The 71,684-nt window shown below is 46.8% G+C and overlaps 2 protein-coding genes and 1 long non-coding RNA gene across 3 annotated transcripts; all 3 read right to left on the bottom strand.

The window, feature by feature from the left end:
- Window positions 1-16,209: 16,209 nt before the first annotated feature.
- LOC147245623 (uncharacterized) lies at window positions 16,210-18,567 on the bottom strand. The gene is made up of 4 exons (XR_015110220.1): window positions 18,502-18,567; window positions 17,587-17,655; window positions 17,031-17,100; window positions 16,210-16,272 (listed from the first exon to the last, which is right to left on the bottom strand). It is a non-coding gene; the product is annotated as an uncharacterized LOC147245623 (long non-coding RNA).
- Window positions 18,568-19,629: 1,062 nt separating this feature from the next.
- On the bottom strand, window positions 19,630-41,532 carry LOC147245622 (sodium- and chloride-dependent GABA transporter 3-like). Its single transcript, XM_086186156.1, has 15 exons — window positions 41,070-41,532; window positions 38,776-39,763; window positions 36,859-36,993; window positions 31,152-31,289; window positions 29,580-29,685; window positions 29,067-29,199; window positions 28,315-28,449; window positions 27,155-27,258; window positions 25,643-25,767; window positions 25,442-25,554; window positions 25,010-25,147; window positions 24,201-24,303; window positions 20,792-20,892; window positions 20,119-20,289; window positions 19,630-19,994 (listed from the first exon to the last, which is right to left on the bottom strand). Exons 2-15 carry the CDS (start codon window positions 38,903-38,905, stop codon window positions 19,878-19,880), a joined length of 1,749 nt encoding a protein of 582 aa, XP_086042282.1. The 5' UTR covers window positions 38,906-39,763; window positions 41,070-41,532; the 3' UTR covers window positions 19,630-19,877.
- A 4,188-nt stretch (window positions 41,533-45,720) lies between these two features.
- LOC147245621 (sodium- and chloride-dependent GABA transporter 3-like) lies at window positions 45,721-69,841 on the bottom strand. Its single transcript, XM_086186067.1, has 14 exons — window positions 69,683-69,841; window positions 64,972-65,106; window positions 64,024-64,161; window positions 63,217-63,322; window positions 62,704-62,836; window positions 62,327-62,461; window positions 61,819-61,922; window positions 60,892-61,016; window positions 60,691-60,803; window positions 50,466-50,603; window positions 50,151-50,253; window positions 46,761-46,861; window positions 46,044-46,214; window positions 45,721-45,952 (listed from the first exon to the last, which is right to left on the bottom strand). Exons 1-14 carry the CDS (start codon window positions 69,810-69,812, stop codon window positions 45,887-45,889), a joined length of 1,698 nt encoding a protein of 565 aa, XP_086042193.1. The 5' UTR covers window positions 69,813-69,841; the 3' UTR covers window positions 45,721-45,886.
- Window positions 69,842-71,684: the final 1,843 nt, after the last annotated feature.

Genomic DNA, 71,684 nt, shown 5'->3' with positions numbered 1-71,684 from the left:
GGACCGGTTTCCGGTTGTTTGTTCTGGGCTGTGGTCCAGTTGTTTGTTCTGGGACGTGGTCCAGTTGTGTGTTCTGGGCTGTGGTCCAGTTGTGTGGTTTGGACTGTGGTACAGGAGCTTTCACAACTTTAAAATTGGGTCAGATCAAAGTGAAAATTCCAGAACAAGGGGGGCAGGAGTGGAAGGACAAGAGAGAAGCACCTGCAGAGGGGAGGAAGCAACGACTGCACACACAAGGAGGAGCTCAAGCAGGTCCCATCCTACAGGTATCTGGATAACCCGGATAACCTCTTCAGCTGGAGTGATCATGTAGATTTTGTATGCCCCCCATGAAAGCAAATGCTGTATTTTTTACGCAGAGGGCGTTTGTTGTTTGCCAGAACATCATTTTTTATTCTATCTGGCAGTGATGAAGAGCATCATCGGATATTGGATGAAGGTGTGGTTCGGCAAACTCTCCACACGGTCCAAATCTTAGCAGTTGTAGTGCCTGGTAAGGACTGCTATGAAGGTGATAGGGAGGACCGAAAAACTCTCCCTTCAGTCCATCTATGAGCTGTCCATACTCAGTCAGGCACGGAGGGTCCTGTCAGACCCGTCCCACATCCTTCAGAGTATGAGCTCTTGCCTTCTCTCAGAAGGTAGAGAATACCAAAATGCAAATTGAACCACTTTAAATATGTCATGACCCAACTTGGACACAAGACGCAGGCGCAGGGTTCAGGTGTTTCAATGAAAGCTTTATTGAAGGTTTCCAGGTGACTCCAAATTCAAGGAACAGAATAAAGGCTATGAACCTGTCTTATAGGATCACCTATCAGGATAACCTTCCCATAAAACCAAAAGCCTGACAACCCAGAGTTCAGACCAGGAAGCAGAGCTGCCGTCTTACACGCTTCTCTGCGCGTCCACTAGGGGGCAGTTACCCACCCACACCCCAATAGAGACTGTGTCTGTCCCCCGACCACGTCAGTTTACTCACTCCAGTTCTACTGTAGAGGAGTCAATCAGAAAAACCTGATCAAAGTTAACACAACCACTAAATTAACTCAAAAGAATATCAAAATTAGATGTGGACTTTTAAATATCAGATCTCTGACGCCAAAAACTGAATTGGTTAATGAATTGATATCTGACAGTTGTGTTGACCTGCTGAGTCTCACTGAAGCCTGGCTGGTGAGGATGAGGATGCTCGTCTGAATGAATCCACTCCTCCAGTCACATTAACACTCACATTCCTCCAGGCTCTGACCCAGGAGGTGGAGTTGCTGCCATTGTTGACACCAGTTTAGTAATAAATCCCAAACCCAAAACAAGTTTCCATTTATCTGAAAGCCTGATTCTCAGTTTGTCTCCTCCAGCCTGGAAACTCTCCAGCCTCTCTGACTGATTATTGAGGACCGTCCTCCTGGTCCTGATTCTGGATTCTGATCTGAATTCTCAGAGTTCATATCAGTTTAGTTCTAAATCAGATCAAGTCATGATTGGAGGTGACCTCAATATTCATGTGGATGTTGATAACAGCAGTCTGGTGCTGCATTTCTCTCTCTTCTAGACTCAACTGGTGTCCATCAGTCTGTCCATGAACCCCCTCACTGTCACAACCACACCTCCACCTCCTCCTAACATGTGGAACTGAAGCTGAACATCTGGTTGTGTTTCCACAGAACGCTTTTATCAGACCACCAATCAATCACATTTGGATTTGTACTAATCAACTACACTCCACTCAGGAAAACAGTGGTTTCCAGATGTTTGTCTGATCAGGCTGTAACTAGATTTAAGGAAGCGATTCCAGTGGCGCTTAATTCAGTGTCATGTCCCACTGTAACAGAGGAAAATGTTGTTCACCTTAGTCCCTCCCAAACTGATAATTTTATCAATAGAGCAACAGACCTTAGGATCAACTTTGGACTCATTTGCCCCACTAAAAACTAAATCTATAAATCCAAGGAAACAAGCACCTTGGTACAATTCAGAAACCAGACAGCTTCAACAAAAAACCCAGAAGATAGAGAGAAGATGGCGCTGCTCCAAACTGGAGGAGTCTCACATAATCTGGCAAGACAGCCTTAAAAGTTATAAGAAAGCCCTTCGTATAGCGAGAGCAGCAGACTACTCAGCACTAATAGAGGAACACAAGAACAACCCAGGTTCCTCTTCAGACCTGTAGCCAGACTGACAGAGAGCCACAGCTCTACTGAACCAAGTAGTCCTGTTTCCCTGGGCAGCAAAGAGTTCATGGACTTCTTTAATGACAAAATTGTCCTGATTAGAGAGAAAATTCACCTCCTCCTGCCATCAGCTGACAACATGGCCCCTAGAACCCAGAACCTTAGAGGCAGCTGGAGGACCAGACACACACTTTGACAGTTTTTCTCCCATCTGCCCTCATGAGCTCAGTTCAATAATGTCCTTCTCTAAACCTCCACCTGTCTCCTAGACCCCATCCCAACTAAGCTACCGTAAATTCTGGACTATAAGCCGCGACTTTTTTTGACGCTTCATGCCCCGCGGCTTATACTCCAGTGCGTCTTATACGAGGATTTTACCTTCACCCTGGGGTGTGGCGGGCAGCGGCAGCGGGCAGTAATTCCCTATTGTTCCCGATGGCAGCTCCAAGTACCGTACTTAGGGAAATTCCTGGCCAAATGTTATGGTAATTTCTCTAAGTACTGTACTTGGAGCGTCCAGTCATTTGTACTCACCCTCAAGATGGAGAGCAGAAGAAGGAATGCTTATGATGCAGCTTTCAAGTTAAAGGCAATCAATCTTGCGGTTAAAGATGGAAATAGAGCTGCAGCACGCAAGTTTGGCATAAACGAATCGATGGTGAGACGCTGGAGGCGGCAACATGACGAACTGACCCAATGCAAAAAGACGACAAAAGCTTTCAGGGGTCATAATAGCAGATGGCCCGAACTTGAAAACGCTCTGGAAGACTGGGTCAACACGCAGAGAACGGGTGGCCGAGGTGTTTCCACCGTGCACCGCGGCTTATTTACCGGTGCGGCTTATACGTGTACAAAGTTGATTTTTTTTCCCTAAAATAAGCATCTGCGGCTTATATAACGGTGCGCTCTATCGTCCGGAATTTACGGTACTTAAAGATTCTCTCCCCTCGTTAGCCCCTCCTCTTAGATTTGATCAATGTGGCGCTGTTATCTGGTTATGTCCCACAGTCCTTTAAAGTGGCAGTAATTAGACCCCTTTTCAAAAACGCAACCCTGGATCCAGAAGTTTTGGCCAACTACAGACCAACATCAAATCTTCCTTTTCTCTCCAAAATTCTGGAGAAAGCGGTTGCCAAACAGCTCTGTGACGTCTCCATAGCAACAGCCTATTAGAGGACTTCCAGTCAGGGTTCAGGATTCATTATAGCACAGAAACAGAACTAGTCAGAGTGACCAATGACCTCCTACTGGTACCAGATGAGGGACTGGTCTCTGTGCTGGTCTTATTAGATCTTAGTGCAGCCCATTGACCACCATATCCTTCTACAGAGACTGGAACCTGTCACTGGTATTAAAGGAACCACACTAAACTGGTTCAGGTCATATTTACTAGGTCATCTCAGTTGGTACTAGTTAATGATGGTTCCTCTGAGACCACTACAGTCAGTTCTGGTGTTCCACAAGGGTCTGTGCTTGGACCAGTCCTCTTCACCCTGTACCCGCTTCCTCCAGGTCACATGATCAGGAAACACTCCATTAATGTTCACTGCTATGCTGACGACACACAGCTGTACTTACTGTACTTATCCATGCATCCACATGAAATAAATCAGCTGACTAAACTGGACGCCTGTCTAAAGGAGATAAAAACTTGGATCACCCTTAATTTCCTTTTATTAAACTCCAATAAAACTGAATTCATTGTCCTGGGCCCAAAACATCTTAGAGACACCCTGTCTAATGAGATGGGTACCCTGGAAGGTATTACCTTGGCCCCCCAGCACCACCGTAAGGAACCTAGGAGTTCTCTTTGATCAGGATTTGTCCTTTCATGCCCACATTAAGCAAATTTCTAGGACTGCTTTCTTTCATTTACATAACATCGCTAAGATCAGACACATCCTGTCTCAAAAGGATGCAGAAAAACTAGTCCATGCCTTTGTCACTTCCAGGCTGGATTACTGCACTACAGACTCTCCAGCTGGTCCAGAACGCTGCTGCCCATGTGTTGACTAGAACTGGTAGCAGAGACCAGGTCTCTCCTGGACTGCTTCTCTGCATGGCTCCCTATCAAATTCAGAATAGAATTCAAATTCTCCTTCTAACATACAAAGTCCTCAACAGTCAGGCTCCTTCATCCCTGACAGAGCTCCTAGTCCCCTATGATCCAGCTAGAACCCTTCGCTCCCAGGATGCGGGGTTACTGCTGGTTCCTAGAGTTCTAACAGTAGAATGGGAGCCAGAGCCTTCAGCTATCAGGCTCCCCTCCTGTGGAACCGTCTCCCAGTTTCAGTCCAGGACCCAGACCCCCTCTCTCGGTTTAAGAGCAGACTTAAGACCTCCTTGTTGATCAGGCTTATAGTCAGGACAGCTTAGGCTGGCCCTTAGATCTGCTGCTACAGGCTCAGACTGCTGGGATCTCCCATGATGCACTGGGCTTCTCTCTCCTCCTCCTGTCCTCATACGTGTTACTAACTCCTCTTCTTCTCCCCTCATCCCAGATCCTGGTGCTGCTGGAGGAGGCTCCAGACCTGAAGAGGCTCCAGCTGCCACCTGTAGCTCCACCTGCGCACGTCCCTGTCTGTCCATCAGTCTCTCCTCCTTTCTCTCCCTCTTTATCTCTGTCCCTCTCTGTCCTTCTGTCTCTCTGTCTTCCTCCATTCTCTGTCTTTGTCTCTGTCCTGCTCTCCTGCTCTCTCTCCGTCCCCACTGATCCTGGATCTGCTCCACCTTCCTGCCTGGTAAAGGAAGGTTCTGGTGGCTGCTGTTGCAGGATGTGCTTGCTGATGGAGAATTGTTGGGTGGAGGTCCATTGAATGAGTGAGGTGCTGGACCTGCTCTACTTGGAAAGAGTCAGGAGAAAACCTTTTTTGGGATTTGGTGCCGTCTAAATAAAACTTACTTGACTTGTATGTTGCCTACATGTATGTCTTTTGCTGTCATGCGTATTCATTGTCTCTAAGGGCAGCCCTCATGCACTGTGCACTTTGGAACCATGACAAATCTCCCCTCAGGGACATTAAAAGTGTATTCTATTCCATTTTATACTGAGTAGGTGCATCATGCACAATAGATGGCCCCCTGCTGTCTGTTCTAGATTCTCTCAGGTCACCTAGGGCGTGTTTCCACCGGCCCACTTTGGCTCAGGCCGGGTGGGGCCGGGTCAGTTTGGCCATGCTCCACTGGCCCCAACACAATACTAGCCGTTACCGTTTTGGTCCCTGCTCTGCTGGGGTTCCAAGCGAGGTGAGACTAACCTGTGACGTAAACGCATAGCGGGGCACTGATTGCTTAACTTACCTGTTTACGTTATCTTCTTCGTATCATTTTGGCCTCGGTGGAATCCTGGTCATGGCTTGGTAAAGTCTATTCAAGCAAAAACCACTGAAAAATAGGCATCACGCTGCCTCCATGTCCTCCATTACTGTTGCTGCGTTGCACACAACTTATGCTGGGTAACTCTTGGCTGGTGAGTCCAGCCATGCTGACGTGGTACCCAGTGCTAGACCCGTACCGAGCAGAACCAACCCTACCCTACCTTAGCTGAAGTCAGCCCTGAGAAGAGGATGTAAGTCCTGACTGACCCGCCCACTTCACTTGTTTACCATCCGGAGGGGAATTTTTTTCCAACCAGATAGCCAGAATTCTGTCTAATGGGCTGGTGCTTGATAGCCCCAAGGGATTCCAGGCCTCCTTCCAGCATCTTGATGAAAGAGGGGAGAAAGTTACGCTCCAAGTTTGGACAAAGAAAATGTGTGTGTGGGGGGGATGAATATTCTAAAGTACTTCATCCAGTAATCTGTTTCTGCTACCTCTGCTTGCTAAACTGGGAGCTGAGCTCTGCTGCTTCCTGTTCTGTCCTGTTACATTCGATGATGATGATGATGATGATGATGTTGTCCTTCACCAACAGACTCTAGACAAAGAGGTATACACTGAAACAATAGATTGTCTTCAGGCCTACACGCACATCCAAAGCCTGAAAGACCAGGGATTGACCCTCTCCCCCAGTTGCCCGCAGATGCGAAACCTGGTAGCCAACAAAGCCCAACCTGTTTCAAGAAGAATAAGGATAACCAGGACCTCGCTTCTTCAAAGCCGACTCCTAATTCCCCACTGTGACCTGGAATTAGATGCCTTACCTGAGACGAGCAATCTCGCCAAGAGGACACGGTAGCTGCTGATAGCCGTTAACCAACGCCACCTTGCTGCACAGAGGACACCGAGGATGGATCGACCTCATCACTTCACCTGCACAAGAGTAAGAGGCTTGAAGCTCTGGGCAGATTTTAGTAATTAGAGTGTTTTGAAGTGTTTGATTTGTCGTTATATGGACCGACACATCAGCTGCTGCTGTTAACAATATTGTTACAATATTGGTTGTGTTGTGTCACCATACTTGAGGAACCTGGGATTTGATTGGCCTGCAGCAGTGTTGCTCTGCACTTGTGGTCGAGAGCTGTGCTAGTTAAAGGTCCAGACTCACGCTGCTCATCAGCTGAGCTGAGCGACTTCTGTGGAACACAGAAAGACAGCGCTCCTCCACCACGATGAGCAGAGAATTGCTGCTAAACACCTCTACCTCTTCCCTTCCACGAACACACACACAGGCAGACATCTGAGCACCAGAGAGTCTGAACCTCCCACTCAGCTGATCTGATTTGTTAGTCACGTGTTAGTGGCGCGCCGCCATTCCACTCAGCACTGACTATAATGAGTCACACATAGGTTTATTAATTTTAAAAATAAATAATAATCATCTTTGTTAAAAAATGATAGTCAATAAAAAATGCTCTGCACAGCACAACAGTAATGATGAAGATGATGATGATGATGATGATGATGGTGATGATGATGATGATGATGATGATGGTGGTGGTGGTGATGATGATGATGATGGTGATGGTGATGATGATGGTGGTGAGGATGGTGATGATGATGATGATGGTGATGATGATGATGATGATGATGATGGTGATGATGATGATGATGATGGTGGTGGTGGTGGTGAGGATGGTGATGATGATGATGATGATGGTGGTGGTGATGGTGATGATGATGATGATGATGGTGATGGTGATGATGATGAAGGTGATGATGATGATGATGGTGATGGTGATGATGATGGTGGTGGTGATGATGGTAGTGATGATGATGAAGGTGATGATGATGGTGGTGATGGTGATGATGATGGTGATAATAATGATGATGATGATGATGATGGTGGTGGTGATGGTGATGATGATGACGATGATGATGATGGTGATGATGGTGATGGTGATGAGGATGAAGGTGATGGTGATGATGGTGATGATGGTGATGGTGATGATGATGGTGATGATGGTGATGATGATGGTGATGGTGATGATGATGGTGATGATGGTGATGATGATGATGATGTTGGTGATGATGATGATGATGGGAGGAAGACCACCCCTCCCAAGAGCACCGGTCAGGCCCCCAGGCCCGCATTGGTGCAGTTAGCAAAAGAGGCAGCAATGGATCCACTCCCTGACCCAGCAGCCCCCCCATCCCACCATGGGTGCAGGATGTGTGTTGCGCGTGGGAATGTAGATGTGATGATGTGTGTATTTAGAAAGCGGTTTTCTAGTTTTTTTTGTGAGTGTCAGAGTGACTGGTGCGTGTTCGCTATTGGCAATAGGTGAATCTTGGAGTCAAAGACATCCTTCACAATTGAGTAACTAATTAAAAAGTGGTCTAAGCGGGAGTAGGAGTGGTGCACTGGCGAGTAGTAGGTGTATTCCTTAAGCGTGAGGTGGCGTGAGCGCCAAGCATCGCAAAGACTGAAGTCACTCATTTACTGCTTAATTATATCGGATGATTGGCAATTGCGTTGACGAGCTGCTCTACTGATTCTGTCCACTTGAGGGTTGAATACCAGGTTGAAGTCCCCCCCTACTATGAGTGCTGTGTCTGAGTGGGCTGAGGAAGAAGGAGGGGTCATCAACATCTGGACCATATATACTGGCCATGCATACCTCTGTGTTGTGTGTGGATATGTTGACTATTACAAACCTACCTTCTGGGTCTACGATGGTGTTCTTCCAATTGAACCTGTTTTTGTGAATCAGAATGGCTATGCCTCTTTGTTTGGTGTTATAATTTGCTGTGTATGTGTGCGGGAACTGTGGGCTGTTTGAGGTGGATGGCATTCCTGTAATAGGACAATGTCTGCTTGTAAATTTTGTAGGTATGTTAAGATTTTTGGCCGTTTTTCACGTGAGCCAATTCCACGTACATTCCAAGTGACAAACCGTAGTTTGTTCAGATCTAAACTAATCTACTGAGTGTAAGTTGTAATAAGTAGGTGAGTGAGCAAGTGAAAGTGTACCTGTGTCTTTGTGCGCATGTGTGTGTGTGGTGGCGCCAAAGAGGATGAGAGTGCATGTGTGTGGCAAATGTAACAATATTATATACCTGCACTACAAACCATAAAAACATCACATTTAAAAATAACATGTAACACAAAACAATGACAGGAAAGACAAAGGGGTGACATAAATACACAATCTGGTGAGTTCCGGGTGGAGAGAGGAGACGCGCTTCAGTAGAGCCAAGGGGTGATCTCCGGATCACGGAACAGCTGGCGGTTAAGATAGAGTTTGTCCACTGCGATGACAGAGCGGGATCCACCGTCGATGAACCTCTTCCTGACAGGGAACAGGCGTTTGCGGCGCTCCAGCATCTCCTCAGGGAATTGATCGTTCACGCTGAAGTCCGTTCCTCTCAGCTCCCTGCCCCGGCTCTTCACCAGCTCCTTCTGCTTGAAGTGTTCAAACTTCGCAACGATGGGTCGGGGCCGCCGGTTCTCTGGCCTCTTCCCTCCAAGGTGATGCACCCGGTGGAAGGTGATGTTCTTCACGGTCTCCATCGGAAGTTTCAGTTGTTTGTGGAGGAACTCTTTGATGGACAGATCGGGGTCTTCCTCCGTCTTCTCAGGTATGCCAGAGAACACCAGGTTGTCCCGCATGCTCCAAGCTTGGATGTTGAGGAAACCCTGTTTCATCCGTTTGTTCTCCGCAGTAATCTCCGTCGCCCCCTCGGTGAGTGTTTTGATGGAGGCTTTAAGGGCTTGATTTTCAGCGGCCAGTGAAGCCACCTGTTGCTGACTAAATTCCAGCGACTCACGGAGAGCCTGGAACTCTCTGTGGAGGATTTCCACTAGAGGGAGTCTTGCGTCGAAACTTGTTAGTTTCTTGTCTATTGATTCCAGGATGTCCCGAAGTCCTTATCAGGCGTTGAGGGTGCGCTGGATGGTCGGCTTCTTTTCGGAAGTGGGGTCGCCGATCTTCCCCATGATGAGTCGGTGGTAGCACTCGTTGACATATTCCTGCAAACTTTCCACAGTTTCTTCTTCCAGATTTATTGATGAGGCCTGCTGGTGGAGTTAAAAATCTCTTACCGTAGTCTTTGGTTTTCGAACTGTGTAAATTGGTATTTGAGGGTAAGCTTGTTTCGAACGTTCAGATATGTGCCGCCATGTTGAATCACGCACAAGTGTGACGCTCACCCTAACATGCTCAGTCTGGGCCAAGTCGATGCATTAATGAACCCTGTGGTGACTGCGCCGGGGTTCTAGATGATCCGCATGACTGAAGAACTTCATCAACAATGTCCTCAGATCATGTTTGTGAGACTGAATTATGTTACGAGCAAAGAGACGTGATGGAGGCCTGAGAGCAAATACTGGAGGGACTGCTCCGGATTACACACACACACACACACATACATATTTGGGAATGTTTATAGACTGTGACAGAGGCATGAAGGAGAACACACTTGCATGAATACACTTGAGTTTTAAACAAGCACACACACACACACACACACACACAGACACGGTCTGTCTTAAGTTTTATAAATGGTTGTTTAGATTGACCTGGTGGCTCCATACATTCCAGTGTTCAACTGGAGAGACTCCCAGACTCTCTCTCTTCTCCAGATGGTCTCTCCCCCACTCCCCCTCTCCCTCTCTCTCACTCTCTGCTAGGAAGTGGAGTGTGTAAGATTTAGGGCTGAACGATTAATTGAAATATCATCCAAATTGCAGTAATAAAATATTTGCTAAAGGTTAAACTACAACCCTACCAGCAGGACTGCGGTGCCACAGAGATCCTCAATAGTCTATTACTGACTCAAGAAAAAAGATGTTTGTACAAAAATGAGCTGTTATCACTTCAACATTTGTTTCTATACAAATTAAATAATGAGAGAAGGGAGACTATTCCATCTAATATTCCATCCATCCATCTATTTTATTCCGCTTATTCCCATTAAGGGTCAGCTGGAGCCTATCCCAGCATCTACGGGCGAGAGGCGGGGTTCCCCCTGGACCGGTCACCAGTCCATCGCAGGACCAACACATAGAGACAGACAACCATTGGCTCTCCCAGTCACGCCTACGGTCAATTTAGAGTCTGGATTAACCTGGTCCCTCTTGATGTCTTTGGACTGTGGAGGAAGCTGGAGTACCAGAGAGATCCCACGCAGGAACAAGGAGAACATGCAGACTCACCCAGAAAGACCCCGTGCTGCAGCCGGGGCTCCACCCACAACCTTCTTGCTGGGGGGCCACAGTGAGGACCACTGCTCCACCGGTCCGCCCCATCTCATATTGTGAAACCAATTGCAAGATTAGTAAAAAAAAAATCACACTTTTGTCCTTATGGTCCAGGCCCATGGGACTGGATGTCAGGGCTCATGTGCCTTCATCCATGTAGCTTCAATTAGCATCAACACAGACTGGAGATGGACTTCTCTCACAAATGCTGGAGGTCCAAGATCATGAGCCTCAATCAGGATGCCGCAACTGATGTTAATTAACTCACAAGACCAGGCAATCAGCCCAGTACCCCATCTTAGGACACATCGTCCCTCCTTCCACACTCTTTACTAGCATCCCTCGGTTCTATCACTCACATCAAATGTCTCTGCAACCCTCGATTCTCCTCACATTCCAAATTCACTGCCGCTAATAAATCACTGATCTTAAAATAAACCATGAAACTGTCCTGTGGATATTTGAGGACTTGTTTCAGAGTGACACCGTCTGCAAGCAGTTAAATCAGAGAGCGCAAAAATTTCTGTCCCAAACCCTCAAACTAGCAGAGACCAACAACCTCCAGAGGGGGATCTACCCCCCCCCCCCCCAGCATTGTTTTAACGGAACTTTGGATCAATCACAACCACAATTTGGTCTTTCTAATCTTTGTTTTTAATGTGAATTCCACCTTAAGTCTGCCAATAAAGTTAAGGAAGGCTATGGTGCATGTTCTTCAGAGGGAGATGTTCTCAGGGCACCTCAGACAAGGAGGGAGAGGAACTCTGCCCTCTCCCTGAATGTTCCCTGTAATGTTATGTTGGTTTAGTTCTGCTTGTTCCTCAGACGTCGTCATCTTGCTGATAACTACATCCTGACCTCCTTCTGCTCCCTCCTGTCTAATGTGGTGTTTATGCTGGTTTCTCTAGTAGCTCACCATCAGCCTGGACCAGTAGGTGCCCTCTAGTGGCCATAGTAATTAAAACCGCATGAAAGAAGGGGGTCACAAGGTCAATAAAGTGGGGAACAGAACAAGAACAAGTTCACCAGCTTGTTAACAGCAGACTTAAATTCAAAGATGATCAAACACTTTTTTTTAAGTTCAGAGATCATCATCAGGTTTGTCTCTTTGGCCAGAAACACATTTTACTTTCTTTTTATTTCTGGAGCTTTTAAACGGGTGGTGTAACAGCCTCACAATACTCCTGACAAGAAGAGGAGGTGTAGAAGCCAGGTGACCAGGTGTGTGCTTCACACTGGTTGCAGCTGAGAGACCAACTGTTGCAGCGCGAGCGTGTGTGTTCCTTCTTGTTTGAGCAGGTGTGATGGAGTCACCGTGGTTCACCCAGTCCAAACTCATTCATCCACTGCCAGGTGAACTCCTCTCCAGACAGGCTTTGCCCTTTTAGATGTGGCAGGGATAGTTGTTGTGGAGCATTTTTTAAAAAAAATAGACCAGAACAAGAACTTGAATTTAATTATGGATACTCCTCGTCAAATATTGTTCCACTAGAGAAAGCTGCTCAGTTAAACTTTAACTAGAGGTAAAGTTCTGGGGTTTGAAAACCTGCCATGGACTTGAGAACACACGGTCATCCGCCATCACCATTGACACACTCTGATAGCAGAGGTCTGTCAAACGTGTTGATTCCCACACAGTTCAGGTTTCGGTGAGCTGGCGTGTTCTCCTGCTGCGAGGAACCCTGCCTGTGAACCATCACATTTAATAAAGAAACCACCAAACAACCACAGCTGACTTCTGAGATAAAAAGAGCCAAGACAACCCCAGTACCATTTTTCACTCTGAGAAAACAAACGACAAACCGCAACTATCAGATGGGCGTGTCCCTTCCCTCTTCGTCTGTTCCCAGAGGAAGTCATGACCTCGTCACCCTTCCATGGCGGCCTCAGCTTGAGCTGCTACTGCAGGACATCTGGGGAGAGGAGTTCAAGGGGGGGACAGGAAGAAAATCTTTTTCTGTTCGCCTGTTAATGTTTTGGCTGTTGTTGGTATTTCTGGGTGATTGTTTTCCTCATGGAGGTGTACTATTGGTGGGCTTTTTGTGTCTTGTGCTTTTTTTGTCCATGTAATAATTGTTGGAAATTATTATAAAAGCAGTTGTTTACATGTAAACAATTACAAGCGAATGTCGTGTAGATGGGAACTATAAATGTATACAGTCAATTTAAGTGATGTCACTGAATAAAACAGTCAGAAAAACATCATCTCGAGTACCCCAGAACCAAGGGTGGTGGAATGAGCTCACGCTAAAGCAGGAGGTCAAGCCAGATAAACATGAAAAAGAGAAAAACAAAATTTAGGTTCACACACACACACACACACACACACACACACACACACACACACACACACACACACACACACACACACACACACTCACCCCAACCAGAACCTGATTCTATCCTTGACCCTAAAACCAAGTCTTGACCTTCAAACAGCCCTTTGAAGATGTGAGGATCGGCTAAAATGTCCTCACTCTGGTTAAATGCATATTCTAGTCCTCAATATGTAGCAAGTACAAGAACACACACACACACACGGGTGGTTTTAGGCTGTGAATGTAGGAATGTGAAACCCCCCCTCTCTGGAAGTATTTGTCATGTTTTTCTCTCTTATTTTAATTTTAGACTGTAGTTTTTCTTTAAGAGGGTGCCTCCCACTGTTTCATGTTGTGGTGCTGAACCAAAGTTTCCAGTTTCTCCTGCCTTTGGAGACATTTGGGTCAGGGACTAAAGGGAAAGACATAAAAAGGTGCATTACAGACTCATTAACAGAGTTGGAGAAAGGTGAATACTCAATAAATGAATTATTAATGAGTATTCACCTTTCTCAAACTCTGAGAACCCACACCAGACAGAACCAACACCAACACCAGATGGAACCAACACCAGACTGAACCAACACCAACACAGGACTGAACTTACACCAAGACCAGACCGGACCAACACCAACACCAGATGGAACCAACACCAGACTCAACTCACACTAACACCCGACTGAACCAAACACCAATACCAGACCGAACCAAACACCAATACCAAACCGTACCAACACCGGACTGCACTATAAATATGGCGCACACACTTTTGACTTGACCTGTCCAATTTGGAGAGAGGTCAGTCTCAGGTCACGTCATGGTCAGTTCATGTTAGTCTGGCATAAATAAACTTTTGTAAATCGAGTCTGCAAAGCAATGAGCTCATTCCAAAACTTTTCCCTCAATTTTCAGTTTCTTTTGATACTTTCAGCAAGACACTTCACGATACATGACCTGAAACCCCACCCCCACCTAAACCTCCACCTCCCCACCCAAATACGACCCCCTCACTACTGAGAACTCTACCCACCTAACTTGACACGTTTTGAGGTTTTCAGACTCCACAGTTGGACAAACAACACCACACACACGAGCTTACAATTCCTGACTTCCTTCTCATGTGATAAGCTAATTCCACATCCAAGTCCCCCCCCCCCCCACACACACACACAAGTTTAGTTACTGTGGTTTTTTTAAATGCTGCAAGCTTGAGGCTGATTGGAAGATAAAGTGTTTCGCTGCAGGCGTGTGTGCGAATCAGCAGGATGGAGCTGCTTCTTATCATCAGGGAGGTGAAAACACACAGGGTCCTCAGAAGTGGCTTAAACCAGGTCTTGTGTGTTCGAAGCACTGACAAGTACAGGAGCTGAGCACAAGATACCTGGGGGGGGGGGGGGGGGGGGGGTCCAATACAATTTCCCTGTGAACTGTGAAAGTGTTTAGAATTAGCTGACAGACTTGGTGTGTGGTTTAGCAGGGTGTGTGACATGTTTCAGCTGCATGTACACACACACACACACATATGCGTGCACGGCCACACACAAATACATTCACTTGCACAAACACCAAGAGAAAAGAAAAACAGACAGCAGATTTATGTTTGCTATAGTGAACCACACTGGAACTGAGTGTTTCAGTCCTGCACTCTCCATGAAGAAACTCATACACACTCCTAGGCCACTCTCTGTCCTCATACACACTCCTAGGCCACTCTCTGTCCTCCTACACACTCCTAAGCCACTCTCTGTCCTCCTACACACTCCTCATACACACTCCGAGTCATATCTCTGTCCTCATACACACTCCTACTCCACTCTGTTCTCATACAAACTCCTTATACACACTCATAGTCCACTCTCTGCCCTCATACACACTCCTCGTACACACTGTCCTCATACACACTCCTCATACCCACTCCTAGTCCACACTCTGTCCTCATACACACTCCTTGTAAACTGTCCTCATACACAGTCCTCTTACACAATCCAAGTCCACACTCTGTCCTCATACACACTCCTTGTACACTGTCCTCATACACAGTCCTCTTACACACTCCTTGTACACTGTCCTCATACACAGTCCTCTTACACACTCCTTGTACACTGTCCTCATACACAGTCCTCTTACACACTCCTTGTACACTGTCCTCATACACAGTCCTCTTACACACTCCTAGTCCACACTCTGTCCTCATACACACTCCTCATACACACTCTGTCCTCATACACTCCTCATACACACTCTGTCCTCATACACTCCTCATACACTGTCCTCATACACACTCCTTGTACACTGTCCTCATACACACTCCTTATACACACTCTTTGTACACACTCCTTATACACACTCTTTGTACACACTCCTTATACACACTCTTTGTACACACTCCTTAGTTATACACACTCCTTGTACATCGTGCTTGTAAAAACTGTCCTTGTCCACAGTCTGTCTTCAAACACACTCCTTACATACACTACTTGTACACACTGTCCTCATATACACTCATTTTACACACTCTGTGCTCGTACATACTCCTTATACACAAGCCTTGTACACACTCTGTCCTCATACACACTCCATATACACAGTCCTTGTAAACCCTCCTTGTACACACTGTCCTCACATCCACTCCTCATACAGACTCCTAGTACACACTCGTTCCTCATACACACTCCTTGTACTAACTCCTTGCACACACTCTGTCCTTGTACACACTCCTCTTCTCCTCCCCTCATCCCAGATCCTGGTGCTGCTGGAGGAGGCTCCAGCTGCCACCCGTAGCTCCACCTGCTCACGTCCCCGTCTGTCCATCAGTCTCTCCTCCTTTCTCTCCCTCTTTATCTCTGTCCCTCTCTTTCCTTCTGTCTCTCTGTCTTCCTTCATTCTCTGTCTTTGTCTCTGTCCTGCTCTCCTGCTCTCTCTCCGTCCCCACTGATCCTGGATCTGCTCCACCTTCCTGCTGGTAAAGGAAGGTTCTCCTGGCTGCTGTTGCAGGATGTGCTGCTGATGGAGAATTGTTGGGTGGAGGTTCATTGAAGGAGGGAGGTGCTGGACCTGCTCTACTTGGACAGAGTCAGGACAGAACTTTGGTTGGGGTTTGGTGACAAACAAATAAACCTGACTTGACTTGACTTGATGACTACCTGGGATTCACGGAGGAGTCTTCTGTCACTTTCACCTCAAAAAACCCTGCTGACTTCTGTGCACAAAGACATTGATGCAGCAGTTAGTCACATCAGATTAATTCCATCAGAAATATTTACAACTCAAATTCTGATAAACTTCAAATATCAAAAACAAATACTTCATATTTCTTTTTCCTCCACTGCAGACATTTCCAACTGCCCAGTCAAACGGCTCACAAAGTAACTTTGACACAGTTATCAACCTCCAACCCTGTCTCTTAGTGGTGAGACTCTGGTTGGTCGCACAAACCAACAAACAAACATTAAAGTTATGATTTTTGTCTCGGCTCAAAATCAGAGGGACACTTTTTCTTCTCATCAGTTTACAACTCAAATGAATGTACTGTCCATATTTCAGTGCCCTCGTTTCTATTTGGTTTTTTTCCCACAGCAAACCACGAAATGTGGTCTGTAAACGCAACACCAGTCGGCTTTTCAGTCTCCTCTCAAAGACCAGTGAACGTCTCTTCAAACCAAACAGGAGAGCCTTCCAACATTCCACATTTTCTTTCTGGTAAATGTGCTTGTTATTATCCCACAAATTTGCTAGATAAAAATAAACACCAAAATTCTGAATTTAAAACTTGTACCTCCCTTTTTTCAACCTGGCCCTAATACCTGGTCATACATAACTCTTCCTTCAAATCGGATTGGCTTCCAAACAAGCCTCCCACCTCAAAGAAGAATGTCAGAGCTCTTTCTTCTGTCAGGTCTGGCCAAGAAGAGCCTTCCAGGTCTGTAGATGCTTCAGAAAGCAGCAGCTCATACTCACTTTGGTTATATTACTCCTGTGTCGGCCTCCATGTTCAGCGTCAGGCAGACTTTAAGATGCTGCTGCTCATCTGCAAAATATGAAATAGCAGTGCAGCATCAGTGACTGACTGACCTTGTGCTCCCACATCAAAGTCAAAGTCTGCTTCACTGTCAATTCTGTCATAAATGAAACATACAGGGGATTGAAATTGCATTGCTTTATGACCCACGGTGCAAAAAAGGATATCAGCATTTCAAAATATAAACATTGAATCATGAAAACTAAGGGCATGCAAAATAAGTTAAAATGAGAAAATCAAGTCAATAAATATAATAACAGGAACTTAAGGCATCTACAGGTTAATTGGCATGTGGTTCAAAGGGACCAGTCCAATGCTGCAGGAGGTGGCTGGTGCAGACACTGAGCTCTGCGGATTGACAGGGGTCAGTTGTTGAAGGGGGCCAGAGTCCAGCGTGTGCGGGGGGCAGAAGGAGGAGATGGGACAGAGCAGGGAGAGAGCTGAGCCTCTTGACAGCATGGGGGGATGGGATGGAGGAACCACCGATTGTCTCACCTGCTCTCAGTCTGCGCTGGACGGTCTCGGGTGGGCGCTGTACCTGACAGTGATGCAGTGATTTTCTTCCTGAGATGCATACAATTTTCAAGTGTCAGGGTCTGCATTTTATTTTATATGCATTTCCTGTATTCTGTATACTGAGATGTTGCTGTGAGCTTTGCTTCCTTTTTCCCTCCTCTGTGATTGCCATCTCGGCCCTCATATGCTTCACCCATGTCTCTTCCCCTGTGTATTTAAGCCAAGTCTCACTGTGCTCTCTGCCAGATTCTCTTAGTTACCCCGGTGTCCAAGCTCTCTCGTGTTCATTCACCGCCTCCTGTGCCAGACCCGTTTTGGAATTTTTCCTACTTTGGATTTTTGCCTGTTCCTTGTCTGCCTTGTCTTTTGTATTTTGACTATTTGCTACCTCCTGGTTTAAAGAGTTTTTTTTGTGGACTTGGTACTTCAACTTGTTTTGCAATTGGGTCTTCTAACACCAGCCTGTCAGTGATTAATTACTTTGCAGACAGAAAGTAAAGGAACACAAACTGTATCAAAGACAGGAAGTAGCTGGAGTAGCAGCAGTATCTGATAAGTCTTGCAAAGCAGCCAAGGTTACATTCTTGTCTTCCAAAGCTCAGTGCACATTCTGTTTCCCGGAAAGGAGATAAACAAAGCTCCTCTCTGTCTCAGCCATATTCCTGATAGCCAGGCTCACGCCACCTCACAGAAGTCCGGACTCCATCAGGCTGTTTTTTGCGTATTTTTGATTTGCACATAAAGATGCCTTAGTAAAATCACATTTAAAAAAATCACAAAGGTTTTTATGCTTTAGGATGTTAGACAGTGTTTTGACAAAGGTTAAATTCACAGATTGTAAACTGTCACAGATTTCATGAATAAAGGATGAGATTTAGAAATCACGTGACTTACCCATCATCCAAACCACAGACATGGTCCTCTGGTCTCTCAGCTCTCCTTGTGGTCGCTGCTCCGTCATTACAGCTTGGGAGAGGGAAGCTCAGGCCTGCTTCTCTGTTTTGAATTTCTTGTTGCGAAGGTATTTTTGTGATTTTTGAAATCTGTTCTTCTGCTTTAGTCCTCTGAAAACCAGCAGCTTAAATCAGTCTGCTTCTCCATTCCTCACTTTATCAAATCCACTCCCACCAGCTGAGCCACAAGTTCACCAACTCCCCACTAACCCACCCCATACCCCTCAGCACTCAGTGCCACCCAGTCCCCACAACTCTCCCTCATTTTCAGGAAACCTCTCAAGCTTCTCCAGCTCAGCATGCTGCATTTGGATGCACCTGTTCCTAAACTATAACAGAACGAGTTGTCCAACATGGACCCAGCAGCCCCGGCACCCTGCAAGCATCCATCTCTTTCTCCTTGAACAACATCATCGCCTTCACCCAAGACCCTTGTGGACACCCAGCTGTCCTCAGCAAACCAGCTACAACACATCGCAACAGTTGTTGAAGCATTGCCCCACTCTCCAGACCTCCTCCACAAGTTGAAAGAGCAGGGGCTCCTAATTAAGATGCATCAATGCGGTGGCACCAACTGATTGCAGTAATTATTGACTGGAACTATTCCTGCTATGCTAACGTTGTGCAACATGGCTGACCAAGTTTGACACTGATCTGCAGCTCTGTGATGAACACAGGAAGACTTTTAGCTTGACTCAACCTGCTGATCCCTGACCTGAAGAGCAACTGTTTTGATTAGAAGATTTTTGAGGCTGGCATTGCAAGTTCAGCCACCTCATGAGAACATCACTTGAAAGGCTGGATAAGGTGACGAACACCCGGTCACCCAGAGTTCTGCTGAAGCTGGTGAAATAATCATCTAACCCCCCCCCCCCCCGATAAGTCATTTTTTGTGTATTTTGGTTATTAATTAACCGAAAACATTAAAATCAATCTAGAGTGTTACCAAGGATCAAGAGGAGGAAAGCCTCATGAGTGGATGCAATGTGCAAGAAAGTACAATGACACCAATGACACATGATTGAAGACCAACGTCTGATCAAATATGTTCAAACGTGATGTGATTCCTCAATAATATTTATATATTAAGACATTGATGCTTTAAGCTGAGCTGCACAATGATTCACAACGATACTTCTATAAGTTTTACTTGGGCTCCACACAGTGCACCACATGAACATCACATAACCACTCTTCCCATGTGTAAATGATACATGTAACTAGATAAAAGTCACATGGATAATTAAAACAATACAATTGAAAAAGACCACACTGCTCTTTTTTGCTGTTTCCAGGTAGACAAACTGGACTATTGACTCATGCACCTGCAGGGTCAGAGGCTGGCATTAGATTCATCTCTGTTTCATTGAGGTGTTCTTCATTTGACTCAGGGCCAATGGGGTGTCTAACAGGATGCCAGAGGACAAACACACGCTGTTGAGGACATAATAAACAAGTATTACAGAAGCATTATGTACCATGTATTATATACCACGAATGTTTTGATGAAAGATCACGAGTGAGTCAGAATAAAGAAAATCAAACAGGGTCCTCATACCTCCCTGAGGCTGCCCTCAGTCAGCCAGATCTTTCCAATCGCCCAAGTAGGTGCCGCAATAACAGAGGACAGAGCTATGGCCCAGCCTAGATAATGGACCCAGTCTGGGAACACATGTCCCCCTCTGGTTGTGAGGGCCTTGTGATCCAGAAAGGAGCAGATAAAACAAATCTTGAAGGAGAAAACAGAAAGCAAATTGTCAGTCCTGAGGACAGACAGGTTACATGAGCACCAGTAAGTCTCCAAACTTAATGGAACTCACCAACCGTTTGGGACATTTGCTAATTGTCAGATTTTTAGTGCCCACACAAGCTTACAGATCCCCAACAGAAAGGACGAGCAAAGAGGAGATTACCAGAAACAGATCAAATTTATTTTGCCAATTTTTTCAAATACGGTGAAAGGAAGTTGCTGTACACAGTGTTTACAAGGTGGTGTGCAATACAAGACGGACAAGACTGTCACTGAGTGACACAACAACACAACAACCACCACACAAGCTGTGTCCCCAGTCAGGGATCTGATGAAACCCTATGTGGAGTATCTCCTCTCTCCAGAGAGCTCCAGACCATCATAGTTAGCTTAGCTGCAATCAACGTTAGCAGGAGCCTTTAATGCAGGGTTTGTATGAGAAAACAGTCAAAGATGACATCATGAGTGATGGTGAACTCACCATGCAGATCAGCGGGGTGAAATAACGCCAGCACAGGCTGAAAAGAAACCACGGTCTGTGTCCGGTCATTTCTTCAACTGCATCACACATCTGTTCAGCTCCTGCAGTAAAACCACAACTAGTTAGCAACTAATTACCAACCTGCTGGTGGAGAAGATTCCTCAGGTTGATGAAGTGACCTGTCACTCATGTAGTGAACACAGACATGGCTCTGATTAGTACATAGATACAAAACTGGGAACAGCTGGAAAACTTTGAGACGAGCCAAAGTATCACTGATTGCAACAATGGATAAACAAAAGATTTATATTTAAGACAGCTGAGAAGCACCACTCGCTAGAGCTCCCACCGTCACCATGCAGAAGACATGTTTCCTTGTTGTTGAGTGCAGACGCAACGTCTGTGTCCAGGGGCCTCATGTATCAATACTTGCATGGATCTCATTCTAAAAAACTGTGGTCGCAAGAATCGCTAAAGTTGTGTACGCACAAAAAACTCTGGATGTATCAAGATGTGCAAGCGCCGGAATCCACGCACGTTTCCCAATCAGCGTGGAATTGAGCGCAGATGTCGGAGGACCGGGCCCGCCCCCGTTACGCCCACCTATAAATACTCAAATTCATTTAAATAGGGTCTCCGCTGTCGGCGCTCGCAAAACAAAGCCAAAGAAAAAGAGGTTCACGGCGTGGAGCTGGAGGTGCTGGTAAGAGAGGTGGAGGAGAGACGGCAGATTCTGTTGGTCAGCCTGTCCAGTGGTGTCAGGATGAACAATGAACGTTGATGGTGGATAAGAAGTGAGAGGGTGAACGAGGTGGGTTCAGAGCAACGCACCCCCACGAGATGAAAACAGTGGTGGGACCTGTTATTGGCTAAAGTTCCCTTCTCGTCAGCAGTGTTGTTGATCATCATGTTTATACATCTAAACCTCTTCTACTGATGGAAAGAACGAGTCGCTACGTGTTTGAGGTTTGATGACGACGGTAGCAAAGTGTTGGCTCCTCCTTTACTGAACATCAAAGTGATACAAAGCTCAGTTTTCCTCTCTAAACCTGCGCCAGCATCACTACGTCATCAGCTTGCACCACTGCTGGCGCTCTGAAAGATTTCCTCTCTGTTTCTAATGCATGTCTGCAATTCTAACTTCCTCAACAATGCAAGCTAAATGTAGGACTAAATTCAACACTGCACAATCACTAAATGAACAACTACAATCATCAACTGGCTTCAATCTAAATTTAAATAACAACATGGAAAATGGCACTAACAGGACCTCAAGGTGGAGGTCAAGCGGCGTGCAGCTGCCCTCCGGAGGAGTGCCAGCCAGACAGGTGGGGGTCAGGGAGAGGGGCAGCTGACGGAGTTTGAGCAGCAGGTGGCAGCAGTCATCGGCAGCACCTCTGTGGGGGGGGGATTGTCGCCACCACCCACGCTGACTCCGAGAGCCTGGAGGGTCAGTGGCACCTCCATTTCTTAGCAACATTTCCACCTGCTTTACCACAGACGTAAAGGCAACAAATACACAGAATCAGACATTAAATAAACCAACATGTTTAATAGAAATTGATCCATCAGTCATGCCGCTGACGTGCAGCACCCCCGCCGGCTCCCGCGCCACCCCGTCCGCCAGCTCAGAGTCATACGCCAGGACCAGCGGCATTCGGGCCAGCCCATCCCCCAGCCCATGCACCAGCACCAGGCCGACAAGTGGCGGACGGTCCTCCAGCCCACCAATAAGTATCAATATGTGCGAGCGCCGGAACCCACACACGTTTCCTTGATACATCTGGATTTTCTGTGCGTACGCAACTTTCGTGATTCTTGCGACCGCAGTTTTTTAGTATGAGATCCATGCAAGCATTGATACATGAGGCCCCTGAACCGGTACTGAGACGTGGCTGAATGAAGCTCGACTTTCTTTTCTACATCACATACTAAGGACACTCCCCCTTTTATTTATGTCTTATTTGGACACACACACACACACACACACACACACACACACAGAATGACTCATTTTATTTTATTCATATTCTATCTGAGGGCGGCCCGGTGGAGCAGTGGTCGTCACTGTGGCCCCCCAGGAAGAAGGTTGTGGGTGGAGCCCCGGCTGCAGCACGGGTCTTTCTGGGTGAGTCTCCATGTTCTCCCTGTTCCTGCTGGGTTCTCTCTGGTACTCCAGCTTCCTCCACAGTCCAAAGACATCAAGAGGGGACCAGGTTAATCCAGACTCTAAATTGACCGTAGGCGTGGCTGGGAGAGCCAATGGTTGTCTGTCTATATGTGTTGGCCCTGCCATGGACTGGTGACTGGTCCAGGGGGAAGGATGCTGGGCTAGGCTCCACCCCCACCACCCTGAACAGGAGAAGAGGGAGAACATGGATGGAGGGATGGATGGATGGAGGGGTGGATGGATATTCTATCCGAAAGTCTTCTGTCCTCAGGATAATGTGTGATATTGAGTGTAACGTGTCTGGCAGTGAAACTGAACTAGCAGTAACAAGTCAGTCAGCATCAAGTCAGTGGCAGTAGAAGATCATGCTTGATGTTGTCAGGGTTCCTCATGTTTTTTTCCTTTTGTTTTCCCTCCGTGTGTGTGTGTGTGTGTGTGTGTGTGTGTGTGTGTGTGTTTCTCCCTGCCTGTTTGATCTGTGTTTGTGTGTCTGGAGTTGGGATGGGGCTGGAGATCCTTCAAGCCTTCATCTGTTACTCATCACATTCCTGCATCTGATCAGCCAATCACGTCACCTTTTCACCCTGCTCTACTAAAGACTGGCTCATTCCTCCACTCATCACCAGATAGTCCATAAACCCAGCGTGGTCCTAAGCCTGGCTCCTAGATTTATGTTTTTAATCGCTGCAAGTATTTCTGTGTTCACCCTCCCTCTACTCCATGTCCAGATCTCTGGGATTCCCCCATCAGATTCACCTTCCCAGCTGTCTTCCCTCAACTCGGCTCCAGCTCCTCCTCTCCGCTGCAGTCTGCTCTCCACCCTCTTGACTCTGTCTCCCTGTGACCCTTAACCAACCTCTGTGCTGTCACCCCAGTGACTCAACCCTCTCTGGGAACTTCACTTGGCTTCCAAATAGCCATTCATTGGAACCTTGACAGATGTGGTCCCAGTTTGTGCATTCTTGCTTTATGGTGTTGTTTCTGTGTCAGACCTACGATTCAATGCCAGGAGCACTTGCACTGATTCAGACTGTTCATCAAAACTCCAGTGTTACTTTACAAAAGAGACCACCTACTCCCAAAAGGTTCAAGAATGCCTTTCAGTTTACTTTTGGTATGTGTTTTCAGCATCCTCTGACTTGGCTGTTATGAGATTAAAGCTACATACCCTCCTATCTGCCAACATCATCCATTCACAGCTAGATAATGAAAATGTAAACTCTCATAAAAATCACTTACCAAAGGCCCAGCCAACTGCCACACACTGGACCAGACAAATGAATAATACACATGCTCCACTGAAACCATAACGGTCAACCACTTGGAACTGGTAGATTCCACCCTGGACAACAAACAACAGTTACGTGAACATAGTGCCACTTTTAATAGAGACCTGAGTTGATTTTACAGTAAATGCTGTAACCTGCAGCGTAGGTACGCGTCACCACATACTCTACACCAGAGGCTGAGGAGCACTTCTTTGGTGACACAAACAGCTGTGAGCGATTGGCCTTTTAATGTAACGTCCTCCAGTGTCTTCAGTGCTGGGTCATAGTCCAACTCCCCACTAGTGACCGAGAACTGAAGAAACTTTTGCCTGAGAGGAGGAACATCTTGAAGGAAACAACAGTCCAGTTGACTCTGACACAGCACTTCAGAGGTATCCTGACCTGGATTTGAATCTTCACTGACACATTTCCTCCTCTGTGTTTCCACATGCTCAATTCCATGACATGGGCTCCAATTAAAAACAGTGTGCTTCATTTCAGGCGCCATAGTTAGAAGCACACAGAGAAACTCAACACAGTGGCATTGAAGTCCCACTAGTGTTTCTGAGGTGTAATGGCCAGACCATCACCAGAAGAATAAATGTTCATCTACATGTTTGTCATGTCTGTGTGGCATAGACCCAACGCAAAACTATGAACCAAACTCTTTGGGGCTCGATTTTCCGTGGAACAATGATTGAAAGAAAGTGAATTTTTATCCTTAAACTGGTGGGTTTGGAGAGGCTAGTAATTATGGGTAAGTGTGCACCTGTCTAGTACCTGAGTGGTGAGAGAAATCTGAATGATGAAGCAGGCGGAGCAGAAGAAGAGGAGGAAGATTTCTCGGCGCCAGGGTCTGCGCATTTGCCTGGGAAACATGTCCATCACCGATGCTGTGATAGTCTCCAGAGTAACAAACTATTACGCAAACACACACACACAAAATTGTGTTAATTTCCAGTTCTTTGTTGTTATTCTGGAGTTGCACTACCAGGAATATGGGCTAACGGTCAGTGGCAAGCCTCCCTACAGGAGGGACCCATTTCACCTGCTAATATCTGTGACCTAAATGTCTGTCACAATCAACGCTCATAATCAGAGAGAGATAAGTTTCCAACTTTCTAACTCCTCCCCCTTCCTGTTTCCATGACGCTGGTGGCGGTAGAACCAGAACAGAGAAAAGTTGAATCAGATTATCAGAACTGGTCTTACCACTGAGTCCAGTCCCAGCAGAAGGAGCATGATGAAGAAACAGGCAGCCCACAGCTGAGGCAGCGGCATCATGGCGACAGCCTGAGGAAACGCAATGAAGGCCAGACCAGGACCTGAGAGGACAAACAGGAGCATTCCAGTTTTGGGTTGCTGAATGCAGTCAGTCAGATTCCACAGACAGCTTTGGTGTCTCAATGGTACCTGAGTCAACCACCAAGTGGATAGGAATCCCCTGTTTGTGGGCCATGAAGCCCAGAGCTGAGAAGACCACAAAGCCGGCAACAAAGCTGGTGGCACTGTTGAGCAGACACAACCAGAGACTGTCCCTGCAGACACACACAGACAATGGACTCCAGTGTGTCCTCACTCAGGCACTAACGCCATTCTTTCCCCTGAGTCTTCAGATTGTAAGAGAAACAGTGATGACAAATGAGTAGAACTGCTTTACCCAAGTAAACCTTAAAACATACAACAGTACCATGGATCAAGGTGGCACCAATTATGTGGTGCATCAGGGTATTAATGTAAGAATTTAGATACTGAAATTACACAAATTAAAATTATTTAATTCAGGTGGATTTTATTTGCACTGAATCCCCCTTTATTTGTTTCAAGCATGCTTGAACAACTGGAATGCATCTGCAGATAGAATGATGATAGCATGTGAAGTGGAAGTAGGGCCACTGTTAGATTAATTTAGGATTTTTGCTTCATACCACAAAACATATATGACAGGTAGATTCTTCCCCTGAAGAACAGTCCTGTTACTTAAATAACTGCAGAATCAGACACTAAGTTTGTCAGAGAAAAGGACAACAACCCAATGATCAAGTGCAGGCTATGTATCGTGAAGCTGCAGGAACTAATTAACGAGAAGAGGTGAGCAAGCTTTGGATTTCTCTGGATCTGCTTTGAAAATGTAGTAACATGTAAAAAAGTAGTGAGAAGTGAGGAGGCTCAAGGAAGTATCTTGTCAAAGAGTTGCAGCCTCTCATCAGTGGAATCATCAGCTTCTGCTTGTCAGCAAAATTCCTGACCCTACCAGTTTTGTGGTTACCTTCAGTTGCCATGGATACCAGGCTGTAAACATTCCCATCCATCATGGTAAATTCGTAGGTAGTGTGTTATAGGCAACTAGACCTTCTCAGTTTTCTTGAAGTTGTTTCGTCTCTCAACCAAGAGGCTTCTTCAGCTCTATTTTGCTGGTGTGGAGTTGCAGGCTCTTCAGACTCTGGGTGGGTGTGACCCTCTAACCAAGTCATTGTCGTATGTGAGCTCAGGGTTTCAGAGTCCGGAGGTCATATGAGAGCTGTTGGCTGAACTGGTTTTCATGTCGTTTGTTAGTGGGTTGTTGATTGAACTGGTATCTATATGGGTTGTTGGGGCCAGGGCGATCAAAGTGTGAATGGGAGTTAAGTTTCTTCAGAATGGTGCTCAGGATTGCAGGTAGAGGAGGTTGGTAGAGGTAATGATGACCTCTGGGCTGAAAGATGAAACAACTTCAAGGGAAATGAAACAGTCCAGTTGCCTAAGACACAGCACCGAAGTGACACAATGACCTGGATAACTGAGAACTGTCACCAACATCATTGTGAACCAATTCGAAAACTCAGTGTTGAGGATGAGATTTGTTAAGTGTAGCATCTTGAAGAAGAAAAAAAAAACAGAATGGAGATGTTCCATCATTGAAGGAATCACTGATCACAGCCTTACCTGAAACAGTTGTTCTTTTTTTTATTGAAGCTGCTCAGAGTGATTAGCGCTCCTGATCCACTACTATAGGAGTAGAGAACCTGAGCACACGCTTCCATCCACACCTGTGAAAGAACAGCAAAGAACAGTGACTCATGTGCAGTACTGTTTCATCTACATCCTTGTTTTTAAACTTCTTTACCCTCATCACCAATAATATGGTTCAAAAGGAAAAACTACACTTTAAAGGACAAATTATATGGCAAATGTGAATAAGTCACCATTTGCCCAATTTGAACAAGGACTTTGTGACCAACTAAGTTGATGTTCCACTTTTCAAACTCACAGTTCTCATTCAGAATGAGGCCTTCATCCACTATCTTCTAGAGGACATGTCGTCTTTGTTTCCAGCTGTTCCGTCCACATACTAACATAGCCTCATAACATGCCCTTGAAACTCAAATATCTGAGACAGATCAGGTTAACTCCTCAGTGGCCTGCAGTGCAAAAGCGCAATTACTTGACAAGGCATGAAGGTCTTGAGGGGTTCATCCATCAATTCTCATCACCACTCATCCTGTACAAAGTCACAGGGAGCTGGGGCCAATCCCAGCTCTCACTGGGCAAGGTGCAGCTTACACACTGGACAGGTTGCCATCAAAGAGCTGACACACAGCATCCACACCTACAGGCAACTTAGGGTCTCCACCTAACCTAACTTTCATGGTTGTGGTCAGTGGAAGGAAGCTGGAGCACCCAGAGAACCTTCACAGGTGAGGGTAGAACATGAAAACTCCACACTGAAAGGCCCCAGCCTGCCATGAGACTCTGTTTCTAGTTCTGGATCATTGATCCTGGATCTTAGTTAGGAGGGGGTTCTGGCTTTGATGACCTATAGGTTGATTACCCTAGACTACCACAGCTCCTTTTGTTCTTTTAGGCCGGACCTCCAAACTCCCTTAATTAGCTTGAGTACTGCATGATCTCATTTTTTTCTCAGTGAATGCACATCTGGTGGGAAAGTGACTCTGAGTTGGTGTCCTCATTTTTATGTTGCCGGTCACTAAAAGAGCCATTTGCTTCTGTTGAGACTGTAACAGTGTGGTAGAAGTACTTTGAGCAAAAGAACAAAAGAATAAGGCATGAAAACAACATGAAATGATTCGTCAGCAGTGTGTCACCTGAAGGTCTGCCAGGCGAGAGGGATCTGGATACAGGTAGTAGACCATGCCTTGCCAGGCTCCTGGCAGCGTCAGCCCCCTGACCAGCAGGATGGCCAGCATCACATAGGGGAACAGCGCCGTGAAGTACACCACCTGAAATGTCAGCTCTCATTCAGCACGTTGGCCACATGGAGCACAATCCCAGGTGATGGTTGTGTCTTTGAACTGCTCCGTATGTTAGAGGATGCTTCTGTAACGCCGTCCTCTGGCTTGAGTTCACGAGTGGTTTCACCCACTTTACTGTTCATACTTAGAGATTCTAAAATGGGACGTGAAGCCCAGCTGTGGTCTGAATGACACAAGGGATTATTCATTTGTTCATGTAATCCCTCAAAGAAGACTCTGGGATCACTTGGGTGAGGTCTCATCAGACAAGCCTTCCAACCCAATCAGGACTTCTATTGGGTTTTTGATGTTTTTAAGTGTCGTAATAAATGAGTGTTGATTTGCCGTGAAGTGTTTAAAAACATGTATTTAATAATGACAGGACATTAGTGTAAGATTACAATAGGCCTAAAGAGTTCATGGCTGAAAATTTTAGACATACCCAGTAGACACTAGCTTGGATTCGTTAAATCACAGAGGAAAACAGAGAGATTTGCAAAATGGAAGAATTAATCGGAAAAAAACCTTTAATCTGAGATCATGTTAGTTGAACTATAACCATTCTGGGATTGATCCAGAATCCTTAGACCAGCATGTTCACAGACCTTTCCAGTGGAGTGGACTCCTTTCCAGATACTGAAGTAGCAGGTCAGCCAGGAAACCAGGAGACACAAGACCAGCTCCCACTTCACCGTCCCCACCTCCTCTATTCCCCCAGACATGGACAACAATTCTCTCCTTTATGGGACATCAGACAGACAACAATAGTCACATGCAAAACTAGAAATACATCCTGGGAGCACTGACCTCCACCAAGGTCCATGAACACCTGGGATTTGCTTCAAAATCAAAGGAAAACAGTTTCTGATCAGATATTCAACATGAGGACCTCCAGGCAGAGTGCTGTCCAGGCCAATGTAGTACATTTTTATAAAGTTGTTACAAAAATAAAGGTTCCTGGTCCTGCTCCACCCCACCCACCAACTGTCATCCAAATTAGCCTGGTAGATTTGGCGTACTGCTGCTCTGACAGACGGATGATCAACAGAATTTACTTCATGCATGGAGCCATTTCTGTCTGGCTGAAACATCAGTAGCTTCACACAACACTGACTTACTCCCAGAACTCAGAGACAGAAGACGCGGTGAGATTTCCAGATGTCCAGTTGACTGTCAGGCTGTGTTGAGCAGTCCAGTTAGCAGAGGTGAGCTCCACACAGCTTTCTGTTGGTAACAAGATTAATCACTATGTTGCTCACTGGCTGGGAGGACGTCCACGAGCTGGGAGGACGTCCACGAGCTCTCCTCACCCCCCCCCCCCCCAAGCAGCCTCTGCTATGGTCTCCTGGTGTCTGTTGCATTGCAGACTTTGGATGTTTTAACTTCCACTCTCCACCATTCTTGGGTTGGGGGAGTGTCAAGGAGGGAAAGTCATCTTTGGACGTCTGTGTCCAACAACATTCTTTGATTGACAGCACACAGAGTCTCTGTCGCCACATTACCACAGCTGAAATATCAGAAGAAGATATCAAGCTAATAACAACCTGCACAACAAAAAGCCCATTATGAGGAGCTTCTCAACATAGAAGATAGATATTTCCTCATGCCGAGTGCAGACGCAACTTCTATATGTCCAGGAATTACTTCTCTCATTCCAGTTTGTTCACTGTTCAGGATTTATTCCTCCATCAACCTGCTTCTGTTTGGAGAATAACAAATAAATAGAGAGCTGTAGGTCACAGTAAGACTGAATAAAGCTCGACTTTTGTTTTCTACGTAAGACTGAACATCAGACTGCTGACCGATTAAAAAAAGAGCAGGTGCTTTTATTAAAAGGAGCAGTAAACACTGCATCACCCCAATATCCAGAGACACATTGTCAGTTCATTTAAACATGAATAAAAAAACCAAAACCAAAACCATCATCTGGCCAGTACATGCATAACATCCCCCTTTTATGTTGGTGAAGGTTCTGAGTCATCCAGGTCATGGTTGTCTAAAAGTTCGGTGTAGGCACAGGACTTCATTTGGTGTAGAAGTACCTGGATTTCCTCATCTTCCTTCAGAACTGAAGAAGCCTCTTGGATAGGAAGCGAAAATCATTTACACCAAAAGAAATCCAGTTGCCTACACCAACACTTACAGTAGACTCCCCCTTTTATTTCTGTGGTACGCAGGCATGCACAAACACACACACGCACACACACAGACACCACCATCATCATCAGTCACGCAGGGTCAAGAATGACTGTCCTCCCACTAACATACATCAATCCCAAAACTCACGAAAAGCTAAACAATAACTGGAACTGGTGAAAAACAATCATCATCAACTTCAATTTACAGTGCGGAAACATGTTCAGGTCCTATTCATTTCCGGGTTAAGCCCCGCCCACTCAGGGTAGTTGCACAGGTACCGATAATGGTGTACTTGCTCTTCCCTATGTTACAGTGCCATCTAGGGTATAATGGTGGTAGTACAACATAAACAGCCTGGCCAGCTCGCATCCTGAACTTGATGTTTTTGTCACCATAAAATGTTGTTTTTGCACTCTTTCCTTTGACTCACTAAAGCTGTTTCTATGTTGTTTAACGTCCTTGCCTGACACTTTGTCCTCATCTCACGTGAACATTCTACATTGTATCCTGATGAATGTACTGTCCATCCGTCCACCTGTGGTCACACTAACCTGTGTTCCAGGGGTTGTTGCAGGTGGCCCAGGGCAGAGGGTCCCTGAAACAGTGAATAAGATAGAGGAGGGACCAGGCCAGGATAATGATGTAGGATCTTCCATACAGCTGCGTTATCAACATGGAGTAACCAACCCCTAGAGGTAGAAAAGGTTCAAAATACCTCAGATTAACTTATGACATGTAAAGCTTAGATGATACTACCAGTACTGCATGAAGACACAATGCGAGTCATCAAGGTTTATCCAAACTGGGACAGGAGAACTGTTTGATACACACTACCAGTCAAAAGTTTGGACTCACCTTCCCATTTAATGGTTTGTCTTTATTTTCATGACTGTTTACATTGTGGGCTCTCACTGAAGGTATCAAAACTATGACTGAACACATCTGGAACTATGCAGTAAACAAAAATGTCAAATAACTCAAACATGTTTTATATTCTAGAGTCTTCTAAACAGACTCCCTTTGCTTTGATTCCTGCTCCGCACATGCTTGGCGTTCTCTAAACGAGCTTCTTGAGGTCATCGTGACTGACAAGGATGACTGGAGGCCAGGTCACCTGGGCCGCCCTCCATCACTCTCTTTCTTGGTCAAGTAGCCCTCACACAGCCTGGAGGTGCGTTTGGGTTGTCGTCCTGCTGACACATCAATGATGGTCCAACTAAACACAGACAGGATGGATTGGCGTGTTGCTGCAGGACGCTGTGGTAGCCATGTTGGTTCACTGGGCCTTCAGTTTGAATAAATCCCCACCAGTGTCACCAGTAAACCCCCCCACCATCGCACCTCCTCCTCCATGCTTCACGGTGGGAACCATGCATGTAGAGACGTCCCTCCACCTTTTCTGTGTCCCACAAAGACATGGCGGGTGGAACCAAAGCTCTCAAATGTGGACTTTTCAGACCAAAGCCCAGATGTCCTCTGGTCTCATGTCCACTCCTTGTGGTTCTGGTCAAAACAAACCTCCTCTGCTGGTTGCTTCTCCTTCGTTGTGGTTTCGTGGACGGCCGTTAGGTCCCGACCGGCCCCCCAGTTTCCTTTCTCTTACTTTCTTTTGTTTGTTGGTAGGGCCAGAAGAGTGTAGGAGATATAGGGACATGACTAAACAAAAGGGTATAAGTGGAGGTAGGAAAGGAGCAGGGGGAAAGGAGGGGGGTGGGTCTGTGGAGAGCCTGGTTCAGAAGAGGGCTGAGGAGAGCACAGGTGGAAGGAAGCTGAGGAGCAATAGACAGGTAGGACAGGGACAGGAAGAGCATAAGAGGAAGAAGACAGAAAGTGAGAGTGAGTCATCGGAGGATATGCAAAGTGACGATGAGGGGAGAGGAGGTAGGGAGGATGAGTGCTTGAATGTAGTGGTGAGGTTTGTTGAGGCGGGTGGTGTGAGCAAGAAGAATCTGTTCAGATTGACTGGGGCACTGAATGATTGGCTAGGGGAAATTAAATTTGCAGGGGTTCTGGGGGATGGGAACTTACTGGTGGGGTGCACGAACCTGGGGCAGGTGGAGAAAGCGGTACAAGAAGGGCATGGAAGGAAGATAATGGGGTGCACAGTGGAGAGGGTAGTGCAGGTGGAGGTGAAGAGGATAGCAGGATGGGGTTGTAGAGGGCTGATTACAGGCATTCCAATGGAGGAGGGGGAGGAGGAGATAAAGGAGAGGATAGACACTAAGGGAGGTCCAAGGGTGGTGAAGGTGACAAGGATGAAGAGGGGCCAACAGAGAGAGATTAGTGAGACGGTGGTGGTGGAGTTTGAGGGTGAAGTTCTTCCAGCTCAGGTATTTCTGGGGTGTATGTATTTTTTGTGAGGGCCTTCATTCCCCTGCCACTGAGATGTTTTAATTGTCAGTCTTTTGGGCATACTGAACAGGGCTGTAAGGGGATGAGGAGGTGTCCACGGTGCGCAGTGGAGCACAAGTTTGGGGAGTGTCCTGAGGATGCCCAGCCTCGATGCTGTAGCTGTGGGGGTCGCGCATAGTGTAGCTTTTGGAGGATGTCAGGTGATGAAGCGGGAGGTGGAGGTCCAGAGAGTGAGGGTGTTAAGGAAGGCGACGTAAGCTGAGGTGGTGAAGGTGGTCAGGCAGAGGGAGGAAGGGCAGGGTGCAGTAGGAGGGTCGGGAGCAGTGGGGGGGGCAGGCTTGGGAGGGAGGGAAGGTGTAGTAGGGCAGACGGTTGGGGGAAGGGTACAGCCAGGCATGGAGGGTCGTGAGAACAGGAGTGGGGGGCTGAGATGTCAGTGTAGGGAGAAGGGGTGGGTGGCTAGTGAGCAGGTTGTAGCGTTCGTGGCGGCAGCTATTACCTCCACTATGGAGGTTTCTTCAAAGACCGAGAGGATTAAGATCATAGTGAGACAAGCTGGGTGCCTGTTAGGGATGGAGGAAGTGAGTTTTGAGAAGGTCATGGCCAGGATAGTTGAAGGGAGTAGATCAGAGGCAGGGAAGGGTGGACACACTTGAGTATGGTCGTGATCCTTCAGTGGAATGCGAGGAGCTTGTTAGCAAACGGTCAGGAGTTCAAGGTCTACTTAGAGGGAATAGGGGTGCAACCAGATGTGGTGTGTGTTCAGGAAACATGGCTTAAGTCTGGGTTGGATTTTGTGGTGCAGGGGTATGTAATTGTTAGGCTCGATAGGAGGTGGGGGAGGAGGGTGTGCTACACTGGTTAGGAGGGGTGTGTCATTTAGGGAGCTAGATAGAGGGGTAGAACAGGAGTACATAGTGATGGAGGTTTGGGAGGGGGGGGTTGTCATAGTTAATTACCCCTGTGTCAGATTAGAGGTAGAAAAGTTAGTCAGTATCCAGAGGGAGGGGTGGCAGAGGGTAGTGTGGTGCGCAGATTTTAATGCTCATAGTGTAGTGTGGGGTGGAGGGCATACAGATGGTAATGGGAGGACGGTAGAGGAATTAATGGAGGTTAGGGCACTAGTATGTATGAATGATGGTAGGGGGACAAAGATAGATGTCAGGACACGGAATGAGTCAGCTTTAGATCTAACACTGGTGTCAAGCGGCTTGGCAGGGGTAAGCAGATGGGAGGTGCTGAATGGGTCGACTGTAGGGAGTGATCATTATCCCATGTTCTGTTCGGTGGGTAAGAGGGTGCAAGTAGTGTCAGGTGAGAGGGTGGAGAGGTGGGTGTTTGGTAAAGCTGATTGGGGGGTGTTTCAGGAAGTGGTGGAGGAGAAGGTGGCTGAGCTAGATATGGAGGGGAGTGTAGATGAGGTAAATGATAGGCTGACATCAGCAATAATTGTAGGGCTCACAACAGGTGTATGGGAAGTGTGTATGGGGGATGGGAGAAGGTGTATACAGATGGATCGAGGGTGGAGTCTGGGGAGACAGGGCTTGGGGTGGCAGTAACGGAGAGGCGGATAGGGCTTAGTAGGCGCACGACAGATGGGTTGGGGGTTTACACAGTGGAGATGGTAGCGGTGCTGGTGGCACTGAGGTGGGTGGAGTGTACGCAGGTGGGGAGGGTGGTGGTCTGTTCAGATTCAGCAGCAGTCCAAACTAGCATCAGGTCATTTCACTCGGGTAGTCGTCAGGATGTTCTGTATCAGGTTCTTCAGGCAGCCACTAGGATAGTTCAGCGGGGGGGGTCAGGTTAGGTTTTTATGGGTGCCAGCACATGTGGGGGTGGAGGGGAATGAGAAGGCAGATGAGTTGGCAAAGGGGGCGTTGGTGAAGGGGACGGTGGAGATGAATGTGAGGGTGAGTAGGGCTGAGGTGAAGGTGATAGTGAGGGAGAGGGTGATGGACGAGTGGCAGGGAAGGTGAGACAGAGAAAAGAAGGGTAGGCACTTGTATAGGGTTCAGAGGAGTGTGCGGGCTAGAGTGTGTAGGGGTGGACGTGGGCAGAGGAGGGAGGAAGTAGTGAAGGTGAGGCTGAGGCTGGGACACTGTGGGCTGAACGGGACTTTGAAGGTGTTAGGGAAGCACGACACAGGGCTGTGTGAGGGCTGTGGTGAGGAAGAATCGGTAGAGCACGTACTTCTGAGGTGTGGCAGGTATGAGGTGGAGAGGAGGGTGATGAAGGACAGGTGGAGGAACATGGGGAGGGGTGAGATAAGTCTGGAGGGAGTTCTGGGGATGGAGGATAGGGAGAGTGTTAGGGTTCTATTCGAATATTTGAGGGGTACAGGACTGTATGATAGGATTTAGGTTTAGGGGTTATGTGTAGGATTTAGAGGTAGGATTTATGTGTAGGGGTTAGATGTAGGGAAAGTTGGTGTTCTGCGGTGTGACAGAAGAGGGCGGTAATGCTCCAGCCAGTTGGCTGCCAACCGCCGTGAAACCCCAGTAAGAAGAAGAGAGAAGAAGACGATCTGCAGCAGTTCAAACCGAGCATCAGAATGGGGAGGAAAGGTGATTCAAGTGACTTTGAAAGCAGCACGGTTGTTGGTGCCAGACGGGATGGTCTGAGTATTTCAGAAACTGCTGATCTACTGGGATTTTCTGGCACAACCATCTCTAGGGTTTACAGGGAACGGTCCGAAAAAGAGAAAATATCCAGTGAGCTGCAGTTCTGTGGGCAAAAATGCCTTGTTGATGCCAGAGGTCAGAGGAGGATGGCCAGACTGGTCCGAGCTGATAGAAAGGCAACAGGAACTCAAATAACAACTTGTTACAACCAAGGTATGCAGAAGAGCATCTGAACGCACAACACGTCGAACCTTGAGGCAGACGGGCTACAGCAGCAGAAGACCACTCCGGGTGCCACTCCTGTCAGCTAAGAACAGAAAACTGAGGCTACAACTTGCACAGGCTCACCAAAATTGGACAACAGAAGACTGGAAAAAGGTTGCCTGGTCTGTGACATTCGGATGGTGGGGTCAGAATTTGGCATCAACAACATGAAAGCATGGATCCATCCTGCCTTGGATCAAGGGTTCAGGCTGGTGGTGGCGCTGTAATGGTGTGGGGGATATTTTCTTGGCACACTTTGGGCCACTTAGTACCAACTGAGCATCGTTGCAACGCCACAGCCTGCCTGAGTATTGTTGCTCACCATGTTCATCCCTTGATGACCACAGTGGACCCATCTTCTGATGGCGACTTCCAGCAGGATAACGCGCCATGTCATGAAGCTCGAATCAACTCAGACTGGTTTCTTGAACATGACAATGAGGTGACTGTCCTCCAACGGCCTCCACAGTCACCAGATCTCAATCCAATAGAGCACCTTTGGGATGTGGTGGAACGGGAGATTCGCGTGACGGATGTGCAGCTGACAAATCTGCAGCAACTGTGTGATGCTATCATGTCAATATGGACCAAACTCTCTGAGGAATGTTTCCAGCACCTTGTTGAATCTGTGCCATGAATGGTTAAAGCAGTTCTGAAGGCAAACGGGAGTCCAACCCAGTACTAGCAAGGTGTACCTGATAAAGTGGCCAGTGAGTGACACACACACACACACACACGTCTATAGATAGATAGATAGATATAGAGAGATAGAGTACAAATACTGATAGCAGGCAACAAGAAGACGGACGTTTGTTGAGTTATATTGTAAGAGGCTCTGTCATAGATTATCTGGTAAAACTACAAAGAACCAGCACTGTGCAGGAGAAGACGTGGAAGTTTTCAAAAGGCTTTTGTCTAAAACTGGAAGCAGAGGTTAGTGGCACTGGACTCATCTTCAGTGTGTCTTCAGTTGGAACGGTACAAAAACAGACAGTATACGGTCATCTTCACCAGGGGTTACCTTGCGCCAGAGGGCAGAGCTTCCTCCAGCAGGTGATGGGGCCCTCCTGAGTGTGCTGACCAATCACAGTCTCTAACAGGAACATCGGCACACCGCACAGCACAGCAAAGAAACAGTAAGGCAACAGGAAGACACCTGCACACACAAACACACACCTGAGTACTGCAGCACAGACATGGCATGCAAACACTTCATGACAGTTGAAGTTGATCCAGAGCAGCTGAGGACCTGAAGAAGTGAGACAGCAGCAGCAGCACAGGCAAGTCAGTGGTGGGAAACAACCTGGGCCAACCCACAGCTTAGGAAGATAAACGGGACCACAACTGTCAGAACAGAACAAGCTACCTGAACAGACCACTACAGAATCTGACCAAGAACTGATGACAGAGTAGACAAACTGCAGACACAGGTGGGAGAACTGTAAACAATTTCAACAAATAACACCTACGTAATTCCCTGTTTAGCCACACCCACTTTCGGTTTATGTTCCACTCATTTTTGGGTTCAGCCCAAACACCTCAGAGTAAAGGTGCAGATAAAGATAATAAAGCTGTTATTATGCTCCCAATGAATATGAGTTTTCTTGACTCCCTTTCATTTGTGCAGCACTCATGACGAAAGAGCAGCTTCTCCTCTTGCCCTCAACACACTGCCTGTGTTTTTTTGCTCACACACACACAGACAAACACACACACACACACACACTCACACAGGTGGTTTTAGGGTTCTTCTCAGTGTGAATGCACACATGTGCACCGCTGTTCTCTGCAGGCATGAGTCATGTTTTCTCTCCAATCTTTACCTTCTTCAACTGTGGTTTTCTTGATGCCTCCCAGCGTTTTATGTTGTGGTGCTAAACCAAAGTTTCCAGTTTCTATGAGACAAAGTAGACAATTCTCCATGTCACTGATTTATCTTGGTCACATGGTCTTGGATTACAGTTACCTGTGTCCAGACAGGTGTCCTCAAGTCAAATTGATGATGGTGATGATGAAGATTATTACGATGACACCGTTTGGTGAGACCAGGCTGCAGTCCCTCCAAAATGTCCTCCTTTGTTTCAGTTATAATCAGTACTTCTACACACGAGCACAGACATTTGATTTGTAACATTTCTCTCCAGTGTAGGACAGCTTGGAGGAACATGCTAGAACCACTGGGACATTTTGCCATCACTAAATGGGTAAAACCTGCACTTCCTGTTTCACACTCACTTCACCTGAAAGCAACTGCTGCTGGTACATTCATGCAGCATTTTTGTTGAATTTGTTTTTACTAACTGTATTCAAACTTTAAGTACATATTGACCTTGATTCCTAATTGGCTGAGAATTAAATCCAATGGTAGAATATTTCCCAAAGCTGTTTACTTTTAAGATTAATCAATATCTCAGTCAATAAACAGAACATGTGAGGTCTCCAGTAGCCATCAGGATAGAACAGTGAGGGTGTTAGCGTCCACTATTTGAACAGAGTGATGATCCAGTAATGGTGATGTTACTGGTTCCAGAGACAGAGTCCCAGTATGGTGAGGAAGACTCTGAACTCCAGGCTGCTCCTGGTGAGCTGGTTGGCCACTAGCATGGCAGCGTCCCCCATCAGCGAGTGAATGATGGAACACATCAAAGTGCTGCTAAGGACACGTGGGACTTGATGAATCCAGGATTTAGCCAGAGACGCTGCTGCAGACATGAAGCCCATCTCCTGTATATACTGAGTCCACATGGGCACCATGTTGACCATGAACACACTCCAACTGCTGCAGGGGTCAAATCCCTCCCTTCTAATGAATGTAAAACTGTTTGTAACAGACGTAACAGAGAAACTAAGAACAGATGGTAACTTTTACCTGTAGTCAGCTCATGTGGGTTTTCATGAAATCGTCTCATTAGTGAGTTCCGTGTGTGCTGCAGCTCACCTCCTCCGTTCTTATAGCACAGGTAGGGGAACCTCCACACGTTCCCCAGGCCCACCACATTGCCTGCTGCTGCCAGAATATACTCCCTCTTCTTGCTCCAGTGTTGCCTCTTTTCCACTTTGCTCTCCATGTCTGTTCCCTCCTCCGTCCTCTGATCAGTCGTCGCTTCTCACCTCTGTCAGCCTGATATGTGTCTGTGTTTGGCCCCGGGGCACCGCTGGAGCTCCAAGTGCAGCGTATTCAGCGTTGACTGGTACAATACCTGGAGGGAGACTCGTGCCACAGTTGCTGTGAAATAGGGTTGCTCTTTCTCTGTCACCTATGAACCCATTCTCTATAGAACCGTTGTTTGTGTGTACAGGGAACAAAAAAGCTCTCATTCATGTCCTCAGATCTGATCACATGGACACTTTACAGATGGGGATGGATGTGGAAACTCTGAACCAGTTTGGTACTGGTACCAACATGTCTGGGGAAATTAAGTCAGTTGCAGTTACTCCCATTGTACAACAATCGGATAGAAAACGAACTATGTTAAAGAAGGAACAAAAATTAAAAAAAGAGAGTCCTGGAGTGGCTGATTTCTGGAGAACTGCTTGTAATTGTCCCTCATCCTGTCCAGACTGAGTCCAGTCTCCCCAGCAGTTTCATTTCTCAATGATGGTTCCATATTAACTTTAACTATCCAACCAAGACACCTGGAGGCTGCCATTATAGCTGCCAAAAGGCTTGTAGCTTGCAGGTGGAAGTCTCCTCCCTCCAGACCAAACAGAGGTGGTTAGTAGACTTCATCGATACTGCCAGCATCCAGCAGTGGGCAGCGAACAGGCAGCAGGAAAATCAGACCATGTTTCATGCTGGAATCCAACTACTCGTGGGTCCTCAATATAGGAGAATATGTGTGCTTCTTCCATGGGGGCCTGTGGGATGGACATTCTACTTCTCTGGTACTGTATGTTTAACTGCCACCACTCCCTTGTATTGTTTCCTGCAACAAGAAAAAAAAAGGATCAGGAAAAAATCAATGTCAGAACCAAAGAGGCTGAGCTCTGCTCTGTGAGCTGTCCTATGTTGCCCTCTGGTGTTCTGAGACAGACATGACAGGCAACAGAAGAACTGTCAGACATGACACTCCTCTCATAGCAGCAGAAAATAGTTAGCTTACAGTTAGCTTAGCTAGGCCCTCCAAAACATGATAAAAGTAAGGTTGGTCACAGGCCAACAATTTCTTAAAACATTCAATGGTGGGCCAGAACATCAGGGTGTGACATTGGTAAAATACTATCAAGAGTTAAAGTTGTGTTCTCTGCAGATTCAATGAATGGCTAAAAATGTGACTGTCCATGTAAGGTATAAATACTATAACTGGCTCCCCATGATTTATGCCTCTGTGACAGACGGGAGGTGCTTGACATTTTCTGTTCCGCTGACTTGAATGGAAAAACTCCAAATGAACATAAAACACAGATCAGATCAAAGGTCTCACACATACCTTGATATTTCCAGATTAAATAACAAGGGGGCCAGGCTTTGTTTGTTATTTTTCAAAGAAAAGTAGGTGTGGTTATCAGGCAGGAGGTGGAACATCTCATTTAAGCTCTTGCTGTTAGTGCCTCCTGTTTTATTTTGAAGTTGTCTTGTCATTTCAGTTGCTGCCTTCATTTACCTCACCTGCTCTGACTTTCTCATCAAGCCCCCCCACGCTTAGCCTGCCCTCTGTTCCCAGCTCCTCGCTGGATTGTCCTTGTTTCTTTGGTGGATGTTGCTCTCCAGGGTCATTGCGATGGTTTTTGTCTTTGTGGTCCTCACCCAGTTTTGTCTTAAGGACTTCTGGGTTTTGCCTGTTTTCACTTTGTTGTTTGCCGGCCTGACCTGGCCAGCTGGTCAAGTATCTAATCTTCCCTTTTCCTCCAAGATTCTGGAGAAAGACAGGTGAGTTTTATTAGGGTGTCACCAAACCCCAACCACAGTTCTGTCCTGACTCTGTCCAAGTAGAGCAGGTCCAGCACCTCCCTCCTTCAATGAACCTCCACCCAACAATTCTCCATCAGCAAGCACATCCTGCAACAGCAGCCAGGAGAACCTTCCTTTACCAGCAGGAAGGTGGAGCCTCTGTGCTGGTCTGAGTGGCTGGCTGTTGCACTCACTACAAGTAGAGGTACTAGTACCAGTTGTGGGAGCATTAATATCGGCATGGTGATGGCACTGGCTTCAGAAGTAATAGTTTAAAGCTCATCGTGCTGAGGTTGATTGCTCAGTCAGCTGGTAGTTGTTACCATTGGTAGCTAACTTACTGTTATTGTTGTTATTGTTTCTTGTAGGTCGTACGTCTCCCCGTCTCCCGTCCATCTCTGCCTGTCTTTCTAGTTCCATCTTGTTCATGTCCCCCTTCCCTCTGTCTCTCTTTGTCTCTTCTTCTCTTTTCAGTCTCTCCCTCCAGCCCGTCAAAGCAGACGTCAGGTCCCGTTGGGTCTGGGTCTGGGTCTTCTCCACCTTCCTGCCTGAGGTTTTCATCACCACTGTCGCTGCCATACTGCTCATGGGGAGGTGTTGAGTGTTGTAAAGATTCACCAATTTTCCTTACAATTTAATTTTTCCACTTCCTTTTCCATCACCTGACTTCCTGCCGTAACCCTAACCCTTTTCCTTCTCACTGATTGGTTTGCTGGTTCACACTTCATTAGCTTGATTTATTTCCCCTGTGCACTCCAGTATCAGCAGTAACGGCATGCTGTCCGTTACTGCTTTTCCTCCTTGATTTCCTCTGGATGAGCGCTGATTTCCTCCAGCTGCGTTGCGGTCAGCGTGTGACCTCACTTCCTGTTTGTTCATTGCTGAACGTAGTGCTTTGCTTGCTGTGCTAAAGTGTGATCATCCCCACTAATTCCTTATTCGTTGACTAATTACCTTCCCAAACTACATATCTATTTGCTTTATTTGGCCTCAGTTTAAAGACCGTCCGTCTTATCACGACAGCCTTTGTTTTTGTAAACTCTCCACTCTAGGCTAGCGATGGCTTCCCTCTCTCGCTCTCCTCTCTCCTGCTCAGTGGGCCACGGTTCAGTTCCTCCTCAGCCTCCTGTAGTGATACTGATAAGTGCGTTAAATGTAGTTTGTTTGTAGTGTTGGAGGCGAGGCTTAGCGAGGTTGAATTGGACCTGTGGCGGCTCCGCACCGATGGATCCAATCAATTAGCCGCTAGAGATAGCCAGTCCCTGTAAGCTGGTGCGGACCGCCTTAGCTTAGCCCCAACTAGTGCTCCCCCGGCAGCTCCCGAGCAGCCGGGAAACCAGGGCGGCTGGGTGACTGTCCGAAGGAAGCATAGTCCGAAGCAGAAGCCTGCTGTCCGTGACAAACCACCGCTTCACGTCTCTAACAGGTTCTCCCCACTCAGCGACACACCCGCCGAGAAATCTACTCTGGTAATTGGAAGTTCCCTTCTGAGAAACGTGAAATTAGTGAAGTGCGTTCCAGGGGCCAGAGGGCCGACTACGCCAGTCGGAGGTCACAAAGGTCGGTGTGTACATTTGCGAAGACGATGTTGGACCCTGTAGTGTCTCTGGACCCCTGCCTAACCGGACCAGCGACGACATGTTTAGCTGCATGTCGTCGTTCAACCGCTGGCTGTCGAGGTGGCGTCCAGCAAACCAAGTGGGCTTCATAGACAATTGGAAAACTTTCTGGGGGAGACCTGGTCTGATGAGGAGGGACGGCATCAATCCCACGTTGGACGGAGCTGCTCTCATTTCCAGAAATATGGCCCAGTTTATATCAGAACCAGAACCCTAAGAACCCAGAGTTCAGGCCAGGAAGCAGAGCTGCCGTCTTACACGCTTCTCTGCGCGTCCACTAGGGGGCAGTTACCCACCCACACCCCCATAGAGACTGTGTCTGTCCCCCGACCACATCAGTTTACTCATTCCAGTTCTACTGTAGAGGAGTCAATCAGAAAAACCTGATCAAAGTTAACACAACCACTAAATTAACTCAAAAGAATATCAAAATTAGATGTGGACTTTTAAATATCAGATCTCTGATGTCAAAAACTTAATTGGTTAATGAATTGATATCTGACAGTTGTGTTGACCTGCTGAGTCTCACTGAAGCCTGGCTGGTGAGGATGAGGATGCTCGTCTGAATGAATCCACTCCTCCAGTCACATTAACACTCACATTCCTCCAGGCTCTGGCCCAGGAGGTGGCGCTGCTGCCATTGTTGACACCAGTTTAGTAATAAATCCCAAACCCAAAACAAGTTTCCATTTATCTGAAAGCCTGATTCTCAGTTTGTCTCCTCCAGCCTGGAAACTCTCCAGCCTCTCTGACTGATTATTGAGTACCGCCCTCTTGGTCCTGATTCTGGATTCTGATCTGAATCCTCAGAGTTTATATCAGTTTAGTTCTAAATCAGATCAAGTCATGATTGGAGGTGACCTCAATATTCATGAGGATGTTGATAACAGCAGTCTGGTGCTGCATTTCTCTCTCTTCTAGATTCAACTGGTGTCCATCAGTCTGTCCATGAACCCCCTCACTGTCACAACCACCCTCGACCTCCACCTAACATGTGGAACTGAAGCTGAACATCTGGTTGTGTTTCCACAGAACGCTTTTATCAGACCACCAATCAATCACATTTGAATTTGGACTGATCAACTACACTCCACTCAGGAAAACGGTGGTTTCCAGATGTTTGTCTGATCAGGCCACACCTGGATTTAAGGAAGTGGTCCCATTGGCGCTTCAGGTTTTTGGATTCATCATAGCACAGAAACAGAACTAGTCAAAGGTACCAGTGACCTCCTACTGGTACCAGATGAGGGACTGGTCTCTGTGCTGGTCTGATTAGATCTCAGTGCAGCTTTGATACCATTGACCACCATATCCTTCTACAGAGACTGGAACCTGTCACTGGTATTGAAGGAACCACACTAAACTGGTTCAGGTCATATTTACTAGGTCATCTCAGTCGGTACCAGTTAATGATGGTTCCACTGAGACACTACAGTCAGTTCTGGTGTTCCACAAGGGTCTGTGCTTGGACCACTCCTCTTCACCCTGTACCTGCTTCCTCCAGGTCACATGATCAGGAAACACTCCATTAATGTTCACTGCTATGCAGACGACACTCAGCTGAACTCTTCAATGATCCACATGGAACAAACCAGCTGACTAAACTGGAGGCCTGTCTGAAGGACAGGAAAACATGGAGGACCCATCATTTCCTTTATTAAACTCTGATAAACTGAAGTTCTTGTGCTGGGCCCAAACACCTGAGGACCACCTGATTTGATGAGACAGGTACCCTGGATGGCATCACCTTGGCCCCCAGCACCACCGTAGGAACCTAGGAGTTCTCTTTGACCAGGATCCTTCAACTCCCACATTCAACAAATCTCCAGGACGCCTTCTTCCATCTCCGTAACATCGCTAAGATCAGACACATCCTGGCTCAAGAAGATGCAGAAAAACTAGTCCCTGCTTCTGTCACTTCCAGGCTGGATTACTGGACCTCCCTCCTACCAGGCTGGACTAATAAGTCCCTAAAGACTCTCCAGCTGGTCCAGAACGCTGCTGCCGCATGTTGACTAGAACTGGTAGCAGAGACCAGGTCTCTCCTGGACTGCTTCTCTGCATGGCTCCCTGTCAGATTCAGAACAGAATTTAAAATTCTTCTTCTACCATCAAAGTCCTCAACACTCAGGCTCCTTCATCCCTGACAGAGCTCCTAGTCCCCTATGATCCAGCTAGAACCCTTCACTCCCAGGATGCAGGGTTCCTGCTGGTTCCTAGAGTTCTAACAGTAGAATGGAGCCAGAACCGTCAGCTATCAGGCTCCGCTCCTGTGGAACCGTCTCCCAGTTTCAGTCCAGGACCCAGACCCCCTCTCTAGGTTTAAGAGCAGACTTAAGACCTCCTTGTTGATCAGGCTTATCGTCAGGACTGCTTAGGCTGGCCCTTAGATCTGCTGCTACAGGCTCAGACTGCTGGGATCTCCCATGATGCACTGGGCTTCTCTCTCCTCCTCCTGTCCTCATACGTGTTACTAACTCCTCTTCTTCTCCCCTCATCCCAGATCCTGGTGCTGCTGGAGGAGGCTCCAGACCTGAAGAGGCTCCAGCTGCCACCCGTAGCTCCACCTGCTCACGTCCCCGTCTGTCCATCAGTCTCTCCTCCTTTCTCTCTCTCTTTATCTCTGTCCCTCTCTTTCCTTCTGTCTCTCTGTCTTTCTCCATTCTCTGTCTTTGTCTCTGTCCTGCTCTCTCTCCGTCCCCACTGACCCTGGATCTGCTCCACCTTCCTGCTGGTAAAGGAAGGTTCTGGTGGCTGCTATTGCAGGATGTGCTTGCTGATGGAGAATTGTTGGGTGGAGGTTCATTGAAGGAAGGAGGTGGTGGACCTGCTCTACCTGTTAAGTGTCATGAGAGAACTTTTGTTGTGATTTGGCGCTATAGAAATAAACTTGACTCCAGTGCTACTCAAACACGTCCCTCACTGTCATTCATCCTTTCACTTCTGCACAGGACGGCAGAATTGGTAAGAAGTTCACTTTGCAACACAATTTATCCTTGGCTTTGTTGAAACAAAAGTCTGCAGCCACGGTCAAAACCCCTTCCCTTATTCATCCTTACAGAGGTGTGAAAGACCACCCCCCTCACTCAATCCTTCGCTCAGCCCCTCCCTCCCTCCATCAGTTTCTCACTCACTCATTCGCTCACTCACTCATTCCCTGACTCTCTTACTATTGTATTTTGTAGAGCTTTTATTAGCTTATAGCAGGAGCTACACAGACAGGTAGCAACAACATACGCTCACAGACTGACAGGAACCCGGAAGTGCTGTACTCTTAGTAGAAGCAGAGGTTGTACAGAGCAGTGCTGCAGTGCCATCTACTGGCGGTATCAAATTTGAAAAAGTACTACAGTCAGTACTTACTCCCTCCCTCCTTCACCCACTCATACTCTGCCCGAGCAGCTGATGGTTTAATAAAAAGAAATCCTGTGTTCCACATCTTTCTCATAATGTTTTAATAGACTGATGGTTTTTCTCTTTTTGACTCATGATAACTCATTCAGGTTCCGGGGCTGACATTGGTCTCATCTCTGTTTAATTCAGATGTTCCCCATTCGTTTGGGAACGATGGGATCTCTAGCAGGACGCCACAGGACGCACAGACGCTGTTGAGGACAGAACAACAAACTGTTACTGAATGATGAAGTTATGATCATAAATATGGGTGATAAAGAGAAGGAAGCAGGGTCCTCATACCTCCCTGAAGCTGCCCTCAGTTAGCCAGATCTTTCCAATCGCCCAAAGAGGAACCACAACGACAGAGGACAGGGACATGGCCCAGCCTAGATAATAGACCCAGTGTGGGTACACGTGTCCCCCTCTGGTGGTGAGGGGCTGGTCGTCCAGAAAGGAGCAGATGAAGCAAATCTTGAGGGAAAAGCAGAAGACCAACATTCAGGTTCCACTTCACTCTCATTGTCAGGTGATGAAGATTTTTGTCTGACACATGCAACCCAGTTTTAGAGAGATCCTCCTCAGCTGGTCATGACGAGCCTTCCCCCCCCCCCCCCTCTCGCTCTCTCTCTCTCTCTCACCCAACCAGTCGAGGCAGATGGCCGCCCACGCAGACCCTGAGTCTGCTGGATGTTTCTGAGTGTTAAGAGAAAAACCTCTGCTTTCCAGTTATGGACAAACGTGGTTTGAGGTCTGACAGGTTCACCCTGGACAGGCCAGTCAGAGTGATGTGTGTTAGACCCTCCTCCAAGACTCAGTTTCAACCAGTACTGCTGGGACGTTCACCTGAATGCATCACACCTGTGCAGCAGCAGAGCCAGGAGCAGCGCTGCTGGAACCCCATCACATTCACTCTGACCAACTGCAGCCACAAGACGGACGCATTTCCAGAAATTATTGCACCGTGCTGCCCTGCTCCCTGGAGCTGAGTGATGACATCATGAGTGATGGTGAACTCACCATGCAGACCAGCGGGGTGAAATAACGCCAGCACAGGCTGAACAGAAACCACGGTCTGTGTCCGGTCATTTCTTCAACTGCATCACACATCTGTTCAGCTCCTGCAGTAAAACCACAACTAGTTAGCAACTAATTACCAACCTGCTGGTGGAGAAGATTCCTCAGGTTGATGAAGTGACCTGTCACTCATGTAGTGAACACAGACATGGCTCTGATTAGTACATAGCTACAAAACTGGGAACAGCTGGAAAACTCTGAGATGAGCCAAAAACACCTTGATGGTAACATCACTAGATGACCTTTGAACTCATTCAAATGGACTGTGCCAAAAGCAAGTCTTTTTAAGTTCCTGTTGGATTTCAACTTTCTTTTTGAGTTGACATGTCAAACCTCCTCCGTCTCATTTCCACCTCTGACAGGAGCTCCCGTGAGTCATCAACACACAGGTAATCTATCCAAACAAAGGGACTTCTGTTCATGTTGGAGGAATGAATCGGGTCTCTGTCTCTCCCACCCTCGACTGCAGAAGAGTGTTATCAGCCCCTTTTACACACAGAATGCGCCACATTTGCGGTCCAGTAGAGGCGGGACTTCATCTTGTCTGTGTGAAATGGAGGCGTAATATTCCTCTTTCCAAAAATGCCGCCACTTGTGTGGGCGTAAACATGTGACGTGACGTGCAGCACGACGTTGCGCGTGAACAGTGACGTACAACATACACGTCAGGAGAATATTGAGTGTCCCGGTCCAACCGCCCTCCGCCGCTGCTGCTGTTGTGGTCACAGACCTGCTGGAACTTTTTTCCTAAGTTTCTCAAGTTGCTGGTGAAGTTCCAACATCTGGTGACAGTCACATCCACCAAGCTCCTCCGCTTCCTTTTCATCCAACAAGCCATCCTTCACAGTCCCATGAGGTGGTGATTCACGGTCCTCTTGCCCATGATGTCAGCAGCTCCCTGATCTCAGCGGCTCTCCAGGGGCTCGTCTTGCTAAGTGACCATGCATCAGACGAATACTGAGCCCCATGACAGTTGCGAAGTTTCAAAACAGCAGTTCGCCGCTCCGGCTTCCATCAGCATCAGTGTTGACATTCTCAGAGGTGTTTGATGGGGGAGAACCAGCGAACCTCATTGAGACTAAATCTACATTGTCCAGATTAGCTCATTAACATTTCAGTGCCACATCACGAACATTAGCCGGTCTATTCCATCTGTTCCCACCCGTTCATCGTCAACACTCCTCCCTCACCTCCCGCGGCTTCTGTCCTTGTTCACAGCTAACACTAATTATTCTAATTCTCTCCTCGGTTTCCCTCATAAATCACTTCAAAACCTTCAACTGTTCCAGAATTCGGCTGCTCACATCATCATTGAACCCCCTCCTTTCACCACATCACCCATGTCCTGCAGCAACTCCACCGCCTCCCAGATGAATCCAGAATAAAATTCAAAATTCTTTGAGATGCATTCCAGGCCAACCACAACCTCGCCCCTCCTTATGTCAGATCTCCTCCACATCAGGACCTCCTCCCACTCCCACAAATGCTCCTCCTCCATCGCCTCAGCACCATGGAACTCTGGAATCAACTCCCACCGGACCTCCGGAATGTCAACTCCCTTCCTCTTTCAAATCCAGACACAAAACTCGCCTGTTCAAGATCGCAAACACTCTGTCATTGTTCCATTTAATACTGTGTGTGGCTTTTGTCTGCCGCTTGACTGTCTTCATTTTATCTTTGGAAAGTGTTCTTGAGTGCTGAGAAAGCTGCTGATAAATAAAACGTATTATAATTATTAGAAATGATTAACAGAGACTTGTGTACGTCGTTTTTGAATAAGCTTCAAGAAATCAAAGAGGAATGATCAGAAGTTGCTGAATTTATCATTTATTTGAAAATGTTTCTAAACAGAGGTGGCACGGTGGAGCAGTGGTCCTCACTGTGGCCCCCCAGCAAGAAGGTTGTGGGTGGAGCCCCGGCTGCAGCGCGGGATCTTTCTGTGTGGAGTCTCCATGTTCTCCCTGTTCCTGCTGGGTTCTCTCTGGTACTCCAGCTTCCTCCACAGTCCAAAGACATCAAGAGGGGACCAGGTTAATCCAGACTCTAAATTGACCGTAGGCGTGGCTGGGAGAGCCAATGGTTGTCTGTCTCTATGTGTTGGCCCTGCCATGGACTGGTGACCTGTCCAGGGGGAAGGCTGCTAGGATAGGCTCCACCCCCACCACCCTCAACAGGAGAAGAGGGGGAGGATGGAGGGATGGATGGGTGGATGGATGGAGGGATGAGCAATGGATGGATGGATGGATGATGGATGGGTGGGTGGATGGATGGATGGGTGGGAAATGGATGGATGGATGGATGATGGATGGGTGGGTGGATGATGGATGGATGGGTGGATGGATAATGGATGGGTGGGTGGATGGGTGGGAAATGGATGGATGGTGGATGGGTGGGTGGATGATGGATGGATGGGTGGATGGATGATGGATGATGGGTGGATGATGGATGGGTGTGTGGATGGATGATGGATGATGGGTGGATGATGGATGGGTGTGTGGATGGATGATGGATGATGGGTGGATGATGGATGGGTGGGTGGGTGGATGTTCTAAAAGCCCTCAGATTAGGTTCCAGATGTCTTTGATCAGAGGACCAAACCAACTCTCACCAGGACAGCTCAGATGGAGCTTCTGCTGCCACCGATGTGGCTGCTGGTTCAGCGTCACTGCCAGACACGTAACGCTCAACATCACTCAGTCTAAACACAAAATAAATAAACTCGGAGTTTCAGACGGAGTATGAACGAAACAAAATGTGTGTGTGTGTGTGTGTGTGTGTGTGTGTGTGTGTGTGTGTGTGTGTGTGTGTGTGTGTGTGTGTGTGTGTGTGCGTCTGCGCAGGACAGAAATAAAGGGGGGAGGTAGTTATTTATGTACAGGCCAGATGATGGTTTTGGTGTTTTATATATCAGTGTTTAAATGAACTGACAGTGTGTCTGTGTTTACTACTTCCTGCTCTACTTTTCTATCAATCTGCAGCCTGATGTTGGATCTGATGTAGAAAACCAAGCCCATCTTCTCTCAACTGTGTCTCTGCACCGAGTCAGCTGACCTACAGCTCTCTACTAATTTGTTATTCTCCAAACTGAAGCAGGTTGATGGAGGAACAAATCCTGAACACTGAACAAAGAGCAAGGAGAGAGGAGGAACGCATCTCGCTTTGGTGTGATGACGGAGGCAGCTGCAACAAGCTGCGCTTCTCAGCTGTGTGTGTATGCAGGGGGAGGGACTCTATGTGTGACTGACAGGACAGATGCCTATCAGAGCTGAAAACTTGTTTCATCTTAGTGTCTGGCTCATCCCCAGCGTGCAGACTGAGTGATGCATCACTTACCAAAGGCCCAGCCAGCAGCCACACACTGCACCAGGCACACAAACACGATACACGCTCCATTGGCACCATAGTAGTCTACCAGTTGGAACTGGTAGATTCCACCCTGGAAACCACACCACATGTTCAGCATCAGCTCATGAACAGATATCTAGTCAGAACGAAGCCTCCATCTGCAGGGAAGGAGGACCATTTCACATGCTGGGCAGTAGAGTTACTGAACTTTTATATTCTTCATGTCTGTGGACTCTCTGGCTCTCATTGACACCCTCCAGGTTACAGCTGCTGATGTTGGGGACGTGTGCACCTGTCTAGTACCTGAGAGGTGAGAGAAATCTGAGTGATGAAGCAGGCGGAGCAGAAGAGGAGGAGGAAGACTTCTCTGCGCCAGGGTCTGCGCATTTGTCTGGGAAACATGTCGATCACTGATGCTGTGATAGTCTCCAGACCTGCAAACTGTTACACACACCCACACACACACACACACACACCACACACACACACACACACACACACACACACACACACACACACACACACACACACGCACGCAAGCAAGCACACAAGAAAAAAAAAGACGTATTTAGCAGAGGTCTATAATGTGATTTCCAGTTCAGGTTTTTAATGTCTTAGTTGTGATCAGTCACATGTTTCTGCTGCTGCAGGTCCTCCTGTGTGTAACATGTTGTCGGGGGGGGGGGGGACTCTTTCCACGGTATAAGATACTTTAAATGATGTGTTAAACTTTCCCCGTTCCCTCTCCAAAACCAGACCCTCTAATATTGATAAACACAATGCTGCAGATGCAGCTATCATGGTTGCAGACACGCAGCAGACGAGCAGCTGTCATGGTGGCAGACACGCCACGCGCAGCTATCATGGCAGCAGACATGCAGCAGAGTAGGCGGTTTTAGAATGAGAAAGTCAGATTCATGCCAGTGTGTTTGACAAGCTGACCCAGTGCATATCAGACACTAAACAGATGAAGTTTGAAAATGATTATTTTTTAGTTTGTTTTCAGTCTCCATGTGTTGGAGAGCCACCTGTGTTGGTGCAGCTTCATGTCTGAACATTGTGCAGGAAATATCCTCTTCAACTGACCTCAGACCTGGTTTCTGGTTTCTCATTTTGAGCAATGTAGGTGCTGAGTGAGTAAATGACAAATAGAGATTGATCACCTGTGCTGTGCACTGCACTCTAAGTTGTGTACATCATGCTGCTTCTGTCTACTCAGCCCGGCAGTTTTTATTTTTTGGTGGCAAACAGCTTAAGTGCAGCTGATAAGGACAATCAACTGCCTCCACGTTGATTATATCTAAAGTCACACTTAATCGAGTTTCTCAAAGTTTCCAGGGATCTTTGTTCTGAACCTGTTCAGTATGAAACTGCATACATGCTTTCCTAATGATTAAAACATGGAAAGTCAGTTACATCTGCTGCTCTCGCATGAATTAAAAATGGTTTGACTCAAAAATACTGTTCTGGTAACTTGTGAGGTTACTGTTTGTACACATCACAACATGAGGTGAGGCTGAAGATTGCTCTTGTTAACACATCTCCTGACCTGAGGCCACATGTTTTAGACACTTGGGTAAAGAGAGGGGCAAAGCTGTCAACTGATCAACATCTGGCAGTGAGTGGGGTCAGATTGCCAGAGAGGGCTCTGGATTGAGCTAACGGGTAGCACAGGTGAGCTGGAAACATCTGAAGCAGGTCCCTTACTGGGTTGGCATTCAACTCTCACTTCTGGTGGAGCATTTCTTGCATTCCTGTGGACGTTGGAGACATTTAAACCAGAGTGGCTAATTTTCAAAGTTTCCATTAGGGGCAGTAACTCTCAAACCCCTGGTAGACACCAGTGCTCGGCTCGGAAAGCTATCCGACTGAAGGAGGCTCTCCGGGATATTTTATCGCAGGGGACTCAAGAGGCCGTTGCAAATGGGCCCAGAGGACAGTAGCCTCAGCCCTGACTGTGGCAGCAGGGTTGATGAGATCCATCCAGAAATAGGGGAGGCCTCTTCAACATTGCATGGAAATCTGGGCAGTGTCAAAGGAGTGGCAGAATGAGGTTGTCATGTGGCAGTGGTGATGGCAGGATGCAAATGCAGAGAATGGAGAGCAGGCAGGACTTGATGCAATCAGGATAATCAATAAACAACATAAAAGCAAAGAATTTCCATTCTAGTCTTGCAAACAGGAAATTTGTGCTTCAGAGCAATCAAAGGACAGTTCAATATAATATAAACAATCATTAAAAATGACAACTTAGTTATCATCCTGCTCTCTCCCACTGCCTGCCCTGGGTCCAGAGGGCATCTCAGAATGGAGCTTGGTGTCTTGATTAGTTCATCAAGTCTCTTCCTAAACCTGCTGATGCCACAGTAGAGTCATAGAAGGTCCTGAGGAGAGCCCCCTGCACTCCTCTGACTATGACCATTGTTGCGTATTTTGGCTTGCCTTCAGTCTGTCACCATGTTTGTTGCAGCACTGAGGAATCCAGCTGAACACTGTGAGTTTAAAGACACTTTAAGTGACACATTAAGAGACCTGCTAGTGTGTGGATTGAGGAATGGAGCTGCCCAGAGGGAGTTACCCATAAAAAGTGACTTAACTCTTGAAAAAGCAATTGATGTCAGTGTGCCAGTGGAGATGGCTTTAAAAGAAGCTCGCAAACTGCATGGTACAGGCAGGGTAGAATGATTCCTGGGGGTACTCAACATACAATAGTGGGACAGAGTTCACAAACTTGAGAATGGTGAAACAAAGGCACAAGGACCATGTTTCCACCGTATCAAGCTAGGACACCTTGCTAATGATGTTGGTGCAAAGAGATGAACTTTAACAACTGTGGTAAAAAGGGCCATATAGGACTTCCGGTTCTGGCATCTGTCATGGCGGCAGCATGTTAGTGAAGTAGCGACCGACCCGAACCCTTTTCCACCACCTCACTCAATTTTACCGACTCGAGAACGACATAACATTAATATTCTGAGGGATGATGAGTGGCCACGGCAAGAACTTGAGGGGCAATTCGTCCTCTGATGGGAAAACCAGAGACACGAGGTCGAACTTTTTTCAACAGAGTAAACCAGTGGAGGCAAGTGCTAAAGCTAATCCCGGAGCCGACGATGGGGATAATGTAAGCGCTGCTATTCTCACGGAGCTCCAAATGTTTAGAAAGGAGAACAATGAGAAGCTGGAGACCATAACATCAACTATGAACTCGCTGGAACAGTCACTTGGGAAGATGGGGGAGAGACTGACCGAGGCGGAAACCCGGATTAATCAGGTGGAGGAGGGGTCCACCCGCTCCACTCGCTTGCTCGGCCACTTGCTGCGCTGGGAGAGACAACTTGAGAAGAGATGTGAGGAGCTGGAGAATTACACAAGAAGGAACAACCTCCGAGTTTATGGTGTGGGAGAAGGCTCTGAAAGTGGAGACATGGTGCAGTGGACTGAAGCGTTTCTGAGAGATCTCCTGGGTATCCCAGCTAGCTCCCCCCTGCAGCTGGAAAGAGCCCACAGATCCCTCCAGCAGAGACCGGCTGATGCTAACGCCCCCCCAAGATCGCTAGTGGTGAGGTTTGTTAACCACCAACACAAGCAACAAGTGCTAGCTGAAGCGTGGCAGATGAGGAACCTCCAATATAAGGGCAAGAGGATTTACATGGATCACGACTACACACCGATGCTACAGAAAAAAGACGCAAATACGCTGAAATCAAGAATCAACTCCATGAGAAGAATATCCGGTTCCAAACTCCATATCCAGCCAAGTTTAGAGTCCACCTGATGGACAGAGCCAAGACCTTCATCTCTGCGTGGGAGGCGGCGGAGGGCTTGCTGTCCCTGGGGATCAAGGCACCCGTCTCTGAGGACCAACAGCTGGAGAAAGAACTGGATCGTATTGGATGGCAGGCTGCAGCCTCAAGCAGCCCCCGTAGGGATGGTATGATGTCTCGGGGGCTCATCCGAGATGTGGAGGCGTTGCAGAAAGACACAGTGAATGCTGACTGAGGGGCGGTGAGTGAGAGGGGATGAAGGCGGCCTTCAATCAGCGGTGGTGACTCGATTTGAGTAGTGGAGGGATTTTTTCTACTGTTCTTGTTATCATTATTTCATTTGGAGCTGCTGGTTATGCACCTGTGAATGTTTAAACAATACTAGTTGTAACGTATAGGATATATATGTGAGGGTGGGGTGGTGGGGTTGGGGGGAGGGGGGTTTAAAACATGTGGAGAGCTGCCTCTCATCAGAGTCAGCGAGGGCCCTTTGCTCTTGACAAAGGCTTTCCCTCAGAGCCAGACTCTCCTGGCTCTATCAAGGTCATGGTGTGGACCTGGTATTTGCAAGTCCTAAAAAGTACATCTGTTATCTTTCTTACTACTTATTCTGTTTTTGGTTCATTTTGGTTCTTTGTTTGTGAGGAACATTCTCTTGTCCTCAAATGTTCAAGCCTGTGCGGGATTCATCACAAAGTTAACTTAACTATAGTGGTTTATGGATACCAAACAAGAGATTAAATTCCTTTCCTTGAATGTCAACGGCTTAGGGAACCCTGTCAAAAGAGCTAAAGTAATGGCTAAACTTAAAAAAGAAAAGACACAGATGAACTTTCTACAAGAAATTCATTTATCGAAAGTAGAACATGAGAAACTGAAGAGATTCGGATTCAAAAATGTCTTCCACAGCTCACACGCAAACGCTCGGAAAAGAGGAGTTGCAATTCTGATGTCTAATGTAATTAAGTTTGAGTGCCAAAAAGAAATTGCAGATAAAGAAGGAACATATATTATAGTAAGAGGAAAAATTGGTCAAACAATGATAACATTGGTAAACATATATGCCCCACCTGAGAGTAATAAGAATTTTTTTAAGTGTCTGCTTGATATCATAGCAGTGGAAGCTGAGGGCATATGTGTTTGTGGGGGTGACCTCAATATATTGATGGATCCTGATTTGGATGCAAGGAGCTTCAAGAGAAATAAAGTATCAATTACAAATTTGGTCAAGAATTCATGGGAGGAAATGGGCTTTTTTGATGTGTGGAGGGACCTACACCCATTGCAGAGGGACTTCAGCCATTATTCAAAAACACGTTCCATTTATTCCAGGATTGACTACTTCTTTGTACAGAAAGAACACAGGGATAAAATTCAGGAATGTAGAATAGGAGTGGCAGACATGTCTGATCACGATGCAATTTACCTGAAGATTCTCTTGAATTGTAGGCGTACAGATACAATATGGAGGTTAAACGTGGGTATTTTAAATAATAAGACAGTTGTTGAGCAAATTAGGGCGGATATACGGACATATATGGAAGAAAATGATAATGGGGAAACAGACCCAGCCATATTATGGGATGCTCTAAAAGCAGTTATAAGGGGCAGGTTGATAGCAATAACAAGCCACCTCAAAAGAGAGAGACTAAAACAGTACAAGATTCATGTTGCAGAACTGAGAAGTTTGGAACAGACACATAAGGGAAAGGAAAAGTAAATCAGAAAATCCAACAACAAATGAATGAAATAAGGGAAAAAAATCAATAATTTGCTCCAACACGAGGTGGAAACAAAAATGAGATATCTGAAACAAAACTACTATGAATCGATCGAATCAGTGAAGTTGTTGGCAAGACGTCTACGAAAACAACAGGCAGAAACTACAATCAATCAACTACATGACCCCAAAACAAATCAACCAAAATATGACCCGAAGGATATTGAAAATATTTTTAGAGAATACTATAAGGAACTCTCCACCCAGTCTTCAGTTTCAGATCAGAGTGGTTTTAGGACTTTTCTTGACTCCTGAGACCTACCTTCCATAGGCACAACGCAAAATGAACGAATAACGGCAGAGATAACTGTAGACGAAATTCAGAAAGCAATAGGAAAATTAAAAACGAATAAGGCTCCGGGTAGTGATGGGTTTCCATGTGAATGGTATAAGAAATTCGGTCAGGAATTAATACCATTACTCCATACTACACTTAATTGGATTATGACTAAAGAGACTGTCCCCTCCTCCTGGTCGGAAGCTATTATTTCAGTTCTCCCCAAACCACAAAAAGACAGAGAATATTGCCAAAATTATAGACCCATATCGGTATTAAATGTTGATTACAAAATATATTCCTCAATTATATCAGAGAATCCAAACATTTGTACCAGACGTGATAGATGAAGATCAGAGTGGGTTTGTTCGGAATAGACAAACGCAAGATAACATGAGAAGAACGTTGCACATTATACATAAAATACATAAAGACAATATACCAGCAGCTTTGATGTTCAAGCTGCGCAATTGCGCCATCTAATCTTATGGTGCAATGACAGCTACGTAGCTAGGTGGAAGGACATTGAAGTTACGACACCAAAAAGCCCACTCCAGACATATATTGGAGAGACAGAGATCCCCACGTCTATACAAAATGAGAATGACACTAATCCCGTTTTATTATTTACTCTGGATATATGGTACTCCACAGTCAAAAGATTAAAAATAGGTAAAGAAATTGGACTACTAAAATGGATCGCTTTTGATGACAAATTCATACCAAGTAAATATGATAGTAGCTTTAAACGTTGGACGGGGAAAGGGAGAACAGCAGTATGCACTACCGTTGAAAAAGGTGAAATGAAGAGCTTTCAACAACTAAAAAACACACATGATCTTACCAACCAAGACTTATTCCGGTATCTACAAGTGAGGGACTACTTTATAAAAAATATTAAAACCAACGAGAATGAAATCCCAATTGTTAAATTACTTGTACAAGCTTATAACAAGATTATTCTGAAACCAGTGTCAGTTTTGTACCACTGTTTGATGGACTCCAAAATGGACTCAACATTATATGTGAAAGTCAAATGGGAAAGGGAGTTGGGTGAGGGCATCCGAGGGCGAGGGGGTGTGGTATGAAATGGTGAAAACACACCAGACAACATCACAATCATTGATTTGGAGAGAATTAATTGGAAGAACTTAATTCGTTATTTTATAACACCTAATATTAAGAGTAAGCAGATGAAGGTTCAACAGCCATGCTGCAGACGATGTAACCATATAAACTCTGATCACATACACGTTTTTTGGAAATGTACAAAAAATTATTGGATTCGGGAAGTGCCAGGACTCTTATCCATGAGTCTGTGTTGGAGGCAGCTCCCCTGGCTCAAGGTCACCTGGTCCCGATTGTTTGTGCTCATGGGGACACCCATGAGTACCCCACCACCATGGTGAAACTCCTAACCACGAGAGGGTTTTTCAGCGTTGAAGTGGGAGTGATCAAGGCCCTCCCCATCCCAGTGCTGAGCAGCCGGGACTACCCCGCCGATTCCCTGCTGGGGAGGGAGGCCCAAAACAAGCTGCAGCGAGAACCCCGGAAATGTAAGTCCCACTATTGTATGTTGAGTACCCCCAGGAATCATTCTACCCTGCCAGACTCTTCTCCACCGGGTGTGGCCCCAGTCCTGACCAGGGATGCTTGTGAGGAAGAATTGGCCTTGGAGGAATCAGGGGACCTCTTCCCACCCCTGGCACAGAGTGAAGAAGACGGGGGGTGGGGGTGGGGCAACCAGCACCAGCCTTGAAAGGTCAGTATGGGTCCGCTCAGTGACAGGATCCAACCCTGGTGAATGCATTGAGAAATGTTCAGGTCATAGAGGGGACAATAGTGGGACCCAAGTTAACCTTGTGCTATCACCACTTTGCTGTGAAGAATGGCCTCCTGTATCAAATTACGAAAAGAAATGACAGGGTCATCGAGCAGCTTCTTATTCCCCAACCGCATCAGCACACAGTTTTGCAGTTAGCACACACGCATTTACTGGGGGCCCACTTAGGAGTAGAAAAAAACCAAGGAGAGGTCCTGCAGAGGTTCTTTTGGCCCGGAGTCCACAAAGAAGTGGAGAATTACTACCGTAGTTGCCCAGAGTGCCAGGTCCCCACGCCAAAACCGACCTACAGGAACCCCCTGGTCCCCTTACCAATCGTAGAAACTCCCTTTGAGAGGATAGGGATGGATATTGTGGGACCTCTACCAAAGAGTGCCCGGGGACATCAGTACATTTTGGTTTTGGTTGACTATGCCACTTGATATCCGGAAGCCATCCCCTTAAGAAAAGCTAATGCAAAACAAATAGCAAAAGAGCTGTTCCTTTTCAGTAGCCAGGTTTGCATGCCCAAAGAGATTCTGACGGACCAAGGGACCCGTTTATGTCCAGAGTAACTAGGGAGCTATGTGAGTTGTTGCAAGTGAAGCAGGTGCGGACCTCCGTGTACCACCCTCAAATAGATGGACTTGTGGAGAGATTCAACAAGATGCTCAAAACTATGCTGAGAAAAGCCATTGACAAGGATGGAAGAAATTGGGACCAGCTCCTCCCCTACCTATTGTTTGCAATAAGAGAAGTTCCTCAATCTTCTATGGGGTTCTCCCCATTTTAATTGCTGTATTCCCACAAACCTAGAGGCCTGCTAGACCTTGCCCAGGAGGCATGGGAGGGGCAACCCTGTCCTCACCGGACCATGACTGAACATGTGGCAGGGATGTGGGACTGGATGGCGGTGGTGTATCCCATTGTGAAGGAGCACATGGAAAAGGCCCAGAGGGATAAGAGTGCCACCTATGACAGAATCACCCAACCCAGAGAGTTTAAACCCAGAGACTGAGTCTTGATGGCGGTACCCACAGTCGAATGTAAGTTTTTGGCAATGTGGCAGGGGCCCTTTGAAGTAATTGCAAAGGTGGGCGAGGTCATTTACAAAGTGCGCCAACCAGGGAGGAAGAAAGGGGAGCTAATATATTATGTCAACCTGTTAAGAAAATGGTATGAGCGAGAGGTATTGTTCACTTCTCTTCCCCCCAAAGAGCAGGAGCTGCTTCCCTGAGCGGAAGTATAGTACGGTCCCGACCTTTCTCCTAACCAACTGCAGCTAGCCAAGGAGCTAGTCGATGGCAACCCAGATGTGTTTTCAGCCCTCCCTGGCTGAACCCACCTAGTGGAGTGTGAGATGCTCACCCCTCCAGAAAAAAAACGGTACACCAAAAGCCCAGAGTGCCAAGTCCAGCCCCATCGTCCTGACAGGCAAGCCGGACAGAACAATACGTTTCTGTAATGATTTCCGAAAAGTAAATGACGTGTCAGGGTTTGATGCCTATCCCATGCCCCGGATCGAAGAGTTGATTGAAAGCCTGGGCATTTATAACCACCCTTGATCTTACCAAAGGGTACTGGCAGGTACCCTTGTCAGCAGAGGCCAAGGAGAAAACTGCCTTTGCCACCCCTGGAGGCCTGTGGCAGTACCAGATGATGCCCTTTGGCCTGGTTGGAGCCCCAGCTACGTTCAAACACTTGATGGATCAGGCACTACATTCACATCAAGGATATGCCTCAGCCTATTTAGATGATGTTGTCATTCAGAGTCCAGACTGGGACAGCCACCTATCTTGGGTACAAAAAGTCCTTGACTCCCTCCGAGAAGCAGGCTTAGGACTTGCTAATTATTATAGAAGGTTCATACCAAATTTTTCCCTGGTAGCTGCACCCCCCAAGAAGCAGGAGGCTGAAGAGGCGTTTGGCAACTTGATGCGGGCATTGTGTTCGAGCCCTGTCCTGATGGTCTGTCTGGACCACAAATTATTTTTCCTCGGAGGTGGGTCTGAGCGCGGTGCTGGCCCCAAGCACTGGAAGTGAGGAACACCCAGTTCTTTATCTGAGTCGCAAATTGTTACCCAAAGAGAAGAACTATGCCACCCTGGAGAAAATGGAGTGGGCGCCATTAAATGGGCCTTGGAAACACTGAAATACTACCTGTTGGGAAGACAGTTCATGCTGGTGACAGATCATCCACCCTAGCAATGGATGGCAAAAAATAAGGAGACAAAGAGCAGAATTACGAGGTGGTTCCTAAGCCTCCAGCCCTTTCACTTTTCTGTTGTTCACAGGCTAGGACTGCAAAATGCCAGTGCACTGTCCCTCCAAGATGCATTCTGGGCCTCCTTCAGCCTACTGAGGACGTCAGGCCCAGGAGAGGGATGTGTGGCATTTCAAGGGGGAGGGCTGCTACGTCCCAAACAAAATGGCTGCCATGCACACTACATTTCCTAGAAGACCTCACTCCTCGGACAGGTGCAGGTGTTTAGGCCACCTGATTAGGGCAGAGTAGAGAGAACAAAAGAGAGAGCCAGGAAGCCTGCAGGTGGTAGGAGCTGGGCAGACACCGAGGACAAAGAGACCACGTTAAGGAAAGTAACTGAAGGGCAAAAGGGGGCAGACAGACACTTTTTGTTGCATAAATTTGGAGACAACAAAAACTTAAGGACCCTCTTCTCCAACGGGAGTTTTCTTTTGTTTTAGCTTGCAGAAGGTTTTCGGGGAAACAAATGAACCGTCAACGTTTTGTTTTTTTTTGTGTTTGGCTTGTTTTTCATACATTTTTGTGTATTGCTCCAGTCTCATCTTTCGGGTTACCTCTCATGACCTCACAAACCAAACAGAGAAACGTTGAATGAGATTATTAGAACTGGTCTTACCACTGTGTCCAGTCCCAGCAGAAGGAGCATGATGAAGAAACAGGCAGCCCACAGCTGAGGCAGCGGCATCATGGCGACAGCCTGAGGAAACGCAATGAAGGCCAGACCAGGACCTGAGAGGACAAACAGGAGCATTCCAGTGTTGGGTTGCTGAATGCAGTCAGTCAGATTCCACAGACAGCTTTGGTGTCTCAATGGTACCTGAGTCAACCACCAAGTGGATAGGAATCCCCTGTTTGTGGGCCATGAAGCCCAGAGCTGAGAAGACCGCAAAGCCGGCAACAAAGCTGGTGGCACTGTTGAGCAGACACAACCAGAGACTGTCCCTGCAGACACACACAGACAATAGACTCTAGTGTGTCCACGCTGAATCAGGGACAGTAAGTCTTGTGACGTGTGAAAAACTCATCACAGGTGCAGCAAGGTGCTGTCACCGTTCAGGGGTACCACTGTGGATCAGGTTTTCTCCATTGTGAATTAACAAACTTGCCACAGAACTTAGAGACATTACATGATACTATTTCTGATTTTTATAATTGATATTATTTCATAGTGAAATCAGTACTTGTAGCAATATTGATCTCGTATCATAGAGACAGCTACTGTGATGTTACTGTGTTGATTTTATTGCTCAGCCCAGGAAATAACTGGAATGCGTCTGGTAAGTGGAAGTGTTTGGGGCTTTGCTGGAAAAAAATACATGTAAAAACTATTTGAAAGTTGAAGTATTGGGAGGTAAGACTGGTAAATACTATGTACATTTATACTACTGTGTATTTCAAGACATCTTTGAGTTGTGGCTGAGATATTATATTGTGTGTTGATGTGGGGTTACAATGACTTGACTTTTGACCACCAAAAATCTTGTCAGTTCATCCTATAGGCCCCTGGAAATTGGACCGAAATATGGGAACATTCCCTCAGAGATATCACAAGACCAGGAAGGATGACCCAGAAACAAAACACCTCCATCCTACAATTTCCACTGCTGTAGAGGCATTAAAGAATCCAGAAAATAATACAGAGTTGAAGTCAATATTTGCGCGTGGAATCAATGACAATCCATCAAAACATACAGAGAAATGTGTTCAGCACAGGCTCAACTGGAATTTCTGATCATAGGCTGACCTGTAACAGTTGTTCTTGATTTTGTTGTAGCTGCTCAGAGTGATAATGGTCCCTGATGCAACACCATAGGAGAAGAGAACCTGAGCACAAGCTTCCATCCACACCTGTGAAAGAACAACAGAGAACAATAGAAATTTTGTAAGACTGTTCCATCTACAACTGTGTAGCCTCGGTTCTCTGTCTGCATCCACACCTCACACATGATTCAGTTTTACGCAATCAAACACCTGAACAGGCTTGCACCAGTCTGTCTGTTCTTGTAGCACTACTTTGTTCCTCTAGAGGAGATGAAGAGGTTTCTAAGAAACTGTGGCTGAACCAGAAGGATGCATGTACATTATACTTGTAAACCCTGCAGTTCAAAGTAACCAGTAAGATCTTCTCCCAGCTGAAGTCCTGCAGAGTTGAGGTGCGGCTGCTCAAGATGATAGACCTCATTCTTTCCCTCACTAACCAGTGAACAGCATCATGTTCTCACTGTGAGTTAAAAGGAGTGATTGTGCATCACCTGAAGGTCTGCCAGGCGAGAGGGATCTGGATACAGGTAGTAGACCACGCCCTGCCAGGCTCCTGGCAGCGTCAGCCCCCTGACCAGCAGGATGGCCAGCATCACATAGGGGAACAGCGCCGTGAAGTACACCACCTGAAATGTCAGCTCTCATTCAGCACGTTGGCCACATGCAGCACAATCCCAGGTGATGGTTGTGTCTTTGAACTGCTCCGTATGTTAGAAGACAAATTGTAAGTCTGTTGAGAACGTTGTGGGTCAAAGGAATAGCCTCCAGTGCATCAAAAACTTTGCTTTATATGTGGCAAAGCCAGTAACATGTATGTTCCTGCATACAGGTTCTACACCAGAATCCTTAGACCAGCATGTTCACAGACCTTTCCAGTGGAGTGGACTCCTTTCCAGATACTGAAGTAGCAGGTCAGCCAGCAAACCAGGAGACACAAGACCAGCTCCCACTTCACCGTCCCCACCTCCTCTATTCCTCCGGAGATGGACAACAATTCTCTCCTTTATGGGACATCAGACAGACAATAATAGTCACATGCAAAACTAGAAATACATCCTGGGAGCACTGACCTCCACCAAGGTCCATGAACACCTGGGATTTGCTTCAAAATCAAAGGAAAACAGTTTCTGATCAGATATTCAACATGAGGACCTCCAGGCAGAGTGCTGTCCAGGCCAATGTAGTACATTTTTATAAAGTTGTTACAAAAATAAAGGTTCCTGGTCCTGCTCCACCCCACCCACCAACTGTCATCCAAATTAGCCTGGTAGATTTGGCGTACTGCTGCTCTGACAGACGGATGATCAACAGAATTTACTTCATGCATGGAGCCATTTCTGTCTGGCTGAAACATCAGTAGCTTCACACAACACTGACTTACTCCCAGAACTCAGAGACAGAAGATGTGGTGAGATTTCCAGATGTCCAGTTGACTGTCAGGCTGTGTTGAGCAGTCCAGTTAGCAGAGGTGAGCTCCACACAGCTTTCTGTTGGTAACAAGATTAATCACTATGTTGCTCACATTTTAGCTTTTTCTTCTAACTTAATCACAGAGGAAAATTGAAAAGGAAAAAAAAGAAAACTATATATTTTTTTATTCCATCCACATGTAAATAATGTGCAAATGGGTGTTGATGAATATTGGTTTATGTACTTGTTTATTTGACAGTGGCATCACCTGGAAAAGGGTGGATTGCCTTTTCTGGGTCAGGGATGAGACCCTGTCCCAGGTGGAGGAGTTTAAGTGCCTTGGGGTCTTGTTAATGAGTGAGGGAAAGAGATTGACAGGCGGATTGGTGTGGCGTCTACAGTTATGTGGACTCCACATTGGTCTGTCAAGGTGAAGAGGGAGCTGAGCCGAAAGGCAAAGCTCTTGACTCACCGGTTGATCTACGTTCCTACCCTCACCTACAGTCATGAGCCTTGGGTAATGACTGAAAAGATGAGATCGCGGGTACAAACATCGGAAATCAGTTTCCTCCTCAGGGTGACTGGGCTCTCCCACTGCAGTACTCACAGTACTCAAGGTTCTTCTGTCCTGTTATAACTACAGTTATTTTTACATTTCGGATTAAATAACTATTAGAAAATACAGACAGTGCTTCACTGGATTTACTTTCAGGAAGTCAAAGCATACTTGATAGTCACTGTTTAGGAGGCTGGGACCTGCACCCGTGGTCACACTAACCTGTGTTCCAGGGGTTGCTGCAGGTGGCCCAGGGCAGAGGGTCCCTGAAACAGTGAATAAGATAGAGGAGGGACCAGGCCAGGATAATGATGTAGGATCTGGAATACAGCTGGATGATCAGGATGGAATAACCAGCCCCTAGAGAGAGAAAACATTCAAATATCCCAGATTTAATCATGAAATATATGAAGTTCATCTCATTTGTTCACAAATGATGGCAGCCAACGAGACAGATATTTGCTGGTGCCACTAAATGTTCATCCCTGCTTGTAAAAGCTTTTTAGTTCCAAAAGTCAGATTTAAGATGACATTTTGCATTTTCATCTGATCTACTGATCACAAAAGTGCTGATATGACAGATGGAAGCATTGTTGGAGTCAGAACACCTCAGTGTTTCAGAACACACACACTTGTGGTGGTTTGGTGTTACTTCCTGAGACTGGTGTGAGTGAAAGAACTGGCTCCAGCCAGTGTGACGTTGTTCCTGTACTTGGTTATGCTGAATATAAGAATAAAGACTAACGCAGGGTAAATCATCCACTGCAGCCTCCTTCTGTTCTGTTTGTGCTCATTTGCTTGGGAATGCTGTTGGCCAGCTGTGATGGTATTTGTTGATGGAGTGCAACAACTAAATCCAGCTCCAGGAACTGATCCTTGAATCTGTGATGAGACTTCCCAACAATTAGTGACTTCTCTCTTGTAGATTATCTGAAAAAAATGGAACTGAACCAAAAGTATGAGGCAGAGGAAGTAGATGTCGGTGTCCTGGATGCAGAGGCAATGAGCAACATTCAGGAGCTCATAGGATAAGAACAGATGAATCTGGACCAAAAGGCTTTTGTCTAAAACTGGAAGCAGAGGTTAGTGGCACTGGACTCATCTTCAGTGTGTCTTCAGTTGGAATGGAACAAAAACAGACAGTATACGGTCATCTTCACCAGGGGTTACCTTGCGCCAGAGGGCAGAGCTTCCTCCAGCAGGTGATGGCGCCCTCCTGAGTGTGCTGACCAATCACAGTCTCTAACAGGAACATCGGCACACCGCACAGCACAGCAAAGAAACAGTAAGGCAACAGGAAGACACCTGCACACACAAACACACACCTGAGTACTGCAGCACAGACATGACATGGCAGGCAACACAAAAAATCACAGTCAAACTGTACCGCAACCTGACATAAAACAAGGAAAAGTGTTGATCCACATGTAGAACGTTGCAGCATGCCAGTAACACACTCATACAAACTTACACAGGTTTGTTGCAACTATGATTCCTGGGGCCTCATGTATCAATACTTGCGTGGATCTCATACTACAAACTTACAGTCGCAAGAATAGAGTTGCGTACGCAAAAAAAATCTGGATGTCTCAATCTGTGCGAACGCCAGAATCCCCGCACGTTTCCTTGATACATCGCAATCAGCGTGGAATTGAGCGCCCGTTACGCCCATCTATAAATACTCAAATTCATTTAAATAGGGTCTCCGCTGTCGGTGCTCGCAGCACAATGTCAAAGAAAAAGAGGTTCACGGCGTGGAGCTGGAAAACAACGAACATTGTGATTGGATAAGAAGTGAGAGGGTGAACGAGGTGGGTTCAGAGCAATGCTCCCCCGCGGAGATGAAAAAAAAGTGGTGGGACCTCAAGGTGGAGGTCAAGCGGCGTACAGCTGCCCTCCAGAGGAGTGCCGGCCAGACAGGTGGGGGTCAGGGAGAGGGGCACCTGACCGATTTTGAGCAGCGGGTGGCGGCAGTCATGGGCAGCACCTCTGCGGGAGGGATTGTCGCCACCACCCACGCTGACTCCGAGAGCCTGGAGGGTCAGTAATAACTCTCTTACACAACATTTCCACCTGCTTTACCACAGACGTAAAGGCAACAAATACACAGAATCAGACATTAAATAAACCAATATGTTCATTGACAGAAACTGATCCGTCTGCAATGCCGACGACATGCAGCATCCCTGCCGGCTCCCGCGCCAGCCCGTCCGCAGGGTCTGAGTCCTCCGCCAGGACCAGCGGCATTCGGGGCTGTCCGTTCCCCAGCCCCAGCACCAGGCCAACAAGCGGTGGACGGTCCTCCAGCCTACCCAGACCCAGCGTTGCATCCTCCAGCCAACATGGATCCAGCTGGAGGTTCCCCACACAGGCGGTCCTGCAGTCGCAGGAGGACATAACGTGGATCAATGAGCGGCTCGACCGCCTTATTAAAGCACTAGAGCGTTTAGTTGAAAAAATAAAAATAATCTGGCGTCATGAATCGTGTGATTGTTTCTTATCCATTCACATTGTGGAAATGAGAATCTGCCTTGCAAGGACTGCTGCCCAGCCGGGATTGGCATCCATCCCTTCAGCCTCTGGGTCATCCCGTGGGGGGACATGCTGCTCGGCATGGGGGACGCCATGCAGGTTGGCCACAATGTGAAGGACGCCACAAGCCATCACAATGCGGCACACCTTTTCCAGACAGCGCCATGACCCTTCAGCTGGCTAATGGCTCTCTCCACCACTGACCGAGTGTGAGAGTGGAGGTTATTGTACCTCCGCTCTCGGTCAGTGAGGGGGTTGTGGAGAGGGGTCATCAGCCAGGTCCTCAGGGGGTAGCCACTGTCACCTGCAGTGTTGCACACTTTTGGTTTAGGTGACTGGTGCGAGTTAAGTTTGTCAAACAATATTATTAAGCATTTACCCACCCAGCAGCCAGTCGTCCGTCACCGCACCTGCCAGCAGCCTCTCCCCAACAGTGCTGGTGGACAGAATGTGCGAGTCGTGCGTTGAACCAGGCCACCTCGCAACAATGTTGAGCAGATCCATCTGCGCATCGCTGATGATCTGCACATTGATGGAGTGGAAACCCTTACGCTTTTGTGGCAACATGAGTGCAGTCATTAGAGAATTAGACAGTTGAGAATCCGGCTGTTGCTGCAAATTAATTTTGGCCTGTTCAATGATCAGGTCCACCACCCAGGGCCTGGTCCGGCTGAGGGTCAACTGACTCACCCCGGAACGGTCCACCATCTCCCGCTGGAAGGCTTTTTCGTGCCAGATGTATGTGCGGTTATCAAAAAATGTCAGTTACCAAACTTTGCCACAGGGTGTCGCCAACGGACCAAAGTGCAGTTCACGCAAGAATCGGCTTTCCGCCAACTTCTATGGCAACGCCAGAGTTGCCGTGAAACAGAGCAAGAATCGACGAACTTTTCACGTTGATACATCTGAACGTGAGCGTCCATCCTGGCGTACGCAAGTTTTTGTTGCGTAAACCGCGTTGATACATGAGGCCCCAGGTACACCACCAAGGGCATGGCCCAGCTGAGGGTGGACTGGCTCACCACGGAACGGTCCGCTATCTCTCGCTGGAAGGAGCCAGTGGCCATGAAGCCGAGCATACTCAGCACCAGTGTTGGCACCGGAACAGCACGGCTCCTGGCGGTTCTGTGCTGGAGCGCCGGTCGCAGCTCCTCACAGATCTGTAGGAGGATGTGCCGCGGTAGCCTGAACCGGCTCACCAGCCACTCATCAGAATTTTGCAGCAGATCCTCCCGCTCCCTGAAATGTCGCTCCCGTCTGATTAACCCGTTTGCCACGCTGTCCAAAAAGTGCCGCCATTGTTGAAAGTTGCACATTCAACAAAATCGTGAAGGCTCTTTTATAGCAGCTTAAGTACTGCCAGCAAGTGTTTGGGTTTGTGTTGATGGGTTTTTTTGTGCCAGATGTATGTGCGGTTATCAAATAATGTCAGATACCAAACACCACCACAGGGTGTCGCCAACGGACCAAAGTGCAGTTCACACAAGAATTGGCTTTCCGCCAACTTCAACGGCAGCGCCGCAGTTGGCGTGAAACAACGCAAGGATCAACGAACTTTTCACGTTGATACATCTGAACATGAACGTCGATCCTGGCATACGCAAGTTTTTCTTGCGTAAACCGCGTTGATACATGAGGCCCCAGATCTGTTTACTTAAATCTTTTTGAGTTGAGGCAGATTATATATTGAGGAGAAGCTCTACACTGTTAACTGTTTTGTTTTTTGTTTTCAGGGATACAACTTCCAGTCAAAATCTCCTCCTGATTCACGTGGTGTACCCCACAGATTAGTATTGGGACCACTTTTCAGTTCCTTGTGTCCTTATGCGGCTCCACTGGCTTCTGGTTCCTCAGAGGATCCCACACAAAATTCTCCTTACCTTCAAAGCCCTGCATATCCTGGGTCCCTCTTACCTGTCAGACCTCCTCCATCCCAACCCCCCACCTCGTTCCTCTTCAGCTACTCTGCTCCCCATCGCTGGAAGTGAAGCCTTCAGCTGATCTGTACCCTGACTCTGGAACCCGCTACCACCTCAAACCCGCCAGGTGGACTCTATCAGACTGTTCAGATATAAACTCAAGACGCACCTGTTTAGATTTGTCTGTCATTGTGGTCTCACCATTTTCTGTCTGTCTTCCCTTGATTTTAACCTTCTCTTTGTATCCTCCGATTTTATGTTTTATCATGTCTATTAAAGGTTAAATGTTTCTTTATTGTCATTGAACATATCTGCATTTAAGGGGTCCTTGGGTGCTTTGAAAGGCATCAATAAATAAAATGTATTATGAGTGACAGAAAAATCATCCAGCTTAAGATGCTGAGAACTGTGACCGCCAAACCTCTCTTCATGCTGAAGGTATTTAATGGGAGAGAGAGTTGTGGAAAGGTGCATTGAAATATAATGCAGATTTGTTTTTTATTTGCATAGATCTGACTGCTCCTGAATCAACCAGAGGGTAAAGCATAAAGATGGTCCAGGCTAAGTGGCAGATAGACATCATTGTTGTCTTGTTGGTAACATGTCTCACATTGTCCCACCAAACATTCTTTCCGTCCCACATTTGTTTTTTTGAGACCTGTTCATCCTACTTGAGGCATTCGTAGATCTGTCAACTTCCAGAGCACCACAGCTAAAATGGATGAAAACCTGCACATCCTGTTCCATTTTACCTGAAGGCAACTGTTGCCGTTACTCTACCATATTTGCCTCGTCGTGTTTAAGATAAAATGTACATATTGATCTGTAGACATAACTGGTTCAAAGTTAAATCTAATTGTAAAAAATGCCCCAAAGCTGTTTACTTTTAAGATTAATCAATATCTCAATCAATAAACAGAACATGTGAGGTCTCCAGTAGCCATCAGGATAGAACAGTGAGGGTGTTAGCATCCACTATTTTAACAGTGATGATCCAGTAATGGTGATGTTACTGGTTCCAGAGACAGAGTCCCAGTATGGTGAGGAAGACTCTGAACTCCAGGCTGCTCCTGGTGAGCTGGTTGGCCACTAGCATGGCAGCGTCCCCCATCAGCGAGTGAATGATGGAACACATCAAAGTGCTGCTAAGGACACGTGGGACTTGATGAATCCAGGATTTAGCCAGAGACGCTGCTGCAGACATGAAGCCCATCTCCTGTATATACTGAGTCCACACGGGCACCATGTTGACCATGAACACACTCCAACTGCTGCAGGGGTCAAATCCTTCCCTTCTAATGAATGTAAAACTGTTTGTAACAGACGTAACAGAGAAACTAAGAACAGATGGTAACTTTTACCTGTAGTCAGCTCATGTGGGTTTTCATGAAATCGTCTCATTAGTGAGTTCCGTGTGTGCTGCAGCTCACCTCCTCCGTTCTTATAGCACAGGTAGGGGAACCTCCACACGTTCCCCAGGCCCACCACATTGCCTGCTGCTGCCAGAATATACTCCCTCTTCTTGCTCCAGTGTTGCCTCTTTTCCACTTTGCTCTCCATGTCTGTTCCCTCCTCCGTCCTCTGATCAGTCGTCGCTTCTCACTTCTGTCAGCCTGATGTCTGTCTGTGTTTGGCCCCGGGGCACCACAGAATTCAGTGTTGACTAATAAAGCTGGATTTGGAGCTGGATCTATGGTCTCATTTGATAAAAGTTTGATTCCCAGTATTATCATTGAAATCCAGTGTAATAATCTCCTGACCCCCGTCCAGAGACCCCTGGGGTCACAACACCTGCAGCTGCAGCTATAGAAGGAGGCACTGAGGATGACATATCACAGGTGAACCTCTGAGATGGTTCACCTGTGATTTAGGTGTAGCACCTGATACGGTTGATTGTCTCAAGATCTAACATGTCAAAAAGAAGAAAGGCTTTCACTATTTCAAACATGTAAACGTCCTCTCTGTTCTTAAATCATCCAACTGATTGTGCAATCAGGAATGATTCACTCTGTCCCCTGTTAACCAGAAACACCAATATTTCTGTGTCTGGTTTGAACATGTTGAGACTTTGGCTGATAGGTTACACTTTAACATGAAGCCAGTCGATGTTTGACATCCTGCTGCAGAAACTTTTGTTTAGTTTTCAACAACGAAGCATAAAACAGGACAGAACCCACAGGAACCACACAGCTGACGCAGGGGGACAGGACTGTATGTCAAGTGAGCACCTTCATGATGAAAAGTCCCACCAAACAGAATATGCAGTTCAATGATCCACCGTGGTGACACCTGATGGGAGCAACTGACAAGAAGAAGATATTTGAAGGATTAGCGCTTCCTCTGGAACAGGCAGCGTTTGATTGACTGAATTGATCACCAACCCTGGCAACCACGCCGCCACCCTTGACATGCTGAATGTAGTTGGTAGCACAGGCCTCTGGTTGTTCTCTCCCAGGACGGCTTGCTGCACCGAGGCAGCTCCATCCAACGCTCCAGCCTTTCTTTCTGAAAAGGTCGTTTCATGTGCTGCAGCCATGGGGGAGGTGCAGTCTGGTGTCTGCTCCAACTCTCCAACTCCACCCTCTTCATGAGGAATTTTAAACCAAAACAACTGACATCAATCAGAATAAACATTGAGCCTCCCCATGATCAACTTTAGTTTTGTTTTTACTGAATAAAAATAACCATGAACTCCTTAACCCTATGAAAGGAGGATTTCTTTCAGGGACAGCAAAACTCTCTGTAGTTTATTGTAGTTTCTCCTTTGTATTGCTCTTTCTTATTTTCTGCTGCTACTTCTCTGCTTCTGCTGCTGCAACAGTGACAATTTCCCCACCAAGGGATGAAAGGCTTGTCTTATCTTAAATTGAGTGACTAAAAGAATCAAAGTTATTTTCCATCACTCAATCAAGTTTGGCACAACAGACCAACAGCACCATCACCTGCAGCTCCACTCAGCTTCATGGACCATTTCACCCTTTTCATCTCATTGCTTTAGTTTTGAAGACTCAACTCTAACCCACAGTTGGGGAGGTTTCATGATGTCACACAACCTCTGGATGGACTTTCATTTCTAAACAGCAGCATTTGAAACTATAGCATTCATCTTCTGACATGATCCATGGGGAACAACCCCCCCCCCCCCCCCACTTTCTATTATTCCATCAAGCAGCCTTGGAGGAGTGTCTCTGTGCCAGTGTTGGTGCTGTGTTATTTTACATTGGCGTGGTTGCTGTTGTTTGCAATACCAACAAAAGTTTGAAAGAGAGTTTGAAAAACAGTTTGACATCAAAGATGAGAGCAAATGCTAGGAATCAAACTTTATTCATCAGGAGTTCAACAGAGCAAAACAACTTGTGTGTGTGTGTGTGTGTATGTTTTGTTTGTTTTCCCCCTCCCCCTGTTTGAATGATGTCTCACTTATTTTAATTT

The sequence above is a fragment of the Aulostomus chinensis genome, chromosome 18, assembly GCF_037954235.1.
Source record: "Aulostomus chinensis isolate RoL2024-O1b breed Wild chromosome 18, RoL_Achi_v1.0, whole genome shotgun sequence".
Taxonomy (NCBI): Eukaryota; Metazoa; Chordata; class Actinopteri; order Syngnathiformes; family Aulostomidae; genus Aulostomus; species Aulostomus chinensis.
Note: the sequence above shows the minus strand (reverse complement) of the source record. Positions and strands in the feature narration are given on the sequence as shown.

Excerpts from the sequence above, each read along its gene's own strand:
- LOC147245622 (XM_086186156.1), bottom strand. The coding sequence starts at position 38,905 with ATGGAGAGCAAAGTGGAAAAGAGGCAACACTGGAGCAAGAAGAGGGAG. Across the intron at positions 25,555-25,642 it reads CCACTTGGTGGTTGACTCAG|GTCCTGGTCTGGCCTTCATT; the intron begins GTACCATTGAGA and ends TTGTCCTCTCAG. Across the intron at positions 20,893-24,200 it reads GGCAGTTGGCTGGGCCTTTG|GAGCTGAACAGATGTGTGAT; the intron begins GTAAGTGATTTT and ends GTTTTACTGCAG.
- LOC147245621 (XM_086186067.1), bottom strand. The coding sequence starts at position 69,812 with ATGGAGAGCAAAGTGGAAAAGAGGCAACACTGGAGCAAGAAGAGGGAG. Across the intron at positions 64,162-64,971 it reads GCTCTGCCCTCTGGCGCAAG|GGGCTGGTTATTCCATCCTG; the intron begins GTAACCCCTGGT and ends TTCTCTCTCTAG. Across the intron at positions 60,804-60,891 it reads CCACTTGGTGGTTGACTCAG|GTCCTGGTCTGGCCTTCATT; the intron begins GTACCATTGAGA and ends TTGTCCTCTCAG.